We start from the raw sequence: 72,089 nt of genomic DNA on the forward strand, positions 1-72,089 counted from the left end.
TGGCGAGGCAACGAATTTATGGCGAGAAAAGGGAAACAAAGTGTTATAACTTCTGCATACATTAATTGATTTTGATGAAACTTTGGCTTAGTCTTCGTTGTACAAGGCTGATCACATGGATTTGACTATTGTGATTCAAAGTCATAGCGCCACCAACTGGAAGCAGAAAATGTGTCACTTTCAGCATACATTGAGATCACCCTCTTATTTTTACCTGATTTGCTTCAAAATTCATCAGAATAATGTTAAAACTTGGCACATGTAATCCTTTGAAAATGGGCAGGGAGGAGGGGCTCTATAACGGCACCTTGTAGTGCAGTAAATGTGGAGTGAATTTGACATAGTCCTTTGATGTTTAACCGTTTTAAGTGCCTATTGCCCGCTGTGCACAGTTGCCCTGAAGCCACCGGGGTGGCGGTGCCACCGGGCTTGGGCCCGCCATCGCTGCTCGCAGCTATATTTATTATTATTATTATTTTTATTTTTTTTTTTTTTTTTCGTCTTCCGGGGCTTTTTGGGGGCGTTAACATGCTCAAAAACTCTTGAAAATTGGCACACACATTGGAATCCGTGGCCATTAGGACGCCGGAGAGGCTGGTACCCGGGCGTGGCAGGGGGGCTCGACAGCGCCCCCTTGAAAAAAGTCTGAAAATTTGGTCCATATATTAAACATGCTTGCACGTATTAGTATGAAACTCGGTACACATATAGACCTCATCGGGCCGAACAACTTTCGCGCTCTAAGTTAATCGCCACGCCAACAGGAAGTCAGCTATTAAGGGTCGTTTGAAAAACGCATGCTCTGGAATTTGATATACTCCTCCTAGACGATTAATCCGATCGCCACCAAACTCGGTCAGCATGAAGTCAAGACACTGATGATTAAAAATTGCCAGGGGATTTTTGATATCTCGAACGGTTTGGCCGTGGCGAGGCAACGAATTTATGGCGAGAAAAAGGAAACAGGAAATGTGTTATAACGTCTTAATACATATATTGATCTTTATGAAACTTCACGAGTGTGTTCGTTATAGGAGTCTGATCACATGGATGTGACTATTGTGAGTCAAAGTTATAGCGCCACCAACTGGCAGCAGGAAGTGTATCACTTTTTGAAATGTTTTGAGATCACCCTCTTATTTTTACCTGATTTGCTTCAAACTTCATCAGTGTAATGTCAATACACAGCAGATGTAGACCTATGACAGGATTTTTGATATTTGAAATATTGTTGCCATGGCAACAGGTCAAACTGTAATAATATTCTTGAGTGTTTTTGAGGCTCTTAACATGCTTCAAATTGCATGAAACTCGACACACACATCAATATTGTCAACCAGTAGACATGGACAAAGCCATAGAAATGGGCGTGGTGGAGGGGCTCAGTAGCGCCACCTTTTGACAAAAGTGGGGGGGGTAGTTTTTCCTACAGTCACCAAACTCGGTACACATATTATTCTCATCAAGCTGGACAATTTTCTAATTTACATTCATTAGCTCCGACCAACAGGAAGTCAGCTATTTTGGTTTGAATGTTAATTTTTTGAAAAAACAGGCTATGAATTTTATACTACTACTCCTACAGGGTTTATCCAATTTACACCAAGCTTTTTTTAACTTGTTGCGAACACATTGAAGTTGTTTAATTGCAAACGGATTTTGGATATCTCAAACGGTTTGGCCGTGGCGAGGCAACGAATTTATGGCGAGAAAAGGGAAACAGGAAATGTGTTATAACTTCTGCATACATTGATTGATGTTTATGAAACTTCAGGAGTGTGTTGGTTGTAGTAGTCTGATCACATGGATGTAACTATTGTGAGTCAAAGTTATAGCGCCACCAAATGGCAGCAAGAAGTGTATCACTTTTAAAATGCTTTGAGATCACCCTCTTATTTTTACCTGATTTGCTTCAAACTTCATCAGTGTAATGTCAATACACAGCAGATGTAGACCTATGACAGGATTTTTGATATTTGAAATATTGTTGCCATGGCAACAGGTCAAACTGTAATAATATTCTTGAGTGTTTTTGAGGCTCTTAACATGCTTCAAATTGCATGAAACTCGACACACACATCAATATTGTCAACCAGTAGACATGGACAAAGCCATAGAAATGGGCGTGGTGGAGGGGCTCAGTAGCGCCACCTTTTGACAAAAGTGGGGGTTAGTTTTTCCTACAGTCACCAAACTCGGTACACATATTATTCTCATCAAGCCGGACAATTTTCTAATTTACATTCATTAGCTCCGACCAACAGGAAGTCAGCTATTTTGGTTTGAATGTTAATTTTTTGAAAAAACAGGCTATGAATTTTATACTACTACTCCTACAGGGTTTATCCAATTTACACCAAGCTTTTTTAACTTGTTGCGAACACATTGAAGTTGTTTAATTGCAAACGGATTTTGGATATCTCAAACGGTTTGGCCGTGGCGAGGCAACGAATTTATGGCAAGAAAAGGGAAACAAAGTGTTATAACTTCTGCATACATTAATTGATTTTGATGAAACTTTGGCTTAGTCTTCGTTGTACAAGGCTGATCACATGGATTTGACTATTGTGATTCAAAGTCATAGCGCCACCAACTGGAAGCAGAAAATGTGTCACTTTCAGCATACATTGAGATCACCCTCTTATTTTTACCTGATTTGCTTCAAAATTCATCAGAATAATGTTAAAACTTGGCACATGTAATCCTTTGAAAATGGGCAGGGAGGAGGGGCTCTATAGCGGCACCTTGTAGTGCAGTAAATGTGGAGTGAATTTGACATAGTCCTTTGATGTTTAACCGTTTTAAGTGCCTATTGCCCGCTGTGCACAGTTGCCCTGAAGCCACCGGGGTGGCGGTGCCACCGGGCTTGGGCCCGCCATCGCTGCTCGCAGCTATATTTATTTTTTATTTTTTTTATTTTTTTTTTTTTTCTTCGTCTTCCGGGGCTTTTTGGAGGCCTTAACATGCTCAAAAACTCTTGAAAATTGGCACACACATTGGAATCCGCGGCCATTAGGACGCCGGAGAGGCTGGTACCCGGGCGTGGCAGGGGGGCTCGACAGCGCCCCCTTGAAAAAAGTCTGAAAATTTGGTCCATATATTAAACATGCTTGCACGTATTAGTATGAAACTCGGTACACATATAGACCTCATCGGGCCGAACAACTTTCGCGCTCTAAGTTAATCGCCACGCCAACAGGAAGTCAGCTATTAAGGGTTGTTTGAAAAACGCATGCTCTGGAATTTGATATACTCCTCCTAGACGATTAATATGATCGCCACCAAACTCGGTCAGCATGAAGTCAAGACACTGATGATTAAAAATTGCCAGGGGATTTTTGATATCTCGAACGGTTTGGCCGTGGCGAGGCAACGAATTTATGGCGAGAAAAAGGAATAAGGAAATGTGTTATAACGTCTTAATACATATATTGATCTTTATGAAACTTCACGAGTGTGTTCGTTATAGGAGTCTGATCACATGGATGTGACTATTGTGAGTCAAAGTTATAGCGCCACCAACTGGCAGCAGGAAGTGTATCACTTTTTTAAATGTTTTGAGATCACCCTCTTATTTTTACCTGATTTGCTTCAAACTTCATCAGTGTAATGTCAATACACAGCAGATGTAGACCTATGACAGGATTTTTGATATTTGAAATATTGTTGCCATGGCAACAGGTCAAACTGTAATAATATTCTTGAGTGTTTTTGAGGCTCTTAACATGCTTCAAATTGCATGAAACTCGACACACACATCAATATTGTCAACCAGTAGACATGGACAAAGCCATAGAAATGGGCGTGGTGGAGGGGCTCAGTAGCGCCACCTTTTGACAAAAGTGGGGGTTAGTTTTTCCTACAGTCACCAAACTCGGTACACATATTATTCTCATCAAGCCGGACAATTTTCTAATTTACATTCATTAGCTCCGACCAACAGGAAGTCAGCTATTTTGGTTTGAATGTTAATTTTTTGAAAAAACAGGCTATGAATTTTATACTACTACTCCTACAGGGTTTATCCAATTTACACCAAGCTTTTTTAACTTGTTGCGAACACATTGAAGTTGTTTAATTGCAAACGGATTTTGGATATCTCAAACGGTTTGGCCGTGGCGAGGCAACGAATTTATGGCGAGAAAAGGGAAACAGGAAATGTGTTATAACGTCTTAATACATATATTGATCTTTATGAAACTTCAGGAGTGTGTTGGTTGTAGTAGTCTGATCACATGGATGTAACTATTGTGAGTCAAAGTTATAGCGCCACCAAATGGCAGCAAGAAGTGTATCACTTTTAAAATGCTTTGAGATCACCCTCTTATTTTTACCTGATTTGCTTCAAACTTCATCAGTGTAATGTCAATACACAGCAGATGTAGACCTATGACAGGATTTTTGATATTTGAAATATCGTTGCCATGGCGACAGGTCAAACTATAATAATATTCTTGAGTGTTTTTGAGGCTCTTAACATGCTTCAATTTGCATGAAACTCGACACACACATCAATATTGTCAACCAGTAGACATGGACAAAGCCATAGAAATGGGCGTGGTGGAGGGGCTCAGTAGCGCCACCTTTTGACAAAAGTGGGGGTTAGTTTTTCCTACAGTCACCAAACTCGGTACATATATTGATCTCATCAAGCCGGACAATTTTCTAATTTACATTCATTAGCTCCGACCAACAGGAAGTCGGCTATTTTTGTTTGAATGTTAATTTTTTGAAAAAACAGGCTATGAATTTTATACTACTACTCCTACAGGGTTTATCCAATTTACACCAAGCTTTTTTTAACTTGTTGCTAACACATTGAAGTTGTTTAATTGCAAACGGATTTTGGATATCTCAAACGGTTTGGCCGTGGCGAGGCAACGAATTTATGGCGAGAAAAGGGAAACAGGAAATGTGTTATAACTTCTGCATACATTGATTGATGTTTATGAAACTTCAGGAGTGTGTTGGTTGTAGTAGTCTGATCACATGGATGTAACTATTGTGAGTCAAAGTTATAGCGCCACCAAATGGCAGCAAGAAGTGTATCACTTTTTGAAATGTTTTGAGATCACCCTCTTATTTTTACCTGATTTGCTTCAAACTTCATCAGTGTAATGTCAATACACAGCAGATGTAGACCTATGACAGGATTTTTGATATTTGAAATATTGTTGCCATGGCAACAGGTCAAACTGTAATAATATTCTTGAGTGTTTTTGAGGCTCTTAACATGCTTCAAATTGCATGAAACTCGACACACACATCAATATTGTCAACCAGTAGACATGGACAAAGCCATAGAAATGGGCGTGGTGGAGGGGCTCAGTAGCGCCACCTTTTGACAAAAGTGGGGGGGTTAGTTTTTCCTACAGTCACCAAACTCGGTACACATATTATTCTCATCAAGCCGGACAATTTTCTAATTTACATTCATTAGCTCCGACCAACAGGAAGTCAGCTATTTTGGTTTGAATGTTAATTTTTTGAAAAAACAGGCTATGAATTTTATACTACTACTCCTACAGGGTTTATCCAATTTACACCAAGCTTTTTTAACTTGTTGCGAACACATTGAAGTTGTTTAATTGCAAACGGATTTTGGCTATCTCAAACGGTTTGGCCGTGGCGAGGCAACGAATTTATGGCGAGAAAAGGGAAACAAAGTGTTATAACTTCTGCATACATTAATTGATTTTGATGAAACTTTGGCTTAGTCTTCGTTGTACAAGGCTGATCACATGGATTTGACTATTGTGATTCAAAGTCATAGCGCCACCAACTGGAAGCAGAAAATGTGTCACTTTCAGCATACATTGAGATCACCCTCTTATTTTTACCTGATTTGCTTCAAAATTCATCAGAATAATGTTAAAACTTGGCACATGTAATCCTTTGAAAATGGGCAGGGAGGAGGGGCTCTATAACGGCACCTTGTAGTGCAGTAAATGTGGAGTGAATTTGACATAGTCCTTTGATGTTTAACCGTTTTAAGTGCCTATTGCCCGCTGTGCACAGTTGCCCTGAAGCCACCGGGGTGGCGGTGCCACCGGGCTTGGGCCCGCCATCGCTGCTCGCAGCTATATTTATTATTATTTTTATTTTTTTTTTATTTTTTTTTTCGTCTTCCGGGGCTTTTTGGGGGCGTTAACATGCTCAAAAACTCTTGAAAATTGGCACACACATTGGAATCCGTGGCCATTAGGACGCCGGAGAGGCTGGTACCCGGGCGTGGCAGGGGGGCTCGACAGCGCCCCCTTGAAAAAAGTCTGAAAATTTGGTCCATATATTAAACATGCTTGCACGTATTAGTATGAAACTCGGTACACATATAGACCTCATCGGGCCGAACAACTTTCGCGCTCTAAGTTAATCGCCACGCCAACAGGAAGTCAGCTATTAAGGGTCGTTTGAAAAACGCATGCTCTGGAATTTGATATACTCCTCCTAGACGATTAATCCGATCGCCACCAAACTCGGTCAGCATGAAGTCAAGACACTGATGATTAAAAATTGCCAGGGGATTTTTGATATCTCGAACGGTTTGGCCGTGGCGAGGCAACGAATTTATGGCGAGAAAAAGGAAACAGGAAATGTGTTATAACGTCTTAATACATATATTGATCTTTATGAAACTTCACGAGTGTGTTCGTTATAGGAGTCTGATCACATGGATGTGACTATTGTGAGTCAAAGTTATAGCGCCACCAACTGGCAGCAGGAAGTGTATCACTTTTTGAAATGTTTTGAGATCACCCTCTTATTTTTACCTGATTTGCTTCAAACTTCATCAGTGTAATGTCAATACACAGCAGATGTAGACCTATGACAGGATTTTTGATATTTGAAATATTGTTGCCATGGCAACAGGTCAAACTGTAATAATATTCTTGAGTGTTTTTGAGGCTCTTAACATGCTTCAAATTGCATGAAACTCGACACACACATCAATATTGTCAACCAGTAGACATGGACAAAGCCATAGAAATGGGCGTGGTGGAGGGGCTCAGTAGCGCCACCTTTTGACTAAAGTGGGGGTAGTTTTTCCTACAGTCACCAAACTCGGTACACATATTATTCTCATCAAGCTGGACAATTTTCTAATTTACATTCATTAGCTCCGACCAACAGGAAGTCAGCTATTTTGGTTTGAATGTTAATTTTTTGAAAAAACAGGCTATGAATTTTATACTACTACTCCTACAGGGTTTATCCAATTTACACCAAGCTTTTTTTAACTTGTTGCGAACACATTGAAGTTGTTTAATTGCAAACGGATTTTGGATATCTCAAACGGTTTGGCCGTGGCGAGGCAACGAATTTATGGCGAGAAAAGGGAAACAGGAAATGTGTTATAACTTCTGCATACATTGATTGATGTTTATGAAACTTCAGGAGTGTGTTGGTTGTAGTAGTCTGATCACATGGATGTAACTATTGTGAGTCAAAGTTATAGCGCCACCAAATGGCAGCAAGAAGTGTATCACTTTTAAAATGCTTTGAGATCACCCTCTTATTTTTACCTGATTTGCTTCAAACTTCATCAGTGTAATGTCAATACACAGCAGATGTAGACCTATGACAGGATTTTTGATATTTGAAATATTGTTGCCATGGCAACAGGTCAAACTGTAATAATATTCTTGAGTGTTTTTGAGGCTCTTAACATGCTTCAAATTGCATGAAACTCGACACACACATCAATATTGTCAACCAGTAGACATGGACAAAGCCATAGAAATGGGCGTGGTGGAGGGGCTCAGTAGCGCCACCTTTTGACAAAAGTGGGGGTTAGTTTTTCCTACAGTCACCAAACTCGGTACACATATTATTCTCATCAAGCCGGACAATTTTCTAATTTACATTCATTAGCTCCGACCAACAGGAAGTCAGCTATTTTGGTTTGAATGTTAATTTTTTGAAAAAACAGGCTATGAATTTTATACTACTACTCCTACAGGGTTTATCCAATTTACACCAAGCTTTTTTTAACTTGTTGCGAACACATTGAAGTTGTTTAATTGCAAACGGATTTTGGATATCTCAAACGGTTTGGCCGTGGCGAGGCAATGAATTTATGGCAAGAAAAGGGAAACAAAGTGTTATAACTTCTGCATACATTAATTGATTTTGATGAAACTTTGGCTTAGTCTTCGTTGTACAAGGCTGATCACATGGATTTGACTATTGTGATTCAAAGTCATAGCGCCACCAACTGGAAGCAGAAAATGTGTCACTTTCAGCATACATTGAGATCACCCTCTTATTTTTACCTGATTTGCTTCAAAATTCATCAGAATAATGTTAAAACTTGGCACATGTAATCCTTTGAAAATGGGCAGGGAGGAGGGGCTCTATAGCGGCACCTTGTAGTGCAGTAAATGTGGAGTGAATTTGACATAGTCCTTTGATGTTTAACCGTTTTAAGTGCCTATTGCCCGCTGTGCACAGTTGCCCTGAAGCCACCGGGGTGGCGGTGCCACCGGGCTTGGGCCCGCCATCGCTGCTCGCAGCTATATTTATTTTTTATTTTTTTTATTTTTTTTTTTTTTCTTTGTCTTCCGGGGCTTTTTGGAGGCCTTAACATGCTCAAAAACTCTTGAAAATTGGCACACACATTGGAATCCGCGGCCATTAGGACGCCGGAGAGGCTGGTACCCGGGCGTGGCAGGGGGGCTCGACAGCGCCCCCTTGAAAAAAGTCTGAAAATTTGGTCCATATATTAAACATGCTTGCACGTATTAGTATGAAACTCGGTACACATATAGACCTCATCGGGCCGAACAACTTTCGCGCTCTAAGTTAATCGCCACGCCAACAGGAAGTCAGCTATTAAGGGTTGTTTGAAAAACGCATGCTCTGGAATTTGATATACTCCTCCTAGACGATTAATATGATCGCCACCAAACTCGGTCAGCATGAAGTCAAGACACTGATGATTAAAAATTGCCAGGGGATTTTTGATATCTCGAACGGTTTGGCCGTGGCGAGGCAACGAATTTATGGCGAGAAAAAGGAATAAGGAAATGTGTTATAACGTCTTAATACATATATTGATCTTTATGAAACTTCACGAGTGTGTTCGTTATAGGAGTCTGATCACATGGATGTGACTATTGTGAGTCAAAGTTATAGCGCCACCAACTGGCAGCAGGAAGTGTATCACTTTTTTAAATGTTTTGAGATCACCCTCTTATTTTTACCTGATTTGCTTCAAACTTCATCAGTGTAATGTCAATACACAGCAGATGTAGACCTATGACAGGATTTTTGATATTTGAAATATTGTTGCCATGGCAACAGGTCAAACTGTAATAATATTCTTGAGTGTTTTTGAGGCTCTTAACATGCTTCAAATTGCATGAAACTCGACACACACATCAATATTGTCAACCAGTAGACATGGACAAAGCCATAGAAATGGGCGTGGTGGAGGGGCTCAGTAGCGCCACCTTTTGACAAAAGTGGGGGTTAGTTTTTCCTACAGTCACCAAACTCGGTACACATATTATTCTCATCAAGCCGGACAATTTTCTAATTTACATTCATTAGCTCCGACCAACAGGAAGTCAGCTATTTTGGTTTGAATGTTAATTTTTTGAAAAAACAGGCTATGAATTTTATACTACTACTCCTACAGGGTTTATCCAATTTACACCAAGCTTTTTTAACTTGTTGCGAACACATTGAAGTTGTTTAATTGCAAACGGATTTTGGATATCTCAAACGGTTTGGCCGTGGCGAGGCAACGAATTTATGGCGAGAAAAGGGAAACAGGAAATGTGTTATAACGTCTTAATACATATATTGATCTTTATGAAACTTCAGGAGTGTGTTGGTTGTAGTAGTCTGATCACATGGATGTAACTATTGTGAGTCAAAGTTATAGCGCCACCAAATGGCAGCAAGAAGTGTATCACTTTTAAAATGCTTTGAGATCACCCTCTTATTTTTACCTGATTTGCTTCAAACTTCATCAGTGTAATGTCAATACACAGCAGATGTAGACCTATGACAGGATTTTTGATATTTGAAATATCGTTGCCATGGCGACAGGTCAAACTATAATAATATTCTTGAGTGTTTTTGAGGCTCTTAACATGCTTCAATTTGCATGAAACTCGACACACACATCAATATTGTCAACCAGTAGACATGGACAAAGCCATAGAAATGGGCGTGGTGGAGGGGCTCAGTAGCGCCACCTTTTGACAAAAGTGGGGGGGTTAGTTTTTCCTACAGTCACCAAACTCGGTACATATATTGATCTCATCAAGCCGGACAATTTTCTAATTTACATTCATTAGCTCCGACCAACAGGAAGTCGGCTATTTTTGTTTGAATGTTAATTTTTTGAAAAAACAGGCTATGAATTTTATACTACTACTCCTACAGGGTTTATCCAATTTACACCAAGCTTTTTTTAACTTGTTGCTAACACATTGAAGTTGTTTAATTGCAAACGGATTTTGGATATCTCAAACGGTTTGGCCGTGGCGAGGCAACGAATTTATGGCGAGAAAAGGGAAACAGGAAATGTGTTATAACTTCTGCATACATTGATTGATGTTTATGAAACTTCAGGAGTGTGTTGGTTGTAGTAGTCTGATCACATGGATGTAACTATTGTGAGTCAAAGTTATAGCGCCACCAAATGGCAGCAAGAAGTGTATCACTTTTTGAAATGTTTTGAGATCACCCTCTTATTTTTACCTGATTTGCTTCAAACTTCATCAGTGTAATGTCAATACACAGCAGATGTAGACCTATGACAGGATTTTTGATATTTGAAATATTGTTGCCATGGCAACAGGTCAAACTGTAATAATATTCTTGAGTGTTTTTGAGGCTCTTAACATGCTTCAAATTGCATGAAACTCGACACACACATCAATATTGTCAACCAGTAGACATGGACAAAGCCATAGAAATGGGCGTGGTGGAGGGGCTCAGTAGCGCCACCTTTTGACAAAAGTGGGGGGGTTAGTTTTTCCTACAGTCACCAAACTCGGTACACATATTATTCTCATCAAGCCGGACAATTTTCTAATTTACATTCATTAGCTCCGACCAACAGGAAGTCAGCTATTTTGGTTTGAATGTTAATTTTTTGAAAAAACAGGCTATGAATTTTATACTACTACTCCTACAGGGTTTATCCAATTTACACCAAGCTTTTTTTAACTTGTTGCGAACACATTGAAGTTGTTTAATTGCAAACGGATTTTGGCTATCTCAAACGGTTTGGCCGTGGCGAGGCAACGAATTTATGGCGAGAAAAGGGAAACAAAGTGTTATAACTTCTGCATACATTAATTGATTTTGATGAAACTTTGGCTTAGTCTTCGTTGTACAAGGCTGATCACATGGATTTGACTATTGTGATTCAAAGTCATAGCGCCACCAACTGGAAGCAGAAAATGTGTCACTTTCAGCATACATTGAGATCACCCTCTTATTTTTACCTGATTTGCTTCAAAATTCATCAGAATAATGTTAAAACTTGGCACATGTAATCCTTTGAAAATGGGCAGGGAGGAGGGGCTCTATAACGGCACCTTGTAGTGCAGTAAATGTGGAGTGAATTTGACATAGTCCTTTGATGTTTAACCGTTTTAAGTGCCTATTGCCCGCTGTGCACAGTTGCCCTGAAGCCACCGGGGTGGCGGTGCCACCGGGCTTGGGCCCGCCATCGCTGCTCGCAGCTATATTTATTATTATTTTTATTTTTTTTTTATTTTTTTTTTTTCGTCTTCCGGGGCTTTTTGGGGGCGTTAACATGCTCAAAAACTCTTGAAAATTGGCACACACATTGGAATCCGTGGCCATTAGGACGCCGGAGAGGCTGGTACCCGGGCGTGGCAGGGGGGCTCGACAGCGCCCCCTTGAAAAAAGTCTGAAAATTTGGTCCATATATTAAACATGCTTGCACGTATTAGTATGAAACTCGGTACACATATAGACCTCATCGGGCCGAACAACTTTCGCGCTCTAAGTTAATCGCCACGCCAACAGGAAGTCAGCTATTAAGGGTCGTTTGAAAAACGCATGCTCTGGAATTTGATATACTCCTCCTAGACGATTAATCCGATCGCCACCAAACTCGGTCAGCATGAAGTCAAGACACTGATGATTAAAAATTGCCAGGGGATTTTTGATATCTCGAACGGTTTGGCCGTGGCGAGGCAACGAATTTATGGCGAGAAAAAGGAAACAGGAAATGTGTTATAACGTCTTAATACATATATTGATCTTTATGAAACTTCACGAGTGTGTTCGTTATAGGAGTCTGATCACATGGATGTGACTATTGTGAGTCAAAGTTATAGCGCCACCAACTGGCAGCAGGAAGTGTATCACTTTTTGAAATGTTTTGAGATCACCCTCTTATTTTTACCTGATTTGCTTCAAACTTCATCAGTGTAATGTCAATACACAGCAGATGTAGACCTATGACAGGATTTTTGATATTTGAAATATTGTTGCCATGGCAACAGGTCAAACTGTAATAATATTCTTGAGTGTTTTTGAGGCTCTTAACATGCTTCAAATTGCATGAAACTCGACACACACATCAATATTGTCAACCAGTAGACATGGACAAAGCCATAGAAATGGGCGTGGTGGAGGGGCTCAGTAGCGCCACCTTTTGACAAAAGTGGGGGGTAGTTTTTCCTACAGTCACCAAACTCGGTACACATATTATTCTCATCAAGCTGGACAATTTTCTAATTTACATTCATTAGCTCCGACCAACAGGAAGTCAGCTATTTTGGTTTGAATGTTAATTTTTTGAAAAAACAGGCTATGAATTTTATACTACTACTCCTACAGGGTTTATCCAATTTACACCAAGCTTTTTTAACTTGTTGCGAACACATTGAAGTTGTTTAATTGCAAACGGATTTTGGATATCTCAAACGGTTTGGCCGTGGCGAGGCAACGAATTTATGGCGAGAAAAGGGAAACAGGAAATGTGTTATAACTTCTGCATACATTGATTGATGTTTATGAAACTTCAGGAGTGTGTTGGTTGTAGTAGTCTGATCACATGGATGTAACTATTGTGAGTCAAAGTTATAGCGCCACCAAATGGCAGCAAGAAGTGTATCACTTTTAAAATGCTTTGAGATCACCCTCTTATTTTTACCTGATTTGCTTCAAACTTCATCAGTGTAATGTCAATACACAGCAGATGTAGACCTATGACAGGATTTTTGATATTTGAAATATTGTTGCCATGGCAACAGGTCAAACTGTAATAATATTCTTGAGTGTTTTTGAGGCTCTTAACATGCTTCAAATTGCATGAAACTCGACACACACATCAATATTGTCAACCAGTAGACATGGACAAAGCCATAGAAATGGGCGTGGTGGAGGGGCTCAGTAGCGCCACCTTTTGACAAAAGTGGGGGTTAGTTTTTCCTACAGTCACCAAACTCGGTACACATATTATTCTCATCAAGCCGGACAATTTTCTAATTTACATTCATTAGCTCCGACCAACAGGAAGTCAGCTATTTTGGTTTGAATGTTAATTTTTTGAAAAAACAGGCTATGAATTTTATACTACTACTCCTACAGGGTTTATCCAATTTACACCAAGCTTTTTTAACTTGTTGCGAACACATTGAAGTTGTTTAATTGCAAACGGATTTTGGATATCTCAAACGGTTTGGCCGTGGCGAGGCAACGAATTTATGGCAAGAAAAGGGAAACAAAGTGTTATAACTTCTGCATACATTAATTGATTTTGATGAAACTTTGGCTTAGTCTTCGTTGTACAAGGCTGATCACATGGATTTGACTATTGTGATTCAAAGTCATAGCGCCACCAACTGGAAGCAGAAAATGTGTCACTTTCAGCATACATTGAGATCACCCTCTTATTTTTACCTGATTTGCTTCAAAATTCATCAGAATAATGTTAAAACTTGGCACATGTAATCCTTTGAAAATGGGCAGGGAGGAGGGGCTCTATAGCGGCACCTTGTAGTGCAGTAAATGTGGAGTGAATTTGACATAGTCCTTTGATGTTTAACCGTTTTAAGTGCCTATTGCCCGCTGTGCACAGTTGCCCTGAAGCCACCGGGGTGGCGGTGCCACCGGGCTTGGGCCCGCCATCGCTGCTCGCAGCTATATTTATTTTTTATTTTTTTTATTTATTTTTTTTTTCTTCGTCTTCCGGGGCTTTTTGGGGGCCTTAACATGCTCAAAAACTCTTGAAAATTGGCACACACATTGGAATCCGCGGCCATTAGGACGCCGGAGAGGCTGGTACCCGGGCGTGGCAGGGGGGCTCGACAGCGCCCCCTTGAAAAAAGTCTGAAAATTTGGTCCATATATTAAACATGCTTGCACGTATTAGTATGAAACTCGGTACACATATAGACCTCATCGGGCCGAACAACTTTCGCGCTCTAAGTTAATCGCCACGCCAACAGGAAGTCAGCTATTAAGGGTTGTTTGAAAAACGCATGCTCTGGAATTTGATATACTCCTCCTAGACGATTAATATGATCGCCACCAAACTCGGTCAGCATGAAGTCAAGACACTGATGATTAAAAATTGCCAGGGGATTTTTGATATCTCGAACGGTTTGGCCGTGGCGAGGCAACGAATTTATGGCGAGAAAAAGGAATAAGGAAATGTGTTATAACGTCTTAATACATATATTGATCTTTATGAAACTTCACGAGTGTGTTCGTTATAGGAGTCTGATCACATGGATGTGACTATTGTGAGTCAAAGTTATAGCGCCACCAACTGGCAGCAGGAAGTGTATCACTTTTTTAAATGTTTTGAGATCACCCTCTTATTTTTACCTGATTTGCTTCAAACTTCATCAGTGTAATGTCAATACACAGCAGATGTAGACCTATGACAGGATTTTTGATATTTGAAATATTGTTGCCATGGCAACAGGTCAAACTGTAATAATATTCTTGAGTGTTTTTGAGGCTCTTAACATGCTTCAAATTGCATGAAACTCGACACACACATCAATATTGTCAACCAGTAGACATGGACAAAGCCATAGAAATGGGCGTGGTGGAGGGGCTCAGTAGCGCCACCTTTTGACAAAAGTGGGGGTTAGTTTTTCCTACAGTCACCAAACTCGGTACACATATTATTCTCATCAAGCCGGACAATTTTCTAATTTACATTCATTAGCTCCGACCAACAGGAAGTCAGCTATTTTGGTTTGAATGTTAATTTTTTGAAAAAACAGGCTATGAATTTTATACTACTACTCCTACAGGGTTTATCCAATTTACACCAAGCTTTTTTTAACTTGTTGCGAACACATTGAAGTTGTTTAATTGCAAACGGATTTTGGATATCTCAAACGGTTTGGCCGTGGCGAGGCAACGAATTTATGGCGAGAAAAGGGAAACAGGAAATGTGTTATAACTTCTGCATACATTGATTGATGTTTATGAAACTTCAGGAGTGTGTTGGTTGTAGTAGTCTGATCACATGGATGTAACTATTGTGAGTCAAAGTTATAGCGCCACCAAATGGCAGCAAGAAGTGTATCACTTTTTGAAATGTTTTGAGATCACCCTCTTATTTTTACCTGATTTGCTTCAAACTTCATCAGTGTAATGTCAATACACAGCAGATGTAGACCTATGACAGGATTTTTGATATTTGAAATATTGTTGCCATGGCAACAGGTCAAACTGTAATAATATTCTTGAGTGTTTTTGAGGCTCTTAACATGCTTCAAATTGCATGAAACTCGACACACACATCAATATTGTCAACCAGTAGACATGGACAAAGCCATAGAAATGGGCGTGGTGGAGGGGCTCAGTAGCGCCACCTTTTGACAAAAGTGGGGGTTAGTTTTTCCTACAGTCACCAAACTCGGTACACATATTATTCTCATCAAGCCGGACAATTTTCTAATTTACATTCATTAGCTCCGACCAACAGGAAGTCAGCTATTTTGGTTTGAATGTTAATTTTTTGAAAAAACAGGCTATGAATTTTATACTACTACTCCTACAGGGTTTATCCAATTTACACCAAGCTTTTTTTAACTTGTTGCGAACACATTGAAGTTGTTTAATTGCAAACGGATTTTGGCTATCTCAAACGGTTTGGCCGTGGCGAGGCAACGAATTTATGGCGAGAAAAGGGAAACAAAGTGTTATAACTTCTGCATACATTAATTGATTTTGATGAAACTTTGGCTTAGTCTTCGTTGTACAAGGCTGATCACATGGATTTGACTATTGTGATTCAAAGTCATAGCGCCACCAACTGGAAGCAGAAAATGTGTCACTTTCAGCATACATTGAGATCACCCTCTTATTTTTACCTGATTTGCTTCAAAATTCATCAGAATAATGTTAAAACTTGGCACATGTAATCCTTTGAAAATGGGCAGGGAGGAGGGGCTCTATAACGGCACCTTGTAGTGCAGTAAATGTGGAGTGAATTTGACATAGTCCTTTGATGTTTAACCGTTTTAAGTGCCTATTGCCCGCTGTGCACAGTTGCCCTGAAGCCACCGGGGTGGCGGTGCCACCGGGCTTGGGCCCGCCATCGCTGCTCGCAGCTATATTTATTATTATTTTTTTTTTTTTTTTTTTTTTTTTTTTCGTCTTCCGGGGCTTTTTGGGGGCGTTAACATGCTCAAAAACTCTTGAAAATTGGCACACACATTGGAATCCGTGGCCATTAGGACGCCGGAGAGGCTGGTACCCGGGCGTGGCAGGGGGGCTCGACAGCGCCCCCTTGAAAAAAAGTCTGAAAATTTGGTCCATATATTAAACATGCTTGCACGTATTAGTATGAAACTCGGTACACATATAGACCTCATCGGGCCGAACAACTTTCGCGCTCTAAGTTAATCGCCACGCCAACAGGAAGTCAGCTATTAAGGGTCGTTTGAAAAACGCATGCTCTGGAATTTGATATACTCCTCCTAGACGATTAATCCGATCGCCACCAAACTCGGTCAGCATGAAGTCAAGACACTGATGATTAAAAATTGCCAGGGGATTTTTGATATCTCGAACGGTTTGGCCGTGGCGAGGCAACGAATTTATGGCGAGAAAAAGGAAACAGGAAATGTGTTATAACGTCTTAATACATATATTGATCTTTATGAAACTTCACGAGTGTGTTCGTTATAGGAGTCTGATCACATGGATGTGACTATTGTGAGTCAAAGTTATAGCGCCACCAACTGGCAGCAGGAAGTGTATCACTTTTTGAAATGTTTTGAGATCACCCTCTTATTTTTACCTGATTTGCTTCAAACTTCATCAGTGTAATGTCAATACACAGCAGATGTAGACCTATGACAGGATTTTTGATATTTGAAATATTGTTGCCATGGCAACAGGTCAAACTGTAATAATATTCTTGAGTGTTTTTGAGGCTCTTAACATGCTTCAAATTGCATGAAACTCGACACACACATCAATATTGTCAACCAGTAGACATGGACAAAGCCATAGAAATGGGCGTGGTGGAGGGGCTCAGTAGCGCCACCTTTTGACAAAAGTGGGGGGGGTAGTTTTTCCTACAGTCACCAAACTCGGTACACATATTATTCTCATCAAGCTGGACAATTTTCTAATTTACATTCATTAGCTCCGACCAACAGGAAGTCAGCTATTTTGGTTTGAATGTTAATTTTTTGAAAAAACAGGCTATGAATTTTATACTACTACTCCTACAGGGTTTATCCAATTTACACCAAGCTTTTTTTAACTTGTTGCGAACACATTGAAGTTGTTTAATTGCAAACGGATTTTGGATATCTCAAACGGTTTGGCCGTGGCGAGGCAACGAATTTATGGCGAGAAAAGGGAAACAGGAAATGTGTTATAACTTCTGCATACATTGATTGATGTTTATGAAACTTCAGGAGTGTGTTGGTTGTAGTAGTCTGATCACATGGATGTAACTATTGTGAGTCAAAGTTATAGCGCCACCAAATGGCAGCAAGAAGTGTATCACTTTTAAAATGCTTTGAGATCACCCTCTTATTTTTACCTGATTTGCTTCAAACTTCATCAGTGTAATGTCAATACACAGCAGATGTAGACCTATGACAGGATTTTTGATATTTGAAATATTGTTGCCATGGCAACAGGTCAAACTGTAATAATATTCTTGAGTGTTTTTGAGGCTCTTAACATGCTTCAAATTGCATGAAACTCGACACACACATCAATATTGTCAACCAGTAGACATGGACAAAGCCATAGAAATGGGCGTGGTGGAGGAGCTCAGTAGCGCCACCTTTTGACAAAAGTGGGGGTTAGTTTTTCCTACAGTCACCAAACTCGGTACACATATTATTCTCATCAAGCCGGACAATTTTCTAATTTACATTCATTAGCTCCGACCAACAGGAAGTCAGCTATTTTGGTTTGAATGTTAATTTTTTGAAAAAACAGGCTATGAATTTTATACTACTACTCCTACAGGGTTTATCCAATTTACACCAAGCTTTTTTTAACTTGTTGCGAACACATTGAAGTTGTTTAATTGCAAACGGATTTTGGATATCTCAAACGGTTTGGCCGTGGCGAGGCAACGAATTTATGGCGAGAAAAGGGAAACAGGAAATGTGTTATAACTTCTGCATACATTGATTGATGTTTATGAAACTTCAGGAGTGTGTTGGTTGTAGTAGTCTGATCACATGGATGTAACTATTGTGAGTCAAAGTTATAGCGCCACCAAATGGCAGCAAGAAGTGTATCACTTTTAAAATGCTTTGAGATCACCCTCTTATTTTTACCTGATTTGCTTCAAACTTCATCAGTGTAATGTCAATACACAGCAGATGTAGACCTATGACAGGATTTTTGATATTTGAAATATTGTTGCCATGGCAACAGGTCAAACTAATAATAATCTTGAGTGTTTTTGAGGCTCTTAACATGCTTCAAATTGCATGAAACTCGACACACACATCAATATTGTCAACCAGTAGACATGGACAAAGCCATAGAAATGGGCGTGGTGGAGGGGCTCAGTAGCGCCACCTTTTGACAAAAGTGGGGGGGTTAGTTTTTCCTACAGTCACCAAACTCGGTACACATATTATTCTCATCAAGCCGGACAATTTTCTAATTTACATTCATTAGCTCCGACCAACAGGAAGTCAGCTATTTTGGTTTGAATGTTAATTTTTTGAAAAAACAGGCTATGAATTTTATACTACTACTCCTACAGGGTTTATCCAATTTACACCAAGCTTTTTTTAACTTGTTGCGAACACATTGAAGTTGTTTAATTGCAAACGGATTTTGGCTATCTCAAACGGTTTGGCCGTGGCGAGGCAACGAATTTATGGCGAGAAAAGGGAAACAAAGTGTTATAACTTCTGCATACATTAATTGATTTTGATGAAACTTTGGCTTAGTCTTCGTTGTACAAGGCTGATCACATGGATTTGACTATTGTGATTCAAAGTCATAGCGCCACCAACTGGAAGCAGAAAATGTGTCACTTTCAGCATACATTGAGATCACCCTCTTATTTTTACCTGATTTGCTTCAAAATTCATCAGAATAATGTTAAAACTTGGCACATGTAATCCTTTGAAAATGGGCAGGGAGGAGGGGCTCTATAACGGCACCTTGTAGTGCAGTAAATGTGGAGTGAATTTGACATAGTCCTTTGATGTTTAACCGTTTTAAGTGCCTATTGCCCGCTGTGCACAGTTGCCCTGAAGCCACCGGGGTGGCGGTGCCACCGGGCTTGGGCCCGCCATCGCTGCTCGCAGCTATATTTATTATTATTTTTTTTATTTTTTTTTCGTCTTCCGGGGCTTTTTGGGGGCGTTAACATGCTCAAAAACTCTTGAAAATTGGCACACACATTGGAATCCGTGGCCATTAGGACGCCGGAGAGGCTGGTACCCGGGCGTGGCAGGGGGGCTCGACAGCGCCCCCTTGAAAAAAGTCTGAAAATTTGGTCCATATATTAAACATGCTTGCACGTATTAGTATGAAACTCGGTACACATATAGACCTCATCGGGCCGAACAACTTTCGCGCTCTAAGTTAATCGCCACGCCAACAGGAAGTCAGCTATTAAGGGTCGTTTGAAAAACGCATGCTCTGGAATTTGATATACTCCTCCTAGACGATTAATCAGATCGCCACCAAACTCGGTCAGCATGAAGTCAAGACACTGATGATTAAAAATTGCCAGGGGATTTTTGATATCTCGAACGGTTTGGCCGTGGCGAGGCAACGAATTTATGGCGAGAAAAAGGAAACAGGAAATGTGTTATAACGTCTTAATACATATATTGATCTTTATGAAACTTCACGAGTGTGTTCGTTATAGGAGTCTGATCACATGGATGTGACTATTGTGAGTCAAAGTTATAGCGCCACCAACTGGCAGCAGGAAGTGTATCACTTTTTGAAATGTTTTGAGATCACCCTCTTATTTTTACCTGATTTGCTTCAAACTTCATCAGTGTAATGTCAATACACAGCAGATGTAGACCTATGACAGGATTTTTGATATTTGAAATATTGTTGCCATGGCAACAGGTCAAACTGTAATAATATTCTTGAGTGTTTTTGAGGCTCTTAACATGCTTCAAATTGCATGAAACTCGACACACACATCAATATTGTCAACCAGTAGACATGGACAAAGCCATAGAAATGGGCGTGGTGGAGGGGCTCAGTAGCGCCACCTTTTGACAAAAGTGGGGGTTAGTTTTTCCTACAGTCACCAAACTCGGTACACATATTATTCTCATCAAGCTGGACAATTTTCTAATTTACATTCATTAGCTCCGACCAACAGGAAGTCAGCTATTTTGGTTTGAATGTTAATTTTTTGAAAAAACAGGCTATGAATTTTATACTACTACTCCTACAGGGTTTATCCAATTTACACCAAGCTTTTTTTAACTTGTTGCGAACACATTGAAGTTGTTTAATTGCAAACGGATTTTGGATATCTCAAACGGTTTGGCCGTGGCGAGGCAACGAATTTATGGCGAGAAAAGGGAAACAGGAAATGTGTTATAACTTCTGCATACATTGATTGATGTTTATGAAACTTCAGGAGTGTGTTGGTTGTAGTAGTCTGATCACATGGATGTAACTATTGTGAGTCAAAGTTATAGCGCCACCAAATGGCAGCAAGAAGTGTATCACTTTTAAAATGCTTTGAGATCACCCTCTTATTTTTACCTGATTTGCTTCAAACTTCATCAGTGTAATGTCAATACACAGCAGATGTAGACCTATGACAGGATTTTTGATATTTGAAATATTGTTGCCATGGCAACAGGTCAAACTGTAATAATATTCTTGAGTGTTTTTGAGGCTCTTAACATGCTTCAAATTGCATGAAACTCGACACACACATCAATATTGTCAACCAGTAGACATGGACAAAGCCATAGAAATGGGCGTGGTGGAGGGGCTCAGTAGCGCCACCTTTTGACAAAAGTGGGGGTTAGTTTTTCCTACAGTCACCAAACTCGGTACACATATTATTCTCATCAAGCCGGACAATTTTCTAATTTACATTCATTAGCTCCGACCAACAGGAAGTCAGCTATTTTGGTTTGAATGTTAATTTTTTGAAAAAACAGGCTATGAATTTTATACTACTACTCCTACAGGGTTTATCCAATTTACACCAAGCTTTTTTTAACTTGTTGCGAACACATTGAAGTTGTTTAATTGCAAACGGATTTTGGCTATCTCAAACGGTTTGGCCGTGGCGAGGCAACGAATTTATGGCGAGAAAAGGGAAACAAAGTGTTATAACTTCTGCATACATTAATTGATTTTGATGAAACTTTGGCTTAGTCTTCGTTGTACAAGGCTGATCACATGGATTTGACTATTGTGATTCAAAGTCATAGCGCCACCAACTGGAAGCAGAAAATGTGTCACTTTCAGCATACATTGAGATCACCCTCTTATTTTTACCTGATTTGCTTCAAAATTCATCAGAATAATGTTAAAACTTGGCACATGTAATCCTTTGAAAATGGGCAGGGAGGAGGGGCTCTATAACGGCACCTTGTAGTGCAGTAAATGTGGAGTGAATTTGACATAGTCTTTTGATGTTTAACCGTTTTAAGTGCCTATTGCCCGCTGTGCACAGTTGCCCTGAAGCCACCGGGGTGGCGGTGCCACCGGGCTTGGGCCCGCCATCGCTGCTCGCAGCTATATTTTTTATTATTATTCTTCTTCTCCAAAATGAATCGCATTTGAGAGGGCCTAAATGTGCTCGAAAACTCACGAAACTTTGCACACGCGTCAGAAGTGGTGAAAATTTACGTTTGTTATGGGTTTCGGAATTGGGCGTGGCAAAATGGCTCGATAGCGCCACCTGCAGGCAACAGGAAATGACATGTTTTATACTGTGATTAACTCCTCATAGAGATTTAACCAGATCAACATCAAATGTTGTCAGTGTAATCTCAAGACCTTAGCGATGATAAATTTCAAAGATCTTGAGTTTTCACTGAAGGGCGTGTCTGTGGCGGCCTGACAAAGTCTGATGTTTCGCCATGAAAGAGGAAGCTGCTGTAACTCAGGCACACAATGTCCGATCTGCCCCAAACTTCACATGTGTGATAAGAGTCCTGGCCTAAAGACATCTATATGACAATATTTAGTTAGTCATAGCGCCACCTGCTGGCAACAGGAAATGGCATGCTTCACAATGTAATTCACTACCAGAGTCACATTTCATTATGCCACGAAGTACCAAACATGCTAGAGACACGTTAAATCATGCGACACTTGGCTGAGTGCTAATTTATGCGATTAACGCCACGAAAGAAACAGGAAGTTGTTGTAACTCAGGCATACAGTGTCCGATCTGCTTCAAACTTCACGTGTTCAATGATAGTCCTGGCCTGAAGACATCAACATGGCAAAATTCAGTTATGGTGAAAGCGCCACCTGTTGGCCGCAGGAAGTGTGGCATTTCAAAATGACTTTGGCATAATTCTCCTGTATTCACTCACTTAAATGCATGACGCCCACTGTTCACTGTTTTCCTGAGGCCAACGGGTGGCGGTGAGCCCGGGTGCGAGGGCCCTCTCACCACTGCTTGTAGCTTTAATTAGGGCCCGAGCACCGATGGTGTGAGGACCCTATTGGAATTGCTCCGTTTATTATTATTATTAGGGCCCGAGCACCGATGGTGTGAGGACCCTATTGGAATTGCTCCGTTTATTATTATTATTATTATTATTATTATTATTAGGGCCCGAGCACCGATGGTGTGAGGACCCTATTGGAATTGCTCCGTTTATTATTATTATTATTATTATTATTATTATTATTATTATTATTCTTCTCCAAAATGAATCGCATTTGAGAGGGCCTAAACGTGCTCGAAAACTCACGAAACTTTGCACACGCGTCAGAAGTGGTGAAAATTTACGTCTGTTAAGGGTTTCGGAATTGGGCGTGGCAAAATGGCTCGAAAGCGCCATCTAACGTACAGCCCCGCTCGCTACATAACACTAGGGGTTTGAAATTCGGTACACACATTATCAGCCCAGTACCTACAAAAAATTCTCTTGGAGCGAAATCCGAAACTAAACAGGAAGTCAGATATTTTTAATTAATTCACTGTTTTTTGCATTTTCCAGACGTCGTACTTTAACGAACTCCTCCTAGAGATTTAATCAGATCAATGTCATTTTTGGTCAGTCTAATCTAAAGGCCTTGGTCACGTTAAATTGCGAAGATCTAGAGTTTTCACTGAAGGGCGTGTCCGTGGCGGCCTGACAAAGTTTGATGTTTTCGCCATGAAAAAGGAAGTTGTTGTAACTCAGACAAACAATGTCGGATCTGCCCCAAACTTCACATGCTTTATTAGAGTCCTGACCTGAAGACATCTTCATAACAATATTCAGTTACAGTCATAGCGCCACCTGCAGGCAACAGGAAATGACATGTTTTACACTGTGATTAACTCCTCATGGAGATTTAACCAGATCAACATCATATGTTGTCAGTCTAATCTTAAGACCTTAGCGATGATAAATATCAAAGATCTTGAGTTTTCGTTGAAGGGCGTGTCCGTGGCGGCCTGACAAAGTCTGATGTTTCGCCATGAAAGAGGAAACTGTTGTAACTCAGGCATACTATGTCCGATCTGCTCCAAACTTCACATGTGTGATAAGAGTCGTAGCCTAAAGACGTCTATATGATAATATTCAGTTAGTCATAGCGCCACCTGCTGGCAACAGGAAGTGGCATGCTTTATACTGTAATTCACTACCAGAGTCACATGTCATCATGCCACAAAGTACCAGACATGCTAGAAACACGTTAAATCATGCAACACTTGGCTGAGTGCTAATTTATGCGATTAACGCCACGAAAGAAACAGGAAGTTGTTGTAACTCAGGCATACAATGTCCGATCTGCTTCAAACTTCACGAGTTCAGTGATAGTCCTGGCCTGAAGACATCAACATGGCAAAATTAATTTATGGTGAAAGCGCCACCTGTTGGCCGCAGGAAGTGTGGCATTTCGAAATGATTTTGGCATAATTCTCCTGTTTTCACTCACTTAAATGCATGATGACCACTGTTCACTGTTTTCCTGAGGCCAACGGGTGGCGGTGAGCCCGGGTGCGAGGGCCCTCTCAACGCTGCTTGCAGCTTTAATTAGGGCCCAAGCGAAAATTCGCGCAGGGCCCTCTTGTTCTTCTAAGGATTATTAGGGCCCAAGCGAAAATTCGCGCAGGGCCCTCTTGTTCTTCTAAGGATTATTATTTTTTTTTTTTTTTTTCCGTCTTCCGGGGCTTTTTGGGGGCCTTAACATGCTCAAAAACTCTTGAAAATTGGCACACACATTGGAATCCGCGGCCATTAGGACGCCGGAGAGGCTGGTACCCGGGCGTGGCAGGGGGGCTCGACAGCGCCCCCTTGAAAAAAGTCTGAAAATTTGGTCCATATATTAAACATGCTTGCACGTATTAGTATGAAACTCGGTACACATATAGACCTCATCGGGCCGAACAACTTTCGCACTCTAAGTTAATCGCCACGCCAACAGGAAGTCAGCTATTAAGGGTTGTTTGAAAAACGCATGCTCTGGAATTTGATATACTCCTCCTAGACGATTAATCCGATCGCCACCAAACTCAGTCAGCATGAAGTCAAGACACTGATGATTAAAAATTGCCAGGGGATTTTTGATATCTCGAACGGTTTGGCCGTGGCGAGGCAACGAATTTATGGCGAGAAAAAGGAAACAGGAAATGTGTTATAACGTCTTAATACATATATTGATCTTTATGAAACTTCACGAGTGTGTTCGTTATAGGAGTCTGATCACATGGATGTGACTATTGTGAGTCAAAGTTATAGCGCCACCAACTGGCAGCAGGAAGTGTATCACTTTTTGAAATGTTTTGAGATCACCCTCTTATTTTTACCTGATTTGCTTCAAACTTCATCAGTGTAATGTCAATACACAGCAGATGTAGACCTATGACAGGATTTTTGATATTTGAAATATTGTTGCCATGGCAACAGGTCAAACTGTAATAATATTCTTGAGTGTTTTTGAGGCTCTTAACATGCTTCAAATTGCATGAAACTCGACACACACATCAATATTGTCAACCAGTAGACATGGACAAAGCCATAGAAATGGGCGTGGTGGAGGGGCTCAGTAGCGCCACCTTTTGACAAAAGTGGGGGGGTTAGTTTTTCCTACAGTCACCAAACTCGGTACACATATTATTCTCATCAAGCCGGACAATTTTCTAATTTACATTCATTAGCTCCGACCAACAGGAAGTCAGCTATTTTGGTTTGAATGTTAATTTTTTGAAAAAACAGGCTATGAATTTTATACTACTACTCCTACAGGGTTTATCCAATTTACACCAAGCTTTTTTTAACTTGTTGCGAACACATTGAAGTTGTTTAATTGCAAACGGATTTTGGATATCTCAAACGGTTTGGCCGTGGCGAGGCAACGAATTTATGGCGAGAAAAGGGAAACAGGAAATGTGTTATAACTTCTGCATACATTGATTGATGTTTATGAAACTTCAGGAGTGTGTTGGTTGTAGTAGTCTGATCACATGGATGTAACTATTGTGAGTCAAAGTTATAGCGCCACCAAATGGCAGCAAGAAGTGTATCACTTTTAAAATGCTTTGAGATCACCCTCTTATTTTTACCTGATTTGCTTCAAACTTCATCAGTGTAATGTCAATACACAGCAGATGTAGACCTATGACAGGATTTTTGATATTTGAAATATTGTTGCCATGGCAACAGGTCAAACTGTAATAATATTCTTGAGTGTTTTTGAGGCTCTTAACATGCTTCAAATTGCATGAAACTCGACACACACATCAATATTGTCAACCAGTAGACATGGACAAAGCCATAAAAATGGGCGTGGTGGAGGGGCTCAGTAGCGCCACCTTTTGACAAAAGTGGGGGTTAGTTTTTCCTACAGTCACCAAACTCGGTACACATATTATTCTCATCAAGCCGGACAATTTTCTAATTTACATTCATTAGCTCCGACCAACAGGAAGTCAGCTATTTTGGTTTGAATGTTAATTTTTTGAAAAAACAGGCTATGAATTTTATACTACTACTCCTACAGGGTTTATCCAATTTACACCAAGCTTTTTTTAACTTGTTGCTAACACATTGAAGTTGTTTAATTGCAAACGGATTTTGGATATCTCAAACGGTTTGGCCGTGGCGAGGCAACGAATTTATGGCAAGAAAAGGGAAACAAAGTGTTATAACTTCTGCATACATTAATTGATTTTGATGAAACTTTGGCTTGGCTTAGTCTTCGTTGTACAAGGCTGATCACATGGATTTGACTATTGTGATTCAAAGTCATAGCGCCACCAACTGGAAGCAGAAAATGTGTCACTTTCAGCATACATTGAGATCACCCTCTTATTTTTACCTGATTTGCTTCAAAATTCATCAGAATAATGTTAAAACTTGGCACATGTAATCCTTTGAAAATGGGCAGGGAGGAGGGGCTCTATAGCGGCACCTTGTAGTGCAGTAAATGTGGAGTGAATTTGACATAGTCCTTTGATGTTTAACCGTTTTAAGTGCCTATTGCCCGCTGTGCACAGTTGCCCTGAAGCCACCGGGGTGGCGGTGCCACCGGGCTTGGGCCCGCCATCGCTGCTCGCAGCTATATTTTTTTTTTTTTTTTTTTTTTTTATTTATTTATTTTATTTTTTTCGTCTTCCGGGGCTTTTTGGGGGCCTTAACATGCTCAAAAACTCTTGAAAATTGGCACACACATTGGAATCCGCGGCCATTAGGACGCCGGAGAGGCTGGTACCCGGGCGTGGCAGGGGGGCTCGACAGCGCCCCCTTGAAAAAAGTCTGAAAATTTGGTCCATATATTAAACATGCTTGCACGTATTAGTATGAAACTCGGTACACATATAGACCTCATCGGGCCGAACAACTTTTGCGCTCTAAGTTAATCGCCACGCCAACAGGAAGTCCGCTATTAAGGGTTGTTTGAAAAACGCATGCTCTGGAATTTGATATACTCCTCCTAGACGATTAATCCGATCGCCACCAAACTCGGTCAGCATGAAGTCAAGACACTGATGATTAAAAATTGCCAGAGGATTTTTGATATCTCGAATGGTTTGGCCGTGGCGAGGCAACGAATTTATGGCGAGAAAAAGGAAACAGGAAATGTGTTATAACGTCTTAATACATATATTGATCTTTATGAAACTTCACGAGTGTGTTCGTTATAGGAGTCTGATCACATGGATGTGACTATTGTGAGTCAAAGTTATAGCGCCACCAACTGGCAGCAGGAAGTGTATCACTTTTTGAAATGTTTTGAGATCACCCTCTTATTTTTACCTGATTTGCTTCAAACTTCATCAGTGTAATGTCAATACACAGCAGATGTAGACCTATGACAGGATTTTTGATATTTGAAATATTGTTGCCATGGCAACAGGTCAAACTGTAATAATATTCTTGAGTGTTTTTGAGGCTCTTAACATGCTTCAAATTGCATGAAACTCGACACACACATCAATATTGTCAACCAGTAGACATGGACAAAGCCATAGAAATGGGCGTGGTGGAGGGGCTCAGTAGCGCCACCTTTTGACAAAAGTGGGGGTTAGTTTTTCCTACAGTCACCAAACTCGGTACACATATTATTCTCATCAAGCCGGACAATTTTCTAATTTACATTCATTAGCTCCGACCAACCGGAAGTCAGCTATTTTGGTTTGAATGTTAATTTTTTGAAAAAACAGGCTATGAATTTTATACTACTACTCCTACAGGGTTTATCCAATTTACACCAAGCTTTTTTTAACTTGTTGCGAACACATTGAAGTTGTTTAATTGCAAACGGATTTTGGATATCTCAAACGGTTTGGCCGTGGCGAGGCAACGAATTTATGGCGAGAAAAGGGAAACAGGAAATGTGTTATAACTTCTGCATACATTGATTGATGTTTATGAAACTTCAGGAGTGTGTTGGTTGTAGTAGTCTGATCACATGGATGTAACTATTGTGAGTCAAAGTTATAGCGCCACCAAATGGCAGCAAGAAGTGTATCACTTTTAAAATGCTTTGAGATCACCCTCTTATTTTTACCTGATTTGCTTCAAACTTCATCAGTGTAATGTCAATACACAGCAGATGTAGACCTATGACAGGATTTTTGATATTTGAAATATTGTTGCCATGGCAACAGGTCAAACTGTAATAATATTCTTGAGTGTTTTTGAGGCTCTTAACATGCTTCAAATTGCATGAAACTCGACACACACATCAATATTGTCAACCAGTAGACATGGACAAAGCCATAGAAATGGGCGTGGTGGAGGGGCTCAGTAGCGCCACCTTTTGACAAAAGTGGGGGTTAGTTTTTCCTACAGTCACCAAACTCGGTACACATATTATTCTCATCAAGCCGGACAATTTTCTAATTTACATTCATTAGCTCCGACCAACAGGAAGTCAGCTATTTTGGTTTGAATGTTAATTTTTTGAAAAAACAGGCTATGAATTTTATACTACTACTCCTACAGGGTTTATCCAATTTACACCAAGCTTTTTTTAACTTGTTGCTAACACATTGAAGTTGTTTAATTGCAAACGGATTTTGGATATCTCAAACGGTTTGGCCGTGGCGAAGCAACGAATTTATGGCAAGAAAAGGGAAACAAAGTGTTATAACTTCTGCATACATTAATTGATTTTGATGAAACTTTGGCTTAGTCTTCGTTGTACAAGGCTGATCACATGGATTTGACTATTGTGATTCAAAGTCATAGCGCCACCAACTGGAAGCAGAAAATGTGTCACTTTCAGCATACATTGAGATCACCCTCTTATTTTTACCTGATTTGCTTCAAAATTCATCAGAATAATGTTAAAACTTGGCACATGTAATCATTTGAAAATGGGCAGGGAGGAGGGGCTCTATAACGGCACCTTGTAGTGCAGTAAATGTGGAGTGAATTTGACATAGTCCTTTGATGTTTAACCGTTTTAAGTGCCTATTGCCCGCTGTGCACAGTTGCCCTGAAGCCACCGGGGTGGCGGTGCCACCGGGCTTGGGCCCGCCATCGCTGCTCGCAGCTATATTTATTATTATTCTTCTCCAAAATGAATCGCATTTGAGAGGGCCTAAACATGCTCGAAAACTCACGAAACTTTGCACACGCGTCAGAAGTGGTGAAAATTTACGTCTGTTATGGGTTTCGGAATTGGGCGTGGCAAAATGGCTCGATAGCGCCATCTAACGTACAGCCCCGCTCGCTACATTACACTAGGGCTTTGAAATTCGGTACACACATTTATCAGCCCAGTACCTACAAAAAATTCTCTTGGAGCGAAATCCGAAACCAAACAGGAAGTCAGATATTTTGAATTAATTCACCGTTTTTTGCATTTTCCAGACGTTGTACTTTAACGAACTCCTCCTAGAGATTTAATCAGATCAATGTCATTTTTGGTCAGTCTAATCTAAAGGCCTTTGTGACGTTAAATTGCGAAGATCTAGAGTTTTCACTGAAGGGCGTGTCCGTGGCGGCCTGACAAAGTTTGATGTCTTCGCCATGAAAAAGGAAGTTGTTGTAACTCAGACAAACAATGTCGGATCTGCCCCAAACTTCACATACTTTATTAGAATCCTAACCTGAAGACATCTTCATAACATTACTCAGTTACAGTCATAGCGCCACCTGTAGGCAACAGGAAATGACATGTTTTATACTGACCACGAAGTACCAAACATGCTAGAGACACGTTAAATCATGCAACACTTGGCTGAGTGCTAATTTATGCGATTAACGCCACGAAAGAAACAGGAAGTTGTTGTAACTCAGACATACAATGTCCAATCTGCTCCAAACTTCATGTGTTCGATAATAGTCCTGGGCTGAAGACATCAACATGGCAAAATTCAGTTACGGTAAAAGCGCCACCTGTTGGCCGCAGGAAGTGTGGCATTTCGAAATGACTTTGGCATAATTCTCCTTTATTCACTCACTTAAATGCATGACGCCCACTGTTCACTGTTTTCCTGAGGCCAACGGGTGGCGGTGAGCCCGGGTGCGAGGGCCCTCTCAACGCTGCTTGCAGCTTTAATTATTGTTTATTTTTCCTCTTGGCTGGTTTGTTGCTTTGTGCGCTTTGTTTGACAGCGCTATGTGTAGTTACTGCCTGTCTGTTCAAGTTGTGTATTTGATCCTTCTGATATTTCTATGTACCTCTTTTTTAACTCTAGTCTGATTTTAGAATTTTACTTTTGCTCTGGTTCATCCTGGTTTTTGTTTTTTATTTCTATTTTGTTGCATTCAAGACTTTATTTTTTTCTCCTCAAGTTCCATTAAAGGTTGCCTTTTTCTTTTGTTTGTGAGCTCGTTATTTATTTCTAGTTTCACTTTCTCTCATTTTGTTTTCTCTAGTATCTTTATCTGTCTTTATTTTGCTCGTTTTCATATTTATCTGTTTTTGTCTTGTCATATTGTTGAGTCTTGTCTTGTGTGTTGTGAGTTTCTTGTTGGTTCCTGCTCTGCCCATTCTTTTATCCTCCCTGGCTGCTGATACTCCCTAGCCTGGTGCAGCTTCAGTTCAGTTTCATCTCCAAATGTCAAGCCTCTGGTTCCTTGAGCTACTGCCTCATCTTCATCATTGTCATCCCATCTGCTGCTGCCTCTTCCTATCGTCACCCGAGGCTGGTCTCAGCAGTCATTCTCAACCTGCCTGTTCACCTGACGTGTGCCCTGCCCTACTGTTTGGACTGTTCATGTCTCAACCTCCTTGTTCTGTGTATTGTCAAATATCACTTACGCTCATTCTGCATCTGGGTCTTCTCTCACAAATTGCCATGATGCAAAGTTTCTTGGGAAAACCCAAAACCTTTGAGAGAATGCAAAAGCATTAAAATATATATTTTTTTCAATTACCATGTCTCTTAGGTTTTTACGAAGGGGTCCGATTGTTTAAAGGAAATTGAAAAAAGAAGTTTTTTTTCTCTCTTCAAAAAAGGATGACCCCACATTGACTATTCTACCTGTTGTTCTTTACATAGCAGGCAGCCTGCATTGTGAAATGTAACCCCATTGGAGCACTGGTAATCCAGAGTTGGTAATCTGAAAAAGTGTGTATCTGGATCAGGGTGATCCAATCCAATTTTGCTTTGAAAAACTGGCACAAAAGAAAGATGGTTTACCTTATCCAGGGGTGCGTTTCCCAAAAGCACTGTTAGCCAACTATGATTGCAAGTTTTGTTGAATTGTGTTGGTAACAACAGAACTTGCGACCAGTATAGCTATGTTTCCATCCACCTATTTTTATGCACATTTTGGGATATCGCATCAAAAACTGCTGGATGGAAACGCCAAGATGTGCATAAATTCTAAAAATGCGCATAAAAAACTAATGCACTCATTTAAGTTGGATAAATTTTCTATCTGATAAGAAAAAATGTGCATAAACTACGATGGAAACACATTTACCGAATAAATTCGATGTGCATCAAAAAAATAATGTGACTTTGTGCGATGGGACGGAATAACTGTACTAACCAGCGAAAAAATCTTGTACAAACCCGATTCCAAAAAAGTTGGGACACTGTACAAATTGTGAATGCAATATATGAAATGTTGAATGCAAAATGTGAAAAAGGAATGCAATAATTTACAAATCTCATAAACTTATATTTTATTAACAATATAATATAGATAACATATCAAATGTTGAAAGAGACATTTTGAAATGTCATGCCAAATATTGGCTCATTTTGGATTTCATGAGAGCTACACATTCCAAAAAAGTTGGGACAGGTAACAATAAGAGACTGGAAAAGTTAAATGTACATATAAGGAACAGCTGGAGGACCAATTTGCAACTTATTAGGTCAATTGGCAACATGATTGGGTATAAAAAGAGCCTCTCAGAGTGGCAGTGTCTCTCAGAAGTCAAGATGGGTAGAGGATCACCAATTCCCCCAATGCTGCGGTTAAAAATAGTGGAGCAATATCAGAAAGGAGTTTCTCAGAGAAAAATGGCAAAGAGTTTGAAGTTATCATCATCTACAGTGCATAATATCATCCAAAGATTCAGAGAATCTGAAACAATCTCTGTGCGTAAGGGTCAAGGCCGGAAAACCATACTGGATGCCCGTGATCTTCGGGCCCTTATGGTGCGTTCACACCGGACGCGAATGAAGCGGTAAGCGCGAGTGATTTACATGTTAAGTCAACGCAAAGACGCGAATTGACATCCTGCGGTGCGAATTGAGCGATTCGCGCAAGTTGAAAAATCTGAACTTTGGCGAATTTCCGTGCCGCGTTAACCAATCAGGAGTGGGTCAGCAGCAGGGTCAGGGAAAAAGTGGAAGTACTCTGCGGTCCTGTCTTTCCTCGACCCCTTTGTCTCCCCAAGGGAGACAAGCGGGAATATGGAGAGGGGGGATGAGGAGAATCAGGCCACAGGGTACGACCACACTGAGGACCAGGGTGAGACAGAGGCAGCAGGGCACTCAGAGACAGGAGATGTGTTGACAAGTGAAGCAACACAGCAGGGCATATTTGTTATTTTTATTTATTTATTTTTATGATGAAAAAGCTCAATTAATTTCAGTCTGGCTGGTGTAATGTGCAATGTGTGTAATGTTGTATTAATATTTAATATTGTCATGACAGAGCCCACTGGTTCTTTTGATGGCAGTGAGCCTGGGTCCCCTCGGCCAGAATCTACTGCTGCTTCTGCTTCCCCTGCCGGCCCTTCAACATCTGCTGCTGTACCCACAGGTGTGTACATGCAATAATGACCATGTTTAACATGCTAATTAAATTTACAGTAAGCACTCATAGCCTCACACACTGACGGTTTGTGAATGAGTTTAATCCTTTTCTGCCTTCTCATCGTACAAAATGTGTTATCATTTAAAACAGGGCAAAGAAGAAGAGCTCAGAGAAGGTCTCCTAGAAGTACTCTGGAGCCGTCCTGTAGCTCCAGCGCCACCTCCACGCTCTGAGGATGAGCTCTTCCTCTTAAGTCTGGTCCCTTCCCTGCAGAGGATGCCGCCTCAGACTAAAGATTTTGTTAAATTTCAAATACACAAATTAATTTATGAAAACAGCACAGTTGTGCTTAATTTGGAACAATTGGAGCCTACACAATAGTTTTAAAAATGAGGCAGCAATCTCTGCAGGGAATGAACCAGACTTTCTCTCCTTTCTCCTCTCCTTCACTATGGCCCTCACTCTTCCCTCTTCCAAGCAAGATCCTTTTTATTCCTGCATGTAAATAGTTATTATTATATTATATATTGTAAATATAGTTTATATTTTTTATTTGATTTATTTTATTTTGTATAAATAAATGTTCTATACAATGACCAAAGAGGTTTGTGTGTTACTTTGTGCACAACAAATCATAATTTATATTTGTTACTTAAAAATATTATTTCTATGTTAAGACTACAATACTTATGGCAAATATTTGTGCATTCATTCTAATTATATTCTGTTGCAGATACACTCACAATAGTATAGTAAAAAAAAAAAAAAAAAGTTATTTGTGATTGGACCAGTAATGTGGTATACTGCTGTAATGACAATGCAGCAACGAGACAGGGATTCATTTTGGAGGCTGGCTCCATTTATCATTTTAAACAAGAAAACTGTAACAATCTAAACTTGAACAAACAATGATTGAAAAATTATGAAAGATTTAAAAGAGTTAAGGATGGAAAAAGAGCAATATTTACAAGAGAGGTTGAAAATGTTATTTACAATATATAAAGGGTGTAAATCAAAAGAAAAGACAAAAGGGTGGGAATATTTACACTACCTAAACATGAACATAAAGAGCACAGGATTTAAAACCTATTACTCGGTCGGTTGCCATGGGACTGCTCCCTCTGCTGTAAAGTGAGCCATGAAGCTGTCCCTGACCCGGATGGCTTCTCTGGCAGAATTATTCGCTGCAACCCGACCGAGACTTTGCAGCGAGTCCTCTGCACCCTGCCCCGCCCCCCTCACAGCAGGTGCCTCTGCAGATCTCATAAAGTTGTGGAGGACACACGTCGCCTTCACACACCTCTCCACAACCTCAGGATGAACCTCTATGAGGCGGCGATACATCCTCCACTGTGAGGACAGGATTCCGAAGGCGTTTTCCACCACCAGCCGGGCTCTGGAGAGACGGTAGTTAAAGACCCTTCTCTCTCGGGGAAGGGTGCGCCCAGGGAATGGCCTCATGAGGTTTTTCCTGAGGGGAAAGGCCTCATCTGCCACAAAGACATGGGGCTGGGGTCCTCTGTGGTCAGCTCCTGGGAGAGGACGGTCAGGTGGCAGTTGGAGGGTGCCACCACGGAGTGCCTGGCCAAAGGCTGAGTTGGCCAGAGTCCCACCATCACTCGACCGTCCATATGCCCCGACATCGATCACCCTGAAGCAATACCTTGCATCCACAACAGCAAGGAGAACTAAGGAAAATGTTCCCTTGTAGTTGTGGAACTGGGATCCGGTGTTGGGGGGTGCTTTTATCAGGACGTGCTTGCCGTCCAGTGCTCCACAGCAGAGTGGGAAGTTCCACCTCTCCTCAAAACCCTCTGCAATGGACCTCCATTCGTCTGTGGAGGGCACAGCCATAAACTCTTCCACTAAGCAGTCCCAGATTGCAGTCACCACGTCTGGGACAATCTTGCAGATGGTGGAGACACCAACACGGAAGCTGCTGGCGATCGTCCTGAAGGAGTCTCCAGTGGCAAGATATCTGAATGAGAGAGAAAATAAAAAAATAAAATAAACATTGTTATAAATGCAGATTGCAATTCTATATTAGCAAATATAAATTTATTATACTGGTGTTTGTGACACTTTCATTTCTTTTTCATTTTTTTTTTTTTTTACAGTTAAACAACAAGCTTAATAAAATGCCCTTAATACTTTACCTTTATTTAGCATTTGCTCTGATTTTTATAATACTGGTGTTTGTGACATTTTCATTTCTTTTTAATTTTTTTACAGTTAAACAACAACAGACTTGATAAAGTGCCCTTAAAACTTTACCTTTATTTAGTATTTGCTCTGTTTGCTACATTGCAAAAACAGTCTATTAATCACTATTATAATATAGCAGTTCCCTGCACAATTCAAAACCCACATTGACTGTTGTAAACTAGCTAATTGCCATTTCATTAAAGTGTTGTATGATAATTGTGTGTTCAGAAGAATAAGAAGACTATATGTCTGTGGAGTCATTAATTACTTGTAATCACACTGAATATTAAATGATTTACTCACCGGAGACAGATGGACAGGCGCTCTGCAGGTGGAATAGAGCGCCTGTAGTTGGTGTCCTGGAGGGAAATCCTCCCACCGACACGGGACAACAGGTCATCAAACTGGGACCGGCTCAGTCGGAAGTACCGCTGAAAGCGGCCGTCATCCAGGCGCAGCTCCTGGAGGAGTTGGTGAAACTCACCAAGCTGGGTGCGCCTCTTAAGTATCTGATGGACCCAGACACGGCGCCGGACGGATCTACGCCGTTTTTCAGCCTTCCAAAGCACATAAAGCGCAGCTACTCTCTCAACGAAATCCAAGTCAGCCATTTTGCAACGTGACTGGAGACGCGAATTTCACGCGCGAATGAAGCGAATTTCACTTAAATGTTCACGCGTCCAACTACGCGCGAATAGCGCGATTTATTCGCGCAAGGACGCGAATATGGTGTGAACACAGCATTAGACGGCACTGCATCACATACAGGAATGCTACTGTAATGGAAATCACAACATGGCCTCAGGAATACTTCCAGAAAACATTGTCGGTGAACACAATCCACCGTGCCATTCGCCGTTGCCAGCTAAAACTCTATAGGTCAAAAAAGAAGCCATATCTAAACATGATCCAGAAGCGCAGGCGTTTTCTCTGGGCCAAGGCTCGTTTAAAATGGACTGTGGCAAAGTGGAAAACTGTTCTGTGGTCAGACGAATCAAAATTTGAAGTTCTTTTTGGAAAACTGGGATGCCATGTCATCCGGACTAAAGAGGACAAGGACAACCCAAGTTGTTATCAGCACTCAGTTCAGAAGCCTGCATCTCTGATGGTATGGGGTTGCATGAGTGTGTGTGGCATGGGCAGCTTACACATCTGGAAAGGCACCATCAATGCTGAAAGGTATATCCAAGTTCTAGAACAACATATGCTCCCATCCAGATGTCGTCTCTTTCAGGGAAGACCTTGCATTTTCCAACATGACAATGCCAGACCACATACTGCATCAATTACAACATCATGGCTGTGTAGAAGAAGGATCCGGGTACTGAAATGGCCAGCCTGCAGTCCAGATCTTTCACCCATAGAAAACATTTGGCGCATCATAAAGAGGAAGATGCGACAAAGAAGACCTAAGACAGTTGAGCAACTAGAAGCCTGTATTAGACAAGAATGGGACAACATTCCTATTCCTAAACTTGAGCTACTTGTCTCCTCAGTCCCCAGACGTTTGCAGACTGTTATAAAAAGAAGAGGGGATGCCACACAGTGGTAAACATGGCCTTGTCCCAACTTTTTTGAGATGTGTTGATGCCATGAAATTTAATATCAACTTATTTTTCCCTTAAAATTATACATTTTCTCAGTTTAAACATTTCGATATGTCATCTATGTTGTATTCTGAATAAAATATTGAAATTTGAAACTTCAGTTCTGTTTTTATTCACAATTTGTACAGTGTCCCAACTTTTTTGGAATCGGGTTTGTACTAATTCATAGAAAATACTATAGTGTTTTTGAACCATATTATAGTAAAGTACTAGAATTAATTTGTTGTGGTAATATAACAACTATAGTAATATAAACAAATTACTTTACCCAATACTGTAAGTTTTCTACAACTATACAAGTTTTCTACAACTACAGTTCTACAATATATTATACTACAATAAACTACAGATTACTATAGTAAAAACTAAAGTATACTACAGAATATATTACAGTTTATCAGTTCACTGTAGTTAATACTACAGTATGCTGTAGCATTCATTAACAAAGTGTTGTAAATACTGTCATATATACGATATACTACAATTTACTATAGTATGGTTCAAAAACAGTATAGTATTTACTATAAATTACTATAGTATTTTTTCATGTGGGGTTCGGTATAATTCCTCCCAGAACTGTCTTACATGACTGCGTTCCCAAAAAGCAGCATTTGCCTTTATTCAGCATTTGAACACAACTGCATTATTCATTTTAAAATGTATTGTATGATGGAGAACATTATGTATTACTGTTTCTAAAAATAAAGCTGCATCTGATTATGCTATGTTATCTACTTGACAAAATAGTGTTTTTCTCTGAGGCATGGTAAAGCATGGTACTCGCATAAAATCAAGAAAACTGATTTAAACAATAAGACTAAACGTGTTGAGCTATATAACAACAATTCGTTTTCTGTCTATAAATATGTCAAAACAGATGTTCCCTTGTCTATTAAAAAGTGTAAATATTTTAAACCGAGGCAGACCGAGGGTTAACGCTGGTATGACGCAATTGACGGGCAACTACTCACACATCCCGGAGCCTTGGTTAAAATTGCAATTTTCTCACGATTAACAAATAGTTGGAAACATTTGGGGTATTGTAAGTACTCAAGTGAACAAAATATATAACACTGGCCTAGTGGTTTTTGGATATTTTACTGCAAAAATATAACATATTGCACCTTTAATTACAAATAATCATTCAGTTCATTATTCAGAATAAAGTTCTTCACCTTATTAGTGCAGAGAAACAACAGCTTATCTTTCCATAAGATAATGTGTAACATTCAACTCAATCATTTGCATTTATCAGTCGGATGCACTTTACTTACTTATCCATTCATGTATTCATTTAGTAGTTGTTAGTTACTGTACTAGTTACTCTGGTTTATATATTTATTAATAAAATTCCTTTTATTACACCTGTGTCTTCCTTGTGTTGATAATACAGTAAGAGGCTCTACAATTTAACAATATCTCACAAATACTTCAGATGACAAACTCTCTCCAGTTTATATAATTCTTATTTATTCAACAGTCCTCATTGATTGTACTTATTGTCGAAGTAAAAAAATCCTCGGCTGATGCCCCGCAGACCAATTTGCCAGGTTGTTTGAAAATAATGCTTTAGTTTTGTAATTTCGCTAGGTGACACTAGTGTCGCAGAAACGATACCTTTAAAAAAAAACTAAAAAAAAAAAAATGCATTGCAGTCTTTGGCATGGGGGCGTGGTTTAGCATTTGTTGAAGACAGAGAGCAAGAGCATTTGTTGCAGACTGGGTCGATCTGTTGGTACTGTGGAGAGCCTGAGCATTTCCAAAATCACTGTATGTCCATAAAGGTGGAAGTTTTTTTTTCTGAGTAGCTTTTGTTCAATAAAAACTTAAAGTGTTGCACAGCAGCTCTTTTCCCTCTTTTTGCTTTCCTGGACCAGAAAACGTGAAGCATGCCACACATACGTATTTAGACCCAGGGGCGCATTCATGCACAGGCTTTCATGGGCTGAAGCTCAGGGCCTACACTGGGGAGGGGCCTACTGGCTGGACAAAAATTATATTTTTAGATTTTTTAGAATTTTTTTAGAATCAGATTTTTATATCAAATAATAATTTGTATATATGGGAGATTACAGCAGTGATAACCACATTCTATAAACAAACTCACACACCACCCATACATTTTCAGGACTCGCAACTGCTTTTTCATCAAAGCCCTGCTGTGTAAACAGAACAAGACTGAACTTGTTTTCTGTAACATCACGCAGTGCGAGAGAGCCGCTTCACACTGAACGCTGTTTCAGAAATTTTCGCATAGATATAATCTGAGTGTTGAAGTAAAAATGCGGTGCTGTTGGCATTTTACGTGTCCGCACTTTTAGAGCAGTTTGCCATTACCAAATAGCCCACATTTATTCAAAGCGATTGTTTTAATTTATGGTGTCTATATCATATCTGTAAACTTGCATTTTGGCCAGGAAAGTTTTGATGCCATTTTCTTTACATATTACATAATAAAGTAGTGCTTATAAGCGCAGCTCTGCTTTATGTAACCGCTATACCTACTGGCATAGAGTGAATTTGCATATTCATATATTTGACATTTCATATATTGACTGTTCAGACCCTTAACTTAGTACTTAACTCAGAAACACCTTCAGCATTGATTACAGGTCTTTTTAGATATGATGCAACAAGCTTTTCAGGTCTCTCCAGAGTTGTCCCTACGCCAATCTTGCACTGTCCTGTTGGAAGGTAAACCTTCCGCCCACTCTGAGGTCCTCAGGGCTCTAGGCCAGATTTCCATTAAGGAAAGTCCCTGCCCTGAAAAATCACCCCAAACAGCATGATACCACCATGTTTCACTGTTGGGAATGTACTGTGCAGATGGGTGCAGTGCTTGGTTTCTGCCAGACATAATGCTTGGAATTTAGGTTCATAAGACCAGAGAATCTTGTTTCTCACAGTCTGACAGTCCTTTGGGTGTTTTTTTTTTTCTTTTGCAAATGCTTCAGAGGATAGTCTTCCATCTGACTGAATTCCATTCCATCTCATTGAACTGTTTAACTAAACTACTTTAAAAATGTATTGTACTATTTATCAATATTAAACATTTATTTACATCTCCGGGAACATATCTCATCATAACTTTGAGCAACCTTCAAGCTTATTTTGGTGTAATGCTTGATTGTGTGGATTTTTGACTGTGTGATGGTAATGTGGGATTATATTTTTTGGTACAAATTGGACAAGTCAAAATGCCTGCCATTATAAATAAAAACAAGTATACATTTACAATCACAAAGTGATGCTACATATTAATTGGAATTTGCAAAAATAAGAATTTCTCAGAAATTCTGGGGGGGGGGGGGGGGTGCTATTGCGAGACATATTGGAGCTCTACCCATGAAGCACATTTTATCATTTTTAAAAACTGAGAAAAAAACAAAAATAATAAAGTTATTAAAATATATCTTTTATCTGTGTATTATAAGTGAAATAAGATTTGTATTTATGATATGTATTTTATTGACTTTGTATTAATGTTTCTCAAATGCAGTTTTATTCTGATTGGCTCACAAACTCTGGAATAACAAAAAACCCTTCAGAGTGTTTAACTGCACAATTATAATACACAGTGGAAAATATTGTTCCTTCCTTGAAATTACCAATAAAATTAAGCTGTTTGAAATTCTGATATATATTGTAGAAATTCAAAAGATGTATCCACTCTGGATTCAGACTCACTGTATAAGTAGATAATTGATGAATGTTATCCACACTATCAGTTGATCTTATGACCTCTGATACTTATTGCCTTTTTCTCTTTTCTGTTCTTGTGTAAATCCCTCATGCCTTCTCTTTTTCATCTTGTTCTTCAGCTCAGTTTTCTCATCTTTCATTACAGGAATCTCTTCTCTCAGCTTCTGAAACTTCTTTAGATCAGCACAGAAAAGTACCTGAGACACAAAACGACACAAAGACGTCATCAACATGAAAATTTTTTTATTATTATCCAATGAATGTTGTAGATTATTACTCACAGACTGTGCCCAGCCGGCATATGGACCCCAGAGTTTTCTAAAGAAGTCACCTACAAAAGAGGATCAAAAATATAGCTCATTTACTTCACTTTAAAAGTAGAATTTTGAGAAAATACAAGTGGAGTTTGTTCATCCAAAACTCACACAAGTTGCTAGACTGTTGTGGGTGGTTGCCAGCAAAATATATTTTCTGGATACTAACCAATCTCTTTGTAGACTCTATCAGTCAAAGTCTTCTGGCTGTTACCGGCAGCAAAGTTGTAGTCACGTTTGGCGATCTGCCACACATGTGTGTCCACAGGAAGAGCCTCAAACTTGTCCAGTGACATCAGACATACACAGTCAGCCACCTGATAACAATCAAACATATTTTACAGATGTTGTTCACAGATATGACAAATCTACGCGTTTAACAGCAAGAGCAATCAGTTAGGCTGACATAAAATAAAAGCCCTTGCGTAAAGGGAAGTACACCAGTAGAGTAGGGCTGGGCGATATATCGCATGCGTTTGTCACGCGCATTTCGTCAGTAAAGCCGGTTCCCTGATTACCGCCAAATCGCCATCACCTGCTTTCAAATGGAGCGGCATTTAATAGACAGAACCGTAGTTCATTGAAAAGCCACGCAATATCGCGTTCATATCGCAGATGAATTGCCTTCGATAATGAACGCGATATTGCGTGGCTTTTCAGTGAACTACGGCTATACTGACAAAATGCGAGTGACAATCGCATGCGATATATCGCCCAGCCCTACAGTAGAGACAATAAAGGAGCATATAGTAGAGGCATACTCTATGCAAATGTGTTGCATTGTATTGCAAGCATGTGTCCCATTGTACATACTGTACTTGATGCACTTTCCTGTGCTACCAATGAAGTTAATCAAAAGTTTGTTCCATTAAATTGAATATATTAATATTATTCAAGTACCTTTAAAGAATTACTTCACTTTTAAATAAACTTTTGCTGATAATTTACTCACCCCCATCTCTTCTGCAGCGACACGCACCTCTCAAGCATCGGGCAGACGAAGATCTAACGAGACGTGATGGTGCACATGTGGCAAATGCCAACCATTGCCAACAGAGGAAGAATCTCAATGCTTCCACGACTGTACCATTTCAATCCCACCATTAGAATCAGTCGGTGAGTCCCTGTTTTCATCTCGCTGCATTACCGGACAGAATGGATTTCCACTGTTACTGAGCAACAGCGTTTTAAGGGGGACACACACCGGACGCAAAGCTCAGTGCCGTGCCACGTCTTTAAAATTCGAACGCATTGTTTTCTGTTAGTGTACACACACCGGCAGCGACATTCGGCACCTGTCCGCGGCGCCCAGCTACGACTTGTTGTTCAAAATCCTGCCACGCCACAGAGCGCCATGTACATTGTTTAACATTAAATGTATATTTCTCTTAAATCATCGTTATTGTACATACTGACTTCACCCTGTGCTGCACTATACATTAGTTTTACATTTTTAGTTTAACAGCTTGAATAAAGTCTAAAAATGTATAATAAACGTAACCTTTTCTTTCCTTTTGCTTTGTTGTGCCATTTTTCCATGTACACTAACCTTAGTGTGAAATATTAAAGCATAGGCATATGTAACGTTTCCCTGTTGACGTAAAACACTCCCATTGTTCAGCTCTTCTATCAGGAGTTGAGTCAAAATTGACGCGTATATAATGTGCGCAGCCGGTGTGCGACCCGCTTTAGAGGTGTTTTTGTTCTGATGGGGAAGGGTATGACAGTCTGATGGCACTGACAACACAGGATGGAAGAACCATTAGTTGTTTTACCTTAACAACTTCGGTACTTCCGCCTACGTCAAGCATGACCTTTTCAATGTAATTGCGTATTACGTGACGTCATGAACGCGCATCGCAGAACAGAGAAAGGCGAGCATTTGTGCTTATAAATCTTAATTTTTTATTTTTTTTTAAATGACCAATCGTTTCGCTAGATAAGACCCTTATTCATCGTCTGGTATCGTTTAAGGCTATTTGAAGCTGCACTGAAACTGTCATTTGGACCTTGAACCGTTTGGTGCCCATTGAAGTCCATTATATGGAGAAAAATCCTGGAATGTTTTCATCAAAAACCTTAATTTCTTTTCGACTGAAGAAAGAAAGACATGGACATCTTGGATGACATGGGGGTGAGTAAATTATCAGCAAAAGTTTATTTAAAAGTAGACTAATCCTTTAAGCACTGACAATTTACCTAACTTCAGATTTAAACTGCCATGAGAGTGATTGACCTGAAAGAGAAAATCCTCCATAGAAAATGGAAGTTCATAGTATTACAACCCTTTGAGCAAAGCTAAAATTGCAATGTATACTTGCGTTACAATTGTGAGGCTAGTGTTGGTATTTTTATGCAAAAATGCTGACTTAAATAGTTACTTTGAGACCAACTCCAGGAAGAGTTCTCAGTGCATCTCTGGTCTGCAGGTAGGGGGCGCTGCGGAGCGAATGGAGCCAGTCAGGGCCATGAGAGTTCACAATGGTTTGTGAGCTCTGCTGCAGGAAACGAGCACGGTAGCCAAAACCCAAGTCACGCAAATGCATCTCCACACTAGGGTCTGTCACATATATATACAAACAAACATTCAAAAATTGAGCATTATCTTTTTCAGTGCTTGTATAATTTTGCATTATGGTGTGTCAATGATTTTAGTTTTTAAACGCACTTACTCTTATTACCTGTCTGTCTGGAATACATGATTGTGATGGCCAATACTGGCATTCAGCAGCCAAATATTTTTGTAAAAGGATGCTAAGCTGTATAACCAACTGTTGTCACAGGCAACCCATTTCTTACATAAATGTGCTATTTTAACATCTCTCATATAACTCTGATCATTCTCATTTAAAGGAATAGTTCACCCAGGTTCATGAACAGATTTAATTTAGGCCTTTATTCATATATATGTGAGGAATAATTGACTCTGGACCATTGAATTATTAGAAAAAAAATCGGGTGTGCATTTTCAAATAATGGAGTCAATTATTCCGCTTATACTACAGTTACCACACCACAAGACACCATTCAGATATTGTATTTAAAGACATCATGTCAGGTTTTTGTCCTTAAAACACTCGTGTGTGGGACTAATTTCTTACGCATCTCATCCCAAGCCTCCGTTGCCAATTCCAAAACTTCATTTCAGAATTAGTAACGGAGGCTTGAGCCTTGATAGCATACTAATACAGTTGATACAGTTATTAACGCAGTTGAGTGAGAGAGCGAGAGAGAGAGAGAGCGCGAGAGAGAGAGAGAGCGCGAGAGAGAGAGAGAGAGCGCGAGAGAGAGAGATAGAATAAGCATATGTGAATTAGCCTACCAGAGTCTATGTATCTCTCACTGCAGCAGTGTCTCTACTAATAGCGAAACTCTAAGTTTATCTACCTCAAGAACCGCAGTTATTACCTTTCTGGTGAGAAATGTCATGTATCTTAAGTTGATAAACTATTTTACCAATTAATTCTTCAGGGCAGCATCGACAATACGTTTCTGTGCGAGTGTGTGTCTGTACCTATTGAAATAACTGAAATTATTTGGCAAAGTGATATGGAACTGCAATGCGGTCAAGACCTGCCTAGAACTACTTTAGCTGTGAAAAAAATTGCACACCTTAGAACAATTCATCAATCAATCAGATCCAAGCATTCAACAGCCCCATAGTATAAATAAACATTAATCAACAGATACACAGAGCACATCAAATATGGTAAAAGTATACCCAAGAAAACTTGGATTAAAACACTCAATTCATATGGATTACATTTACTTGCATTTTATGAACTTTAAGTCAATTAAAAAAGCTTTAATTGAGCTAAACTGGTCTGAGAAAGCAATGGCTGGTAAAAACACTAACTGCATTTTGCCATTTTTCCTCAGACAGATGTCTAAAGTAGACCATAGGTCAGTTTGAATTTCTGACATTTGTCCAGAAAGCCATCATCAACACCCTCCACAATAGAGGGTAAGCCACAAAAGGTCCTCGCTGAAAAGGCTGGCTGTTCGCAGAGCCATGTAAATCAAAGCATATTCATGGAAAGTTGACTGTAAGGAAAAAGTGTGGCAGGAAAAGGTGCACAGGCAACAGGGATGGCCGATTCAGAAACTTGGGAGAGCTTCTCTAAGAATGGAATGAAGCAAGAGTCAGTGCATCAAGAGCCACCACACAAAGATTTTTCAGGAAATGGGCTACAACTGCCACATTCCTCGTACAAACCCAATCCTGAACCAGAGACAACGTCAGAAGCGTCTTACCTGAGCTAAGGAGAAAAATAAATAGCTCAGTGGTCCAAAGTCCTTTTTTCAGATGAAAGTAAATTTTGCATTTCATTTGAAAATCAAGGTCATAGTCTGGAGGAAGAGTGGAGATGCACAGAATCCAACTTGCTTCCAATGTGAAGTTTCCACAGTCATTGATGATTTAGGGGTGCCATGTCATCTGCTTATGTTGGTCCACTGTGTTTCATCAAGTCCAAAGTCAAAAAAAAAAAAGTAATCTACCAGGAGATTTTAGAGTACTTCATGCTTACGTCTGCTGACAAGCTTTATAGTGATGCCGATTTCTTTTTCCAGCAGGACTTGGCACCTACCCTTTGTGCCAAAACTACTACTAACTGGTTTGCTCGCCATGATATTACTGGGTCGATTAGCCAGACAACTCGCCTGAACTGAACCCCACAGAGAATTTATGGGGTATTGTCAAGAGGAACATGAGAAACACCTGACCCAACAATACAGATGAGCTGACGGCCGCTATCAAAGCAACCTGGGCTTCAACAACACCTCAGCAGTACCACAGGCTGATCACCTCAATGCCATGCCGCATTGATGCAGTAATTCGTGCTAAATGAGCCCTGACCAAGTTTTCAAACTTGAATTTTTTTTTGTATTGTAAATCCTTTTTTGATTTATCTTAGGAAATATTCTAATAACTTGAGATACTGGATGTTTTATTTTCATGAGCTATAGCCTAATGCCCAGTTCAGACTACACGATTTTAGCCAAATTTTGCCACAATCTACTTGAAGTAGTGTCATGGGGATTCGTAAATGACAATGGGCGTCGGTAAGCAAGATTCGATCGTTTCAGCTTGTGTAGTGTGTCATAGTGAATGACAACAAGTGACAAGGGTTTCCTCAACGGACTACCGCGACAGAGTGAACAAAGGTAAATTAAACATGTCACCTCAGTTCTCTTTGGAGGAAATCCAAATATCCATGCAATCCAGATATGTGTGCACTTTTGGACAAGACAGAGCAAAACACTGCTAGCCATTGTTTGTTTACGCTCATGGCACCTTCTGTCAGTCGATAGTCCCGCCTTCTCAGACAGCATGGTGGTTAAAGACGGCAAGGGTTGAATGACTGGGTAGCAACGTGTAGTCTGACATGTTTCTTGTCCACAATACAACAAGATTTTAGGAGTCAAAATCTTATAATCTGACACAGTGACTATCGTAATGGACAAAAATATTGTGTAGTCTGAACCCAGCATAAGAGGGACTACAGAAAAAGGCTTGATATATTTCAGTTTACGTCTAATGAATGTGGAATATATGCAAGTTTTACTTTTTGAATTAAAAAAATAATAATAAAACATTAAATTTTTCAAGATATTCTTATTTTTTGAGATGCACCTGTATGCTAACACTCAAATGCATATACATGTAAAAGTAGCAGAGTCACCATGGATGAGTTCAGTTTAAATGAATTAAATGTTTAATTGGTTAAATTGAATTTAGCTTAAGAACTTAATTCCATTTTGTCAGCTGTTTAAATGGTAGTTCATTAGCTCCTCTGCAGACACCATCGTTAACTTTAGGTGCATATCTGTATCATAGCTGTATTTGCTGTCTAAGAGGCGAGTGGTGTTATGTAGACAATATGAAAGCACCCAACAACGTAAAAAAAAAAAAAAATACCTGTAAGATCTTGCAGAGGGGGGAAATCATGATAGGCCACATCATCAAGCTTGCAGAGGAGAGTCCCGAGTGTCTGACACAGTCTGTCAACCATACCCTGAATCCGTGAGATGTGATTATTAGAGCTACAGATGAATGAGAAAAGACACTCCACAGGATCTTGACGCAACAAACGCACTCCTGAGATATTCAAACAGACAGATAGAGTCTCATATACACACAGTAAAAAGGAATTTTGTATTAGACACCTTCCTTCCGCATTGTTAGTTCTTAGATTTTAGTTTATGCTGCACTTGCTAATATGTCAGTCGTCATGGATCTATATTGAGACAAAGTTTGTTTTGTAAATGTGTGTAGCATTTGGCTGGTCATATGATCGTAACATGTCTGGTCTATGAAGCAACCTGCTTCTTGTAAAATAAATCAGCATTTATTAAGCAACGTAAACTACTGGTCAAAAGACTGGAATAAACTTAGATATTTTTAATGTTTATGAAAGCAATTTCGGAAACACTTTACAGTAAGGTCTCATTCGTCACTATTAGTTAATGTATTAACTAACATGAACTAACAATGAGCAATACATTTGTTACAGCATTTATTAACCTTTGTTAATATTAGTTAATAAAAATAGTCGTTCATTGTTAGTTCACAGTGCATTAATGTTAACAAATACAACTTTTGATTTTAATAATGTATTACTAAATGCTGAAATAAACATTAACTAGGATTAAAGGCTGCAGAAGTATTGTTTATTCAGTAACACTTTACAGTAAGGTTCATTAGTTAACATTGGTTAACTACATTAATTAAACTAATAATGAACTGCACTTCTACAGCATTTATAAATCTATGTTAATGTTAATTTCAACATTTACTAATACATTATTAAAATCTTGTTAACATTAGTTAATGCACCGTGAACTAACATGAACAAACAATGAACTGTATTTTCATCAACTAACATTAACGAAGATGTATATGCTTCTTTATACTATTTCCAATTTACACTTTTTTTTTTCTTTTTTTTTCTCTTTTTTATATATGCATCTTATTAGTATAATTGTATACAAAGTCTGTTGATATTTTCTAATCCTCCTGGGGGGGGTTTTAGGGTGGGGGGTGGCTACTTTTATTTATTTATTCTTATTATTTTCCTTGTCTTTTTCCTCATTTAGTTATATGTGGGAAAGAAATGTGTAAAAAGGAAAAAAAAAAAGTGCAGACAATGTTTTCTCTTTTATGATTGCTTGTTTTTCATTTTGTCTGTATAACATAATTAGTGGATAAAAAAAACATTAACGAAGATTAGTAAATGCAGTAACAAATGTATTGCTCATGGTTAGTTCATGGTAGTTTATACATTTACTAATGTTTAACTAATGAACCTTATTGTAAAGTGTTACTGTTTATTCTTAATCCATGTTAACTAAAGTTGTTAACTAATGTAATCTTATTGTAAAGTCTTACTGCACTTTCTCAGGCTCACCAAGGCTCAATTTATTTGATAAAAAACACAGTAAAAACAGTAATATTATGAAATATTACAGATTTGCAGATGTCATTGATGCTTTCAGTATATGGAAAAAAGCATCATGAAAATTCAGCACATTACATTTGTTTTCAAGGGAAAATTATGAGAAAATTATAACAGAATTTTCATTTTTGGATGAGCTATTCCTTTAAGACATATACCTGTAAAGATGTTTGCTGTATGTTTAAAGTGTGGATCCACGGTGCTCCAGTTCCTGTAGAGATCCCCTAATTTAACATCTAATTGGAAATAGTCCCTCAGAAGATCCTCCTCTTTGTTGTCAGTTTCTGACATAACTGTGCACATTCCCACCTCTTCCTGCTTTATGTTAATCGTTCTTTTTGACCTCTTCACCAATAACTGCTCCTTCTCTTCCACTTTTTGTTTCTGTCTGTTTTCTGTTCCAGGATTTTTTTGATGATTGTAAACATAGTACCATAACATATCCTCTGTTTGAGTTAGCGTCCACACTTTCCCCCGCATTACTCCCGTCCAGTGACCATCTGCAGTCTCGCGCCATCTAGACAATCAAGAATAATGGAACACAAGAAATTCATATGCTTAGAGACACATGATCAAAAGTCAGCTTGTATAATTTTAAAGCATTGTTTACAATTCAATACTTTGCATTGAGTACTTTGCTTTCTGGGTGTTATACATTGTACACTGCTTACTGTATTTTTAAATAGTATTTAAATAGTTAATTTATTAAAAAAACAAAAAGGTTCAGAGAGGGTGTAAAATTAAAAAATGGCTTGGGTATGAGAAACAATGACTAACAAATGACTAATGACTAATAAATGGACTACAAGGAGTAAATAAAACGCTACAAAGCGTGACTCTGTTGAAGAGAGCAATGAAACAGTAGCATATAGTTTACCGGAAGGTCTGACCACATCCCAGAGTGAGATCCAGACGAAGCTCTGACCGTGGACATGTGATTGACCGCCATGCCTTACAGCCCGCAGAGAGCAGAGCATGCTGGGACATTATGTAGCTTTGTTCCTTACACCATCAGGACAAATCAAGTCAGCAACTGTGATAAAATAAATAAATAAATAAAATAATAAAATAAATAACAATAATAATTCAAGGAAAGAATAAAATAAATTAAAACATGTTATGAAAATACACACAAATATAAATTTGCACAGGAGAAAAATAACAGGTTTGTAGCGTACAAAGATACACATATGAAAAATATGCCACTATACTTAATATCATTGTGCATGCTGTATTCAACAGTAACAAAAATAATTATTTTAACAGAAATAAGTATAAGCTACTCCAGTACCAAATGACTGCAGTCCATGTGGCGGAAAATGTTGCTAATGTCTGGTTGAAGTTAAGCAGGCTACCAACTGAGAAAGCAATAGGGAATGGCACAAAGTAATCACAACCTTTATCATGCCACCACAGATACATTTATACAAATTAACAAACGACCATCAAAGCAAAACCTAGCCTATACAATTAAAATAATTAATACCATATATAAATAAAAAACACAAACAAACAAACTAGATGGCTGCTGGCCCATTTATTCTTATTATTTAGCGTATCCTAACTATAGGCCACTGGCAAATCAGTGGCTGTAATAATTAAATCAGATCACATGACACAATGTACAAAATACTGAGCATACATGAACAGTTATTTAGGGAAAAAAAGAAAAAAAAGCTTAATTTCGATGCTGAAATGCAATTACGTTACCGAAAACAGTTTCTGTGATCCGAGGTGTGCGCTAATATTTTCGGTGGCGCTTTAACCATAGACAGTAAAAGAAAGCTTTAACACAAAAAAAGGAAACTCATGAATATTGAGTGATTACATACATATATGAATATACAGTGATTACATATTTTTGTAAAAAAAAAAAAAAAAAAAAAAAGAAGAAACGTTTGGAACCCGGAAGTTAGCATCTTCTTCTTCTTCTTGTGACGTTTATTGGCAGTGGGCAAGCCAACTTTTGGTGCATTACTGCCACCAACTGTACTGGAGTGTGGAGTGACAATGAGAAGGATTAAAAACAAACAAACAAACAAACAAACAAAAAAAATTATATTTTCCTGAAGTTTCCCGTATCTATTATATATCTTATTATCATTCTTCTGAATTTTCTATTGCCTAATATTAGTTCTAATGTCATATTATTTGCACCTTCTGTTTGTATCTTTGTTTCCGGCAAGTCTCTTTTTACTATAGGCCTAGTCTACACTGTAATAAAATATGCTCCACTGTTTTAATTTCGCCACAAGAGCTACATAACCCAGAGGGGTGCTTCCTGATTTTATGCAAGTTTCCATTTAAAGATGAATGTCCTAATCTTAATCGTGTTATTATTACTTCTTCTCTTCTTTTAAAGTCACTTCCAGTCTCATTATTTTGTAATCCTACTTTCTTTTGGATTTTATACAGATGCCTTCCTGTCTTCATATATCAGAAGAAAGCTCTCATTCTCAGGAATTCGGCTATATAGTTTATTTTATTGTTTTCACAACATCATTTGAACGATCTTCCAAAGAATCGCGCAATAAATTTGATAAATGTGGAAAAAAACAAACACAGACGTCACATTTCTACCCCTTTCAATGCTTCTCTAAGATAAAATCAGCCACAAACTCTATATCATCTTTTACCTTATGAAGTTTTCTTTCAAATGAGCCTACTTTTACTTTTCTGTGAGCTTATATTGGTAAATAATCCACTGTTATGTCGCGGTTGTCCGAAACACAAAATGGAGACGAATGAAGAAACACGCGATCTTCACACCATCATCCAAACGGTCTGGCTTCCTTCTGTGATGACGATGATATACATATCAGGCATGTGTATAAAGCTGAGGATCCTATTTGTCCAGGGACATGTCAATCAAGCTTCTAGTCCAATCAGATGGCGAGATATTCAACAAATCATTGAGGCAGACAGGCGGGATCACACCACAGCTTTACACACACACGCGCGCTTCAGTTCCACGTGGTGGGCGTGTGATCGCTTCGCGAGTGATGAGAGGAGCTGTTTGATGGAAGATTTGCATGTGTTTTCATAGTTTGTGTATTGTTTTGACTTCTAAAATGGCATATGGAGAGGGAAAAGCACCAATGGCACCGATATAAACGTTTTTGAAGTACTTGAAAGTGATGAGGCATGGACCAGTGACGCCGTGTTATGATTCGGCGAAAATGACAGCTCGCTTTTCTCGAGGGAGACGAGAGGACCCTGCACTTGACTGGTAAGCTCATATATTCCTGCATTTACAATGCTAATGCTTATTTAATGATAAAATTATTATTTTGAAATGGGAAAGCACAGCAACTAAGCCAATAAACTGTTACATTTGACAAAACATTTGACGAAACTGCGTATAAGTATGCATACTCATACATATTAGTATACAAGCATGCAGACTTCAATAAAATCGTAATTTGAGTAAATCTACATTTTGAAATCGTAAAATGCATATTATTATATTGTAAACAACTAACTAACAACTTTTATTTTTTGTTTCAGATGCTGCATGAGATCCTGGACCACCGGAACAGATGGTCCTCAGCTTCACATCTTCAAGACAGGCCAGAGGAAGGTGATGCTCTCAACACAAGGGACAAAATATTACAGTGATGCACAGAATGATAAAAATGTGGAGGATGTAGATCATGTTTTACATTGTTAAAGACCACATACATTTTATTTTATATGTTATACTGTCTTGTGTCACCTGAAAGGAGAATAAAAAGTGTAAAACGCTAAACAAAATCTCATTCTTTTATGCTTTTTAGCATAGTACTTGTTTTGCATCTCAGAGACAAAGATGAAAATGAAAAAAATCAATAAATAAAGCAGGTCCCTAGAGCAAACAGAGCCTGATTTACAGATTTTCAAAAATAGGATTTTAAACAAAAAAAACAAAAATCGCCTATTTTTTAAGTGCTTATTACAGTATTTTAAATGCATACAATGTAATTTCTGAAGTATTACAGTCTGATTTTGTTATTTTGAGGGGTTTTCTTTACAATGACACCAATATTTTACATTTCTCTCACTGTATGTGTGAAGGGTGAACATTTAAACTTTGGTATGTCAAATTCAGGAGGAAATCTAAAAAATGCCTCAGAGTGGAAGAGGTTAATGAGAAAAAAAAAAACTATGTGAGGGCGGATTCGAACCGCTGATAATTAAAGCACGGGTGAATTTCTGCCTCTATTAACGAAAACTCTACCATAAGGCCAATGGGCAGCACGAACACGTTGTATCTGTATGTTGGATTTGTCTATAATAGTAGTACGATACTTATATTGTAATGTAGCTGTAAGAATGAAACTATAACATCTAACAAAAAAAAAAAAAAAAAAAAAAATGGGGTGGGGGGGGGGGTGTTTTTACTAGGCACCCACCGGCAGAAACATAAATCGGCGCCTATGATTCCACCCATGTAACTCCATCACTTTCTTCTGCTGTTGAAGATTTCCCATCCTCTCCTGTGACCCCAAGTAAGCCTCCATTCAGTAAACGTGGAAAAACAGACAAATCCGGCGACGATATTATATCCACTCTCTCTGACCTGATTAACAACAGAGCGGATGGCATGGAGAAACTGATCAACTCATCAAATAGAAGGACTAAAAAAGACCGTTGATTTCGTCTGTGCAGAAGTAAAAGACTTGAAGATTAAGATGACTAATACAGAAATATAGCTGCGAGCAGCGATGGCGGGCCCAAGCCCGGTGGCACCGCCACCCCGGTGGCTTCAGGGCAACTGTGCACAGCGGGCAATAGGCATTTAAAACGGTTAAACATCAAAGGACTATGTCAAATTCACTCCACATTTACTGCACTACAAGGTGCCGTTATAGAGCCCCTCCTCCCTGCCCATTTTCAAAGGATTACATGTGCCAAGTTTTAACATTATTCTGATGAATTTTGAAGCAAATCAGGTAAAAATAAGAGGGTGATCTCAATGTATGCTGAAAGTGACACATTTTCTGCTTCCAGTTGGTGGCGCTATGACTTTGAATCACAATAGTCACATCCATGTGATCAGCCTTGTACAACGAAGACTAAGCCAAAGTTTCATCAAAATCAATTAATGTATGCAGAAGTTATAACACTTTGTTTCCCTTTTCTTGCCATAAATTTGTTGCCTCGCCACGGCCAAACCGTTTGAGATATCCAAAATCCGTTTGCAATTAAACAACTTCAATGTGTTAGCAACAAGTTAAAAAAAGCTTGGTGTAAATTGGATAAACCCTGTAGGAGTAGTAGTATAAAATTCATAGCCTGTTTTTTCAAAAAATTAACATTCAAACCAAAATAGCTGACTTCCTGTTGGTCGGAGCTAATGAATGTAAATTAGAAAATTGTCCGGCTTGATGAGAATAATATGTGTACCGAGTTTGGTGACTGTAGGAAAAACTAACCCCCCCACTTTTGTCAAAAGGTGGCGCTACTGAGCCCCTCCACCACGCCCATTTCTATGGCTTTGTCCATGTCTACTGGTTGACAATATTGATGTGTGTGTCGAGTTTCATGCAATTTGAAGCATGTTAAGAGCCTCAAAAACACTCAAGAATATTATTACAGTTTGACCTGTTGCCATGGCAACAATATTTCAAATATCAAAAATCCTGTCATAGGTCTACATCTGCTGTGTATTGACATTACACTGATGAAGTTTGAAGCAAATCAGGTAAAAATAAGAGGGTGATCTCAAAACATTTCAAAAAGTGATACACTTCCTGCTGCCAGTTGGTGGCGCTATAACTTTGACTCACAATAGTCACATCCATGTGATCAGACTCCTATAACGAACACACTCGTGAAGTTTCATAAAGATCAATATATGTATTAAGACGTTATAACACATTTCCTGTTTCCTTTTTCTCGCCATAAATTCGTTGCCTCGCCACGGCCAAACCGTTCGAGATATCAAAAATCCCCTGGCAATTTTTAATCATCAGTGTCTTGACTTCATGCTGACCGAGTTTGGTGGCGATCGGATTAATCGTCTAGGAGGAGTATATCAAATTCCAGAGCATGCGTTTTTCAAACAACCCTTAATAGCTGACTTCCTGTTGGCGTGGCGATTAACTTAGAGCGCGAAAGTTGTTCGGCCCGATGAGGTCTATATGTGTACCGAGTTTCATACTAATACGTGCAAGCATGTTTAATATATGGACCAAATTTTCAGACTTTTTTCAAGGGGGCGCTGTCGAGCCCCCCTGCCACGCCCGGGTACCAGCCTCTCCGGCGTCCTAATGGCCGCGGATTCCAATGTGTGTGCCAATTTTCAAGAGTTTTTGAGCATGTTAAGGCCCCCAAAAAGCCCCGGAAGACGGAAAAAAAAATAAATAAATAAATAAATAAATAATAAATATAGCTGCGAGCAGCGATGGCGGGCCCAAGCCCGGTGGCACCGCCACCCCGGTGGCTTCAGGGCAACTGTGCACAGCGGGCAATAGGCACTTAAAACGGTTAAACATCAAAGGACTATGTCAAATTCACTCCACATTTACTGCACTACAAGGTGCCGCTATAGAGCCCCTCCTCCCTGCCCATTTTCAAAGGATTACATGTGCCAAGTTTTAACATTATTCTGATGAATTTTGAAGCAAATCAGGTAAAAATAAGAGGGTGATCTCAATGTATGCTGAAAGTGACACATTTTCTGCTTCCAGTTGGTGGCGCTATGACTTTGAATCACAATACTCAAATCCATGTGATCAGCCTTGTACAACGAAGACTAAGCCAAAGTTTCATCAAAATCAATTAATGTATGCAGAAGTTATAACACTTTGTTTCCCTTTTCTTGCCATAAATTCGTTGCCTCGCCACGGCCAAACCGTTTGAGATATCCAAAATCCGTTTGCAATTAAACAACTTCAATGTGTTAGCAACAAGTTAAAAAAAGCTTGGTGTAAATTGGATAAACCCTGTAGGAGTAGTAGTATAAAATTCATAGCCTGTTTTTTCAAAAAATTAACATTCAAACCAAAATAGCTGACTTCCTGTTGGTCGGAGCTAATGAATGTAAATTAGAAAATTGTCCGGCTTGATGAGAATAATATGTGTACCGAGTTTGGTGACTGTAGGAAAAACTAACCCCCCCACTTTTGTCAAAAGGTGGCGCTACTGAGCCCCTCCACCACGCCCATTTCTATGGCTTTGTCCATGTCTACTGGTTGACAATATTGATGTGTGTGTCGAGTTTCATGCAATTTGAAGCATGTTAAGAGCCTCAAAAACACTCAAGAATATTATTACAGTTTGACCTGTTGCCATGGCAACAATATTTCAAATATCAAAAATCCTGTCATAGGTCTACATCTGCTGTGTATTGACATTACACTGATGAAGTTTGAAGCAAATCAGGTAAAAATAAGAGGGTGATCTCAAAACATTTGAAAAAGTGATACACTTCCTGCTGCCAGTTGGTGGCGCTATAACTTTGACTCACAATAGTCACATCCATGTGATCAGACTCCTATAACGAACACACTCGTGAAGTTTCATAAAGATCAATATATGTATTAAGACGTTATAACACATTTCCTGTTTCCTTTTTCTCGCCATAAATTCGTTGCCTCGCCACGGCCAAACCGTTCGAGATATCAAAAATCCCCTGGCAATTTTTAATCATCAGTGTCTTGACTTCATGCTGACCGAGTTTGGTGGCGATCGGATTAATCGTCTAGGAGGAGTATATCAAATTCCAGAGCATGCGTTTTTCAAACAACCCTTAATAGCTGACTTCCTGTTGGCGTGGCGATTAACTTAGAGCGCGAAAGTTGTTCGGCCCGATGAGGTCTATATGTGTACCGAGTTTCATACTAATACGTGCAAGCATGTTTAATATATGGACCAAATTTTCAGACTTTTTTCAAGGGGGCGCTGTCGAGCCCCCCTGCCACGCCCGGGTACCAGCCTCTCCGGCGTCCTAATGGCCGCGGATTCCAATGTGTGTGCCAATTTTCAAGAGTTTTTGAGCATGTTAAGGCCCCCAAAAAGCCCCGGAAGACGGAAAAAAAAAAAAAAATAATAAATATAGCTGCGAGCAGCGATGGCGGGCCCAAGCCCGGTGGCACCGCCACCCCGGTGGCTTCAGGGCAACTGTGCACAGCGGGCAATAGGCACTTAAAACGGTTAAACATCAAAGGACTATGTCAAATTCACTCCACATTTACTGCACTACAAGGTGCCGCTATAGAGCCCCTCCTCCCTGCCCATTTTCAAAGGATTACATGTGCCAAGTTTTAACATTATTCTGATGAATTTTGAAGCAAATCAGGTAAAAATAAGAGGGTGATCTCAATGTATGCTGAAAGTGACACATTTTCTGCTTCCAGTTGGTGGCGCTATGACTTTGAATCACAATACTCAAATCCATGTGATCAGCCTTGTACAACGAAGACTAAGCCAAAGTTTCATCAAAATCAATTAATGTATGCAGAAGTTATAACACTTTGTTTCCCTTTTCTTGCCATAAATTCGTTGCCTCGCCACGGCCAAACCGTTTGAGATATCCAAAATCCGTTTGCAATTAAACAACTTCAATGTGTTAGCAACAAGTTAAAAAAAGCTTGGTGTAAATTGGATAAACCCTGTAGGAGTAGTAGTATAAAATTCATAGCCTGTTTTTTCAAAAAATTAACATTCAAACCAAAATAGCTGACTTCCTGTTGGTCGGAGCTAATGAATGTAAATTAGAAAATTGTCCGGCTTGATGAGAATAATATGTGTACCGAGTTTGGTGACTGTAGGAAAAACTAACCCCCCACTTTTGTCAAAAGGTGGCGCTACTGAGCCCCTCCACCACGCCCATTTCTATGGCTTTGTCCATGTCTACTGGTTGACAATATTGATGTGTGTGTCGAGTTTCATGCAATTTGAAGCATGTTAAGAGCCTCAAAAACACTCAAGAATATTATTACAGTTTGACCTGTTGCCATGGCAACAATATTTCAAATATCAAAAATCCTGTCATAGGTCTACATCTGCTGTGTATTGACATTACACTGATGAAGTTTGAAGCAAATCAGGTAAAAATAAGAGGGTGATCTCAAAGCATTTTAAAAGTGATACACTTCTTGCTGCCATTTGGTGGCGCTATAACTTTGACTCACAATAGTTACATCCATGTGATCAGACTACTACAACCAACACACTCCTGAAGTTTCATAAACATCAATCAATGTATGCAGAAGTTATAACACATTTCCTGTTTCCCTTTTCTCGCCATAAATTCGTTGCCTCGCCACGGCCAAACCGTTTGAGATATCCAAAATCCGTTTGCAATTAAACAACTTCAATGTGTTCGCAACAAGTTAAAAAAGCTTGGTGTAAATTGGATAAACCCTGTAGGAGTAGTAGTATAAAATTCATAGCCTGTTTTTTCAAAAAATTAACATTCAAACCAAAATAGCTGACTTCCTGTTGGTCGGAGCTAATGAATGTAAATTAGAAAATTGTCCGGCTTGATGAGAATAATATGTGTACCGAGTTTGGTGACTGTAGGAAAAACTAACCCCCACTTTTGTCAAAAGGTGGCGCTACTGAGCCCCTCCACCACGCCCATTTCTATGGCTTTGTCCATGTCTACTGGTTGACAATATTGATGTGTGTGTCGAGTTTCATGCAATTTGAAGCATGTTAAGAGCCTCAAAAACACTCAAGAATATTATTACAGTTTGACCTGTTGCCATGGCAACAATATTTCAAATATCAAAAATCCTGTCATAGGTCTACATCTGCTGTGTATTGACATTACACTGATGAAGTTTGAAGCAAATCAGGTAAAAATAAGAGGGTGATCTCAAAACATTTCAAAAAGTGATACACTTCCTGCTGCCAGTTGGTGGTGCTATAACTTTGACTCACAATAGTCACATCCATGTGATCAGACTCCTATAACGAACACACTCGTGAAGTTTCATAAAGATCAATATATGTATTAAGACGTTATAACACATTTCCTGTTTCCTTTTTCTCGCCATAAATTCGTTGCCTCGCCACGGCCAAACCGTTCGAGATATCAAAAATCCCCTGGCAATTTTTAATCATCAGTGTCTTGACTTCATGCTGACCGAGTTTGGTGGCGATCGGATTAATCGTCTAGGAGGAGTATATCAAATTCCAGAGCATGCGTTTTTCAAACAACCCTTAATAGCTGACTTCCTGTTGGCGTGGCGATTAACTTAGAGCGCGAAAGTTGTTCGGCCCGATGAGGTCTATATGTGTACCGAGTTTCATACTAATACGTGCAAGCATGTTTAATATATGGACCAAATTTTCAGACTTTTTTCAAGGGGGCGCTGTCGAGCCCCCCTGCCACGCCCGGGTACCAGCCTCTCCGGCGTCCTAATGGCCGCGGATTCCAATGTGTGTGCCAATTTTCAAGAGTTTTTGAGCATGTTAAGGCCCCCAAAAAGCCCCGGAAGACGGAAAAAAAAATAAATAAATAAATATAGCTGCGAGCAGCGATGGCGGGCCCAAGCCCGGTGGCACCGCCACCCCGGTGGCTTCAGGGCAACTGTGCACAGCGGGCAATAGGCACTTAAAACGGTTAAACATCAAAGGACTATGTCAAATTCACTCCACATTTACTGCACTACAAGGTGCCGCTATAGAGCCCCTCCTCCCTGCCCATTTTCAAAGGATTACATGTGCCAAGTTTTAACATTATTCTGATGAATTTTGAAGCAAATCAGGTAAAAATAAGAGGGTGATCTCAATGTATGCTGAAAGTGACACATTTTCTGCTTCCAGTTGGTGGCGCTATGACTTTGAATCACAATACTCAAATCCATGTGATCAGCCTTGTACAACGAAGACTAAGCCAAAGTTTCATCAAAATCAATTAATGTATGCAGAAGTTATAACACTTTGTTTCCCTTTTCTTGCCATAAATTCGTTGCCTCGCCACGGCCAAACCGTTTGAGATATCCAAAATCCGTTTGCAATTAAACAACTTCAATGTGTTAGCAACAAGTTAAAAAAAGCTTGGTGTAAATTGGATAAACCCTGTAGGAGTAGTAGTATAAAATTCATAGCCTGTTTTTTCAAAAAATTAACATTCAAACCAAAATAGCTGACTTCCTGTTGGTCGGAGCTAATGAATGTAAATTAGAAAATTGTCCGGCTTGATGAGAATAATATGTGTACCGAGTTTGGTGACTGTAGGAAAAACTAACCCCCCACTTTTGTCAAAAGGTGGCGCTACTGAGCCCCTCCACCACGCCCATTTCTATGGCTTTGTCCATGTCTACTGGTTGACAATATTGATGTGTGTGTCGAGTTTCATGCAATTTGAAGCATGTTAAGAGCCTCAAAAACACTCAAGAATATTATTACAGTTTGACCTGTTGCCATGGCAACAATATTTCAAATATCAAAAATCCTGTCATAGGTCTACATCTGCTGTGTATTGACATTACACTGATGAAGTTTGAAGCAAATCAGGTAAAAATAAGAGGGTGATCTCAAAGCATTTTAAAAGTGATACACTTCTTGCTGCCATTTGGTGGCGCTATAACTTTGACTCACAATAGTTACATCCATGTGATCAGACTACTACAACCAACACACTCCTGAAGTTTCATAAACATCAATCAATGTATGCAGAAGTTATAACACATTTCCTGTTTCCCTTTTCTCGCCATAAATTCGTTGCCTCGCCACGGCCAAACCGTTTGAGATATCCAAAATCCGTTTGCAATTAAACAACTTCAATGTGTTCACAACAAGTTAAAAAAAGCTTGGTGTAAATTGGATAAACCCTGTAGGAGTAGTAGTATAAAATTCATAGCCTGTTTTTTCAAAAAATTAACATTCAAACCAAAATAGCTGACTTCCTGTTGGTCGGAGCTAATGAATGTAAATTAGAAAATTGTCCGGCTTGATGAGAATAATATGTGTACCGAGTTTGGTGACTGTAGGAAAAACTAACCCCCACTTATGTCAAAAGGTGGCGCTACTGAGCCCCTCCACCACGCCCATTTCTATGGCTTTGTCCATGTCTACTGGTTGACAATATTGATGTGTGTGTCGAGTTTCATGCAATTTGAAGCATGTTAAGAGCCTCAAAAACACTCAAGAATATTATTACAGTTTGACCTGTTGCCATGGCAACAATATTTCAAATATCAAAAATCCTGTCATAGGTCTACATCTGCTGTGTATTGACATTACACTGATGAAGTTTGAAGCAAATCAGGTAAAAATAAGAGGGTGATCTCAAAACATTTGAAAAAGTGATACACTTCCTGCTGCCAGTTGGTGGCGCTATAACTTTGACTCACAATAGTCACATCCATGTGATCAGACTCCTATAACGAACACACTCGTGAAGTTTCATAAAGATCAATATATGTATTAAGACGTTATAACACATTTCCTGTTTCCTTTTTCTCGCCATAAATTCGTTGCCTCGCCACGGCCAAACCGTTCGAGATATCAAAAATCCCCTGGCAATTTTTAATCATCAGTGTCTTGACTTCATGCTGACCGAGTTTGGTGGCGATCGGATTAATCGTCTAGGAGGAGTATATCAAATTCCAGAGCATGCGTTTTTCAAACAACCCTTAATAGCTGACTTCCTGTTGGCGTGGCGATTAACTTAGAGCGCGAAAGTTGTTCGGCCCGATGAGGTCTATATGTGTACCGAGTTTCATATTAATACGTGCAAGCATGTTTAATATATGGACCAAATTTTCAGACTTTTTTCAAGGGGGCGCTGTCGAGCCCCCCTGCCACGCCCGGGTACCAGCCTCTCCGGCGTCCTAATGGCCGCGGATTCCAATGTGTGTGCCAATTTTCAAGAGTTTTTGAGCATGTTAAGGCCCCCAAAAAGCCCCGGAAGACGGAAAAAAAATAAAATAAAATAAAATAAAAATATAGCTGCGAGCAGCGATGGCGGGCCCAAGCCCGGTGGCACCGCCACCCCGGTGGCTTCAGGGCAACTGTGCACAGCGGGCAATAGGCACTTAAAACGGTTAAACATCAAAGGACTATGTCAAATTCACTCCACATTTACTGCACTACAAGGTGCCCCTTCCCTTCCTCCCTGCCCATTTTCAAAGGATTACATGTGCCAAGTTTTAACATTATTCTGATGAATTTTGAAGCAAATCAGGTAAAAATAAGAGGGTGATCTCAATGTATGCTGAAAGTGACAAATTTTCTGCTTCCAGTTGGTGGCGCTATGACTTTGAATCACAATAGTCAAATCCATGTGATCAGCCTCGTACAACGAAGACTAAGCCAAAGTTTCATCAAAATCAATTAATGTATGCAGAAGTTATAACACTTTGTTTCCCTTTTCTTGCCATAAATTCGTTGCCTCGCCACGGCCAAACCGTTTGAGATATCCAAAATCCGTTTGCAATTAAACAACTTCAATGTGTTAGCAACAAGTTAAAAAAAGCTTGGTGTAAATTGGATAAACCCTGTAGGAGTAGTAGTATAAAATTCATAGCCTGTTTTTTCAAAAAATTAACATTCAAACAAAAATAGCCGACTTCCTGTTGGTTGGAGCTAATGAATGTAAATTAGAAAATTGTCCAGCTTGATGAGAACAATATGTGTACCGAGTTTGGTGACTGTAGGAAAAACTAACCCCCCACTTTTGACAAAAGGTGGCGCTACTGAGCCCCTTCACCACGCCCATTTCTATGGCTTTGTCCATGTCTACTGGTTGACAATATTGATGTGTGTGTCGAGTTTCATGCAATTTGAAGCATGTTAAGAGCCTCAAAAACACTCAAGAATATTATTACAGTTTGACCTGTTGCCATGGCAACAATATTTCAAATATCAAAAATCCTGTCATAGGTCTACATCTGCTGTGTATTGACATTACACTGATGAAGTTTGAAGCAAATCAGGTAAAAATAAGAGGGTGATCTCAAAGCATTTTAAAAGTGATACACTTCTTGCTGCCATTTGGTGGCGCTATAACTTTGACTCACAATAGTTACATCCATGTGATCAGACTACTACAACCAACACACTCCTGAAGTTTCATAAACATCAATCAATGTATGCAGAAGTTATAACACATTTCCTGTTTCCCTTTTCTCGCCATAAATTCGTTGCCTCGCCACGGCCAAACCGTTTGAGATATCCAAAATCCGTTTGCAATTAAACAACTTCAATGTGTTCACAACAAGTTAAAAAAAGCTTGGTGTAAATTGGATAAACCCTGTAGGAGTAGTAGTATAAAATTCATAGCCTGTTTTTTCAAAAAATTAACATTCAAACCAAAATAGCTGACTTCCTGTTGGTCGGAGCTAATGAATGTAAATTAGAAAATTGTCCGGCTTGATGAGAATAATATGTGTACCGAGTTTGGTGACTGTAGGAAAAACTAACCCCCCCACTTTTGTCAAAAGGTGGCGCTACTGAGCCCCTCCACCACGCCCATTTCTATGGCTTTGTCCATGTCTACTGGTTGACAATATTGATGTGTGTGTCGAGTTTCATGCAATTTGAAGCATGTTAAGAGCCTCAAAAACACTCAAGAATATTATTACAGTTTGACCTGTTGCCATGGCAACAATATTTCAAATATCAAAAATCCTGTCATAGGTCTACATCTGCTGTGTATTGACATTACACTGATGAAGTTTGAAGCAAATCAGGTAAAAATAAGAGGGTGATCTCAAAACATTTGAAAAAGTGATACACTTCCTGCTGCCAGTTGGTGGCGCTATAACTTTGACTCACAATAGTTACATCCATGTGATCAGACTACTACAACCAACACACTCCTGAAGTTTCATAAACATCAATCAATGTATGCAGAAGTTATAACATTTCCTGTTTCCCTTTTCTCGCCATAAATTCGTTGCCTCGCCACGGCCAAACCGTTTGAGATATCCAAAATCCGTTTGCAATTAAACAACTTCAATGTGTTCGCAACAAGTTAAAAAAAGCTTGGTGTAAATTGGATAAACCCTGTAGGAGTAGTAGTATAAAATTCATAGCCTGTTTTTTCAAAAAATTAACATTCAAACCAAAATAGCTGACTTCCTGTTGGTCGGAGCTAATGAATGTAAATTAGAAAATTGTCCGGCTTGATGAGAATAATATGTGTACCGAGTTTGGTGACTGTAGGAAAAACTAACCCCCCCACTTTTGTCAAAAGGTGGCGCTACTGAGCCCCTCCACCACGCCCATTTCTATGGCTTTGTCCATGTCTACTGGTTGACAATATTGATGTGTGTGTCGAGTTTCATGCAATTTGAAGCATGTTAAGAGCCTCAAAAACACTCAAGAATATTATTACAGTTTGACCTGTTGCCATGGCAACAATATTTCAAATATCAAAAATCCTGTCATAGGTCTACATCTGCTGTGTATTGACATTACACTGATGAAGTTTGAAGCAAATCAGGTAAAAATAAGAGGGTGATCTCAAAACATTTCAAAAAGTGATACACTTCCTGCTGCCAGTTGGTGGCGCTATAACTTTGACTCACAATAGTCACATCCATGTGATCAGACTCCTATAACGAACACACTCGTGAAGTTTCATAAAGATCAATATATGTATTAAGACGTTATAACACATTTCCTGTTTCCTTTTTCTCGCCATAAATTCGTTGCCTCGCCACGGCCAAACCGTTCGAGATATCAAAAATCCCCTGGCAATTTTTAATCATCAGTGTCTTGACTTCATGCTGACCGAGTTTGGTGGCGATCGGATTAATCGTCTAGGAGGAGTATATCAAATTCCAGAGCATGCGTTTTTCAAACAACCCTTAATAGCTGACTTCCTGTTGGCGTGGCGATTAACTTAGAGCGCGAAAGTTGTTCGGCCCGATGAGGTCTATATGTGTACCGAGTTTCATACTAATACGTGCAAGCATGTTTAATATATGGACCAAATTTTCAGACTTTTTTCAAGGGGGCGCTGTCGAGCCCCCCTGCCACGCCCGGGTACCAGCCTCTCCGGCGTCCTAATGGCCGCGGATTCCAATGTGTGTGCCAATTTTCAAGAGTTTTTGAGCATGTTAAGGCCCCCAAAAAGCCCCGGAAGACGGAAAAAAAAATAAAATAAAATAAATAAATAAATAAAAAAAATAATAATAATCCTTAGAAGAACAAGAGGGCCCTGCGCGAATTTTCGCTTGGGCCCTAAAAAATAAATAAAAAAATATAGCTGCGAGCAGCGATGGCGGGCCCAAGCCCGGTGGCACCGCCACCCCGGCGGCTTCAGGGCAACTGTGCACAGCGGGCAATAGGCACTTAAAACGGTTAAACATCAAAGGACTATGTCAAATTCACTCCACATTTACTGCACTACAAGGTGCCGCTATAGAGCCCCTCCTCCCTGCCCATTTTCAAAGGATTACATGTGCCAAGTTTTAACATTATTCTGATGAATTTTGAAGCAAATCAGGTAAAAATAAGAGGGTGATCTCAATGTATGCTGAAAGTGACACATTTTCTGCTTCCAGTTGGTGGCGCTATGACTTTGAATCACAATAGTCAAATCCATGTGATCCGCCTTGTACAACGAAGACTAAGCCAAAGTTTCATCAAAATCAATTAATGTATGCAGAAGTTATAACACTTTGTTTCCCTTTTCTTGCCATAAATTCGTTGCCTCGCCACGGCCAAACCATTTGAGATATCCAAAATCCGTTTGCAATTAAACAACTTCAATGTGTTAGCAACAAGTTAAAAAAAGCTTGGTGTAAATTGGATAAACCCTGTAGGAGTAGTAGTATAAAATTCATAGCCTGTTTTTTCAAAAAATTAACATTCAAACCAAAATAGCTGACTTCCTGTTGGTCGGAGCTAATGAATGTAAATTAGAAAATTGTCCGGCTTGATGAGAATAATATGTGTACCGAGTTTGGTGACTGTAGGAAAAACTAACCCCCCCACTTTTGTCAAAAGGTGGCGCTACTGAGCCCCTCCACCACGCCCATTTCTATGGCTTTGTCCATGTCTACTGGTTGACAATATTGATGTGTGTGTCGAGTTTCATGCAATTTGAAGCATGTTAAGAGCCTCAAAAACACTCAAGAATATTATTACAGTTTGACCTGTTGCCATGGCAACAATATTTCAAATATCAAAAATCCTGTCATAGGTCTACATCTGCTGTGTATTGACATTACACTGATGAAGTTTGAAGCAAATCAGGTAAAAATAAGAGGGTGATCTCAAAGCATTTTAAAAGTGATACACTTCTTGCTGCCATTTGGTGGCGCTATAACTTTGACTCACAATAGTTACATCCATGTGATCAGACTACTACAACCAACACACTCCTGAAGTTTCATAAACATCAATCAATGTATGCAGAAGTTATAACACATTTCCTGTTTCCCTTTTCTCGCCATAAATTCGTTGCCTCGCCACGGCCAAACCGTTTGAGATATCCAAAATCCGTTTGCAATTAAACAACTTCAATGTGTTCGCAACAAGTTAAAAAAAGCTTGGTGTAAATTGGATAAACCCTGTAGGAGTAGTAGTATAAAATTCATAGCCTGTTTTTTCAAAAAATTAACATTCAAACCAAAATAGCTGACTTCCTGTTGGTCGGAGCTAATGAATGTAAATTAGAAAATTGTCCGGCTTGATGAGAATAATATGTGTACCGAGTTTGGTGACTGTAGGAAAAACTAACCCCCCACTTTTGTCAAAAGGTGGCGCTACTGAGCCCCTCCACCACGCCCATTTCTATGGCTTTGTCCATGTCTACTGGTTGACAATATTGATGTGTGTGTCGAGTTTCATGCAATTTGAAGCATGTTAAGAGCCTCAAAAACACTCAAGAATATTATTACAGTTTGACCTGTTGCCATGGCAGCAATATTTCAAATATCAAAAATCCTGTCATAGGTCTACATCTGCTGTGTATTGACATTACACTGATGAAGTTTGAAGCAAATCAGGTAAAAATAAGAGGGTGATCTCAAAACATTTCAAAAAGTGATACACTTCCTGCTGCCAGTTGGTGGCGCTATAACTTTGACTCACAATAGTCACATCCATGTGATCAGACTCCTATAACGAACACACTCGTGAAGTTTCATAAAGATCAATATATGTATTAAGACGTTATAACACATTTCCTGTTTCCTTTTTCTCGCCATAAATTCGTTGCCTCGCCACGGCCAAACCGTTCGAGATATCAAAAATCCCCTGGCAATTTTTAATCATGAGTGTCTTGACTTCATGCTGACCGAGTTTGGTGGCGATCGGATTAATCGTCTAGGAGGAGTATATCAAATTCCAGAGCATGCGTTTTTCAAACAACCCTTAATAGCTGACTTCCTGTTGGCGTGGCGATTAACTTAGAGCGCGAAAGTTGTTCGGCCCGATGAGGTCTATATGTGTACCGAGTTTCATACACGTGCAAGCATGTTTAATATATGGACCAAATTTTCAGACTTTTTTCAAGGGGGCGCTGTCGAGCCCCCCTGCCACGCCCGGGTACCAGCCTCTCCGGCGTCCTAATGGCCGCGGATTCCAATGTGTGTGCCAATTTTCAAGAGTTTTTGAGCATGTTAAGGCCCCCAAAAAGCCCCGGAAGACGGAAAAAAAATAAAAATAATAATAAATATAGCTGCGAGCAGCGATGGCGGGCCCAAGCCCGGTGGCACCGCCACCCCGGTGGCTTCAGGGCAACTGTGCACAGCGGGCAATAGGCACTTAAAACGGTTAAACATCAAAGGACTATGTCAAATTCACTCCACATTTACTGCACTACAAGGTGCCGCTATAGACCCCTTCCTCCCTGCCCATTTTCAAAGGATTACATGTGCCAAGTTTTAACATTATTCTGATGAATTTTGAAGCAAATCAGGTAAAAATAAGAGGGTGATCTCAATGTATGCTGAAAGTGACACATTTTCTGCTTCCAGTTGGTGGAGCTATGACTTTGAATCACAATAGTCAAATCCATGTGATCAGCCTTGTACAACGAAGACTAAGCCAAAGTTTCATCAAAATCAATTAATGTATGCAGAAGTTATAACACTTTGTTTCCCTTTTCTCGCCATAAATTCGTTGCCTCGCCACGGCCAAACCGTTTGAGATATCCAAAATCTGTTTGCAATTAAACAACTTCAATGTGTTAGCAACAAGTTAAAAAAAGCTTGGTGTAAATTGGATAAACCCTGTAGGAGTAGTAGTATAAAATTCATAGTCTGTTTTTTCAAAAAATTAACATTCAAACCAAAATAGCTGACTTCCTGTTGGTCGGAGCTAATGAATGTAAATTAGAAAATTGTCCGGCTTGATGAGAATAATATGTGTACCGAGTTTGGTGACTGTAGGAAAAACTAACCCCCCCACTTTTGTCAAAAGGTGGCGCTACTGAGCCCCTCCACCACGCCCATTTCTATGGCTTTGTCCATGTCTACTGGTTGACAATATTGATGTGTGTGTCGAGTTTCATGCAATTTGAAGCATGTTAAGAGCCTCAAAAACACTCAAGAATATTATTACAGTTTGACCTGTTGCCATGGCAACAATATTTCAAATATCAAAAATCCTGTCATAGGTCTACATCTGCTGTGTATTGACATTACACTGATGAAGTTTGAAGCAAATCAGGAAAAAATAAGAGGGTGATCTCAAAACATTTCAAAAAGTGATACACTTCCTGCTGCCAGTTGGTGGCGCTATAACTTTGACTCACAATAGTTACATCCATGTGATCAGACTCCTATAACGAACACACTTGTGAAGTTTCATAAAGATCAATATATGTATTAAGACGTTATAACACATTTCCTGTTTCCTTTTTCTCGCCATAAATTCGTTGCCTCGCCACGGCCAAACCGTTCGAGATATCAAAAATCCCCTGGCAATTTTTAATCATCAGTGTCTTGACTTCATGCTGACCGAGTTTGGTGGCGATCGGATTAATCGTCTAGGAGGAGTATATCAAATTCCAGAGCATGCGTTTTTCAAACAACCCTTAATAGCTGACTTCCTGTTGGCGTGGCGATTAACTTAGAGCGCGAAAGTTGTTCGGCCCGATGAGGTCTATATGTGTACCGAGTTTCATACTAATACGTGCAAGCATGTTTAATATATGGACCAAATTTTCAGACTTTTTTCAAGGGGGCGCTGTCGAGCACCCCTGCCACGCCCGGGTACCAGCCTCTCCGGCGTCCTAATGGCCGCGGATTCCAATGTGTGTGCCAATTTTCAAGAGTTTTTGAGCATGTTAAGGCCCCCAAAAAGCCCCGGAAGACGGAAAAAAAAATAAAAAAATATAGCTGCGAGCAGCGATGGCGGGCCCAAGCCCGGTGGCACCGCCACCCCGGTGGCTTCAGGGCAACTGTGCACAGCGGGCAATAGGCACTTAAAACGGTTAAACATCAAAGGACTATGTCAAATTCACTCCACATTTACTGCACTACAAGGTGCCGTTATAGAGCCCCTCCTCCCTGCCCATTTTCAAAGGATTACATGTGCCAAGTTTTAACATTATTCTGATGAATTTTGAAGCAAATCAGGTAAAAATAAGAGGGTGATCTCAATGTATGCTGAAAGTGACACATTTTCTGCTTCCAGTTGGTGGCGCTATGACTTTGAATCACAATAGTCAAATCCATGTGATCAGCCTTGTACAACGAAGACTAAGCCAAAGTTTCATCAAAATCAATTAATGTATGCAGAAGTTATAACACTTTGTTTCCCTTTTCTTGCCATAAATTCGTTGCCTCGCCACGGCCAAACCGTTTGAGATATCCAAAATCCGTTTGCAATTAAACAACTTCAATGTGTTAGCAACAAGTTAAAAAAGCTTGGTGTAAATTGGATAAACCCTGTAGGAGTAGTAGTATAAAATTCATAGCCTGTTTTTTCAAAAAATTAACATTCAAACCAAAATAGCTGACTTCCTGTTGGTCGGAGCTAATGAATGTAAATTAGAAAATTGTCCGGCTTGATGAGAATAATATGTGTACCGAGTTTGGTGACTGTAGGAAAAACTAACCCCCACTTTTGTCAAAAGGTGGCGCTACTGAGCCCCTCCACCACGCCCATTTCTATGGCTTTGTCCATGTCTACTGGTTGACAATATTGATGTGTGTGTCGAGTTTCATGCAATTTGAAGCATGTTAAGAGCCTCAAAAACACTCAAGAATATTATTACAGTTTGACCTGTTGCCATGGCAACAATATTTCAAATATCAAAAATCCTGTCATAGGTCTACATCTGCTGTGTATTGACATTACACTGATGAAGTTTGAAGCAAATCAGGTAAAAATAAGAGGGTGATCTCAAAGCATTTTAAAAGTGATACACTTCTTGCTGCCATTTGGTGGCGCTATAACTTTGACTCACAATAGTTACATCCATGTGATCAGACTACTACAACCAACACACTCCTGAAGTTTCATAAACATCAATTAATGTATGCAGAAGTTATAACACATTTCCTGTTTCCCTTTTCTCGCCATAAATTCGTTGCCTCGCCACGGCCAAACCGTTTGAGATATCCAAAATCCGTTTGCAATTAAACAACTTCAATGTGTTCGCAACAAGTTAAAAAAGCTTGGTGTAAATTGGATAAACCCTGTAGGAGTAGTAGTATAAAATTCATAGCCTGTTTTTTCAAAAAATTAACATTCAAACCAAAATAGCTGACTTCCTGTTGGTCGGAGCTAATGAATGTAAATTAGAAAATTGTCCGGCTTGATGAGAATAATATGTGTACCGAGTTTGGTGACTGTAGGAAAAACTAACCCCCCACTTTTGTCAAAAGGTGGCGCTACTGAGCCCCTCCACCACGCCCATTTCTATGGCTTTGTCCATGTCTACTGGTTGACAATATTGATGTGTGTGTCGAGTTTCATGCAATTTGAAGCATGTTAAGAGCCTCAAAAACACTCAAGAATATTATTACAGTTTGACCTGTTGCCATGGCAACAATATTTCAAATATCAAAAATCCTGTCATAGGTCTACATCTGCTGTGTATTGACATTACACTGATGAAGTTTGAAGCAAATCAGGTAAAAATAAGAGGGTGATCTCAAAACATTTCAAAAAGTGATACACTTCCTGCTGCCAGTTGGTGGCGCTATAACTTTGACTCACAATAGTCACATCCATGTGATCAGACTCCTATAACGAACACACTCGTGAAGTTTCATAAAGATCAATATATGTATTAAGACGTTATAACACATTTCCTGTTTCCTTTTTCTCGCCATAAATTCGTTGCCTCGCCACGGCCAAACCGTTCGAGATATCAAAAATCCCCTGGCAATTTTTAATCATCAGTGTCTTGACTTCATGCTGACCGAGTTTGGTGGCGATCGGATTAATCGTCTAGGAGGAGTATATCAAATTCCAGAGCATGCGTTTTTCAAACAACCCTTAATAGCTGACTTCCTGTTGGCGTGGCGATTAACTTAGAGCGCGAAAGTTGTTCGGCCCGATGAGGTCTATATGTGTACCGAGTTTCATACTAATACGTGCAAGCATGTTTAATATATGGACCAAATTTTCAGACTTTTTTCAAGGGGGCGCTGTCGAGCCCCCCTGCCACGCCCGGGTACCAGCCTCTCCGGCGTCCTAATGGCCGCGGATTCCAATGTGTGTGCCAATTTTCAAGAGTTTTTGAGCATGTTAAGGCCCCCAAAAAGCCCCGGAAGACGGAAAAAAAAATAAATAAATAAATATAGCTGCGAGCAGCGATGGCGGGCCCAAGCCCGGTGGCACCGCCACCCCGGTGGCTTCAGGGCAACTGTGCACAGCGGGCAATAGGCACTTAAAACGGTTAAACATCAAAGGACTATGTCAAATTCACTCCACATTTACTGCACTACAAGGTGCCGCTATAGAGCCCCTCCTCCCTGCCCATTTTCAAAGGATTACATGTGCCAAGTTTTAACATTATTCTGATGAATTTTGAAGCAAATCAGGTAAAAATAAGAGGGTGATCTCAATGTATGCTGAAAGTGACACATTTTCTGCTTCCAGTTGGTGGCGCTATGACTTTGAATCACAATACTCAAATCCATGTGATCAGCCTTGTACAACGAAGACTAAGCCAAAGTTTCATCAAAATCAATTAATGTATGCAGAAGTTATAACACTTTGTTTCCCTTTTCTTGCCATAAATTCGTTGCCTCGCTACGGCCAAACCGTTTGAGATATCCAAAATCCGTTTGCAATTAAACAACTTCAATGTGTTAGCAACAAGTTAAAAAAGCTTGGTGTAAATTGGATAAACCCTGTAGGAGTAGTAGTATAAAATTCATAGCCTGTTTTTTCAAAAAATTAACATTCAAACCAAAATAGCTGACTTCCTGTTGGTCGGAGCTAATGAATGTAAATTAGAAAATTGTCCGGCTTGATGAGAATAATATGTGTACCGAGTTTGGTGACTGTAGGAAAAACTAACCCCCACTTTTGTCAAAAGGTGGCGCTACTGAGCCCCTCCACCACGCCCATTTCTATGGCTTTGTCCATGTCTACTGGTTGACAATATTGATGTGTGTGTCGAGTTTCATGCAATTTGAAGCATGTTAA

At 39.6% G+C, this 72,089-nt stretch overlaps 2 protein-coding genes across 8 annotated transcripts; both read right to left on the reverse strand.

Annotated features, from left to right (window-relative positions):
• Nucleotides 1–30,038: 30,038 nt before the first annotated feature.
• Nucleotides 30,039–37,534, reverse strand: LOC137026729 (uncharacterized). Its single transcript, XM_067394162.1, has 2 exons — nucleotides 35,808–37,534; nucleotides 30,039–35,277 (listed from the first exon to the last, which is right to left on the reverse strand). Exons 1-2 carry the CDS (start codon nucleotides 36,113–36,115, stop codon nucleotides 34,389–34,391), a joined length of 1,197 nt encoding a protein of 398 aa, XP_067250263.1. The 5' UTR covers nucleotides 36,116–37,534; the 3' UTR covers nucleotides 30,039–34,388.
• A 133-nt stretch (nucleotides 37,535–37,667) lies between these two features.
• Nucleotides 37,668–51,350, reverse strand: ogg1 (8-oxoguanine DNA glycosylase). Of its 7 annotated transcripts, XM_067394165.1 has the most exons (11): nucleotides 51,221–51,275; nucleotides 50,490–50,576; nucleotides 50,295–50,369; nucleotides 49,876–49,942; nucleotides 49,462–49,617; nucleotides 48,743–49,101; nucleotides 47,048–47,227; nucleotides 43,509–43,687; nucleotides 41,297–41,444; nucleotides 41,095–41,144; nucleotides 37,668–41,010 (listed from the first exon to the last, which is right to left on the reverse strand). In XM_067394165.1, exons 5-11 carry the CDS (start codon nucleotides 49,569–49,571, stop codon nucleotides 40,846–40,848), a joined length of 1,191 nt encoding a protein of 396 aa, XP_067250266.1. In that variant the 5' UTR covers nucleotides 49,572–49,617; nucleotides 49,876–49,942; nucleotides 50,295–50,369; nucleotides 50,490–50,576; nucleotides 51,221–51,275; the 3' UTR covers nucleotides 37,668–40,845. The 7 variants fall into 7 exon arrangements, with proteins under 7 accessions (XP_067250266.1, XP_067250267.1, XP_067250268.1 ...); XM_067394166.1 differs by lacking the exon at nucleotides 50,490–50,576 and having other exon boundaries at nucleotides 51,221–51,350; XM_067394167.1 differs by lacking the exons at nucleotides 50,295–50,369; nucleotides 50,490–50,576 and having other exon boundaries at nucleotides 51,221–51,340.
• Nucleotides 51,351–72,089: the final 20,739 nt, after the last annotated feature.

This window comes from Chanodichthys erythropterus, chromosome 9 (assembly GCF_024489055.1).
Source record: "Chanodichthys erythropterus isolate Z2021 chromosome 9, ASM2448905v1, whole genome shotgun sequence".
Taxonomy (NCBI): domain Eukaryota; kingdom Metazoa; phylum Chordata; class Actinopteri; order Cypriniformes; family Xenocyprididae; genus Chanodichthys; species Chanodichthys erythropterus.

What these genes read in the sequence shown, in the direction of transcription:
- LOC137026729 (XM_067394162.1), bottom strand. Translation starts at nt 36,115, where the DNA reads ATGGCTGACTTGGATTTCGTTGAGAGAGTAGCTGCGCTTTATGTGCTT. An exon ending in CGCCTGTCCATCTGTCTCCG is followed by an intron (nt 35,278 to 35,807) that starts GTGAGTAAATCA and finishes TCTCTCATTCAG; the next exon opens with ATATCTTGCCACTGGAGACT.
- ogg1 (XM_067394169.1), bottom strand. Translation starts at nt 49,571, where the DNA reads ATGTCCCAGCATGCTCTGCTCTCTGCGGGCTGTAAGGCATGGCGGTCA. An exon ending in GGATGTGGTCAGACCTTCCG is followed by an intron (nt 49,102 to 49,461) that starts GTAAACTATATG and finishes TTGATTGTCTAG; the next exon opens with ATGGCGCGAGACTGCAGATG. An exon ending in TTCCTGGAGTTGGTCTCAAA is followed by an intron (nt 41,445 to 43,508) that starts GTAACTATTTAA and finishes GATTGTTATCAG; the next exon opens with GTGGCTGACTGTGTATGTCT.